Raw genomic sequence first — 72,089 nt, forward strand, 5'->3', positions numbered from 1 at the left:
TTAGGGGCATTTTTCCCTTCTGACTACCCTATATGATATAATTTGTAGAGTTATCTCCTTCCACCTAGTGGTATTATATCTTAACCTATCGTACGTCCCGAAATCCTATATATTTCAAGAAAAAATATAATTTAAAAAGGTCTCGTTGCATGTAGGGTAATGGTACAAGGTCCCATGACTTTCATTTAAAAAGGTCAAAATAAAGGATCCCTAAAACGAGTCTTACGTATGATTCGTCATGCGTACGTACCTTTCGTCAATTTGTAACAAAGCTCTAATGAAGTGGTAGTAATTCAAAAATATTATCGTGACGTGTGCTAAAAAATAAAAAGCTCTTATCTTAACTTGGCGGCAATACTCGACGTTAAAAATCTTTATTTTAAAGGCGCTTTAATTTTTTACTAAAATGATCAACACAATACCTTCATTTGAAGGATAATACGAGTTTGTGTAAGATTTTTTTCAGATTGCAAATTTTAAATACACATTTTTGCGTTAACCAACAAATTTATTCATGCGCCAGGTCAACTCAGTGACACAAATATACTTTTACATGTGAAAGATGTTACGAGTGTTGAAAAGTAATTTCTTATCTCCATATTAAAGAATTATAACGATTATTCGCCTATTGAAAGGAATTTATGTGTGTATAAACTGGACCAAGTCTCACACAAAGGTTCGTCTTGATTGTACATATTCCTTCGGACTTTCATTTGTTTGTGAGTGAATTGGTCGAGTTTATACACCAACAAATTACTTTAAAAAAGCCTTTAATCCTATATTAAATTGAAATAGGTATTAATGAAGGAAACAAAGGAACCCAAATTCAATCTTCTGATGGCATATCCAGTTTTATGACAAAGAGAACAGTGCTCAATGTTTTCGTATATGCAACGAAGATAAACTTGAATTACCTGGTGTAAGAGATTTCTAGTAAAAAATGGATGACTTGTACAAATAACGTGTACAAATTATAATGTTTACAAAATAACAATTGGTACACAACAAATACATATAAAGTGTGATTTTTATCGCTACTATTTTTCTTTATATAGGTTGTTTATGTGTGAGCATTGTTGGTGTTTGTATAATTAATGATAGTCCAATGTTTAAATTTTAATTTCAAATAAAAGTATTATTGATTTAAAAAAATATATATACATGTACTATTTTTGTCACTGTTTTTGAATTAAACCAGGAAGTTACGCCTGTCAAATTCAATAAATATATATTGTAATATTCGATAAACAAAACCACTTCCTGGTCGATCAATAGATGTATTTATTCATTCCGTGTACTTTCCACGGATGTTCGTTTTAAGTTAGAAGAAGATGGTTTTTTTCCTTTGAATACGCTTACAAATTATAAAGATAGTACACAATTAGATAATTTTTAGGACAAAAATCATTATACACAAAACACAAACAGTTTGAGTATAAATATACTCCACATCTATCGTCAAAAGATGTAAATACGGCTGTTTGTTCGTCTCTTTCGGTCTATCCTAAAACTGGGAGGGGGGCACCTACTATGTAATGAGTGGTAGGGATGAGCCGCTGAAATAGGTCGTAACTTCATGCTCCATGATATATGACCATTAAAGATATAAATATACAATGTTTATGAATTTGGTATGATATATATGTTTGTATGTTTGTGTATAACCAATGTGCAATGTCTTAATGATATCAATCCTGTAATTTTGGATTTCAAACCAATAAAAATTACTTACTTACTTACTGATGCTAGTTTAAGGTGCATTCTTTTAACATTTGCAACGTATTAACATTGAAAGGTTTATATACATGAAACATGATCATATCTTTTTAAAGTGTCAGCATTCTTTAAGAGAGAACGTCAATGTAAAGTTTTACCAGTTTTTCATTAATATTAAACTCAGTGAAATTTTTACTCTCTGGGGTGTTACACCGTTTATATGAACAAACATCTTTTATTCTATTAAAATTGAAATTTCTCCATTATGAAAGATATAAAATGGTCAAATAGAGGAAAGTGTATAAGATGTGACAAATGTATTGGAATAGCAAGGTGTGATTATTGCGACTGCGTTGCTTCTTAACAAGAACGTGATGATGAGCGGGAATCCAAAGATAATCGTTATACATAATGTATTGGAGGATGAAAATTGAATTGAAATCGTTAATTGAAATACACTAGGTATATACTTTTGATAACAAAATATATGCAAAGGGTGGGGTACTTGATGCCTTAGCTGCTCACCCCTACCATAAAGAAGTGCCCCCCCCCCCCACCCCCTTCCACCGAGACCTAAAAGTCAGATTGATACATGTATTTTTAAGGGGTTATAACTTTAACATTGTTTGACCAAAATATTGGCCCTATACATATGTGAAAACATATCGTTTGGTTATCCTTCCATATAGAACAAGAAGATAAAGGAGACTGCATATGTACAATCGAGATGACCCATATAATCAGGTAACTGGGTAATTTTATCTAACATTAGATAACAACTTTTACAGATAAAAATAAATTATATGTGAAACATTATCAGAGGAAGTCAATATTTATAACGCAGCGTTCCCACTGAGGCTTTATCATGATTGGTTATATATTTCAGTGAACTGAATATTAAATGGAGACATCCGTTCAGAATACTCAATATATGTCAGAATCCTCTTCCTGTTTGAAGAAAATGGAAATTGAGCACCTTGTATTGTAATTCATTCAATATGTATTAGTTTATAAACACGTCCAATAAAAGTTTTAAATGTAATTGTTCATATTTCGACGAGAGGTTGGCAATTTTCCAGATTTATAACAAATAAGGTGAAGTTAAGATAATCATTATCTTATTTTTATCGTAGTTGTCATTTAATGTATCATAAAGGTAATATTTTGCAAAAGACAGAGGCTTGTATTAAAAACTCAGTTTGTTAATATTTAATGTTGTCACATGTACAGTTACATTGCATCTGTACTTTTTTACACATCGTTGTGACTGTAATTGTAAATATAAGCCGCGCAATATCAATTCATCAGAGTCTTGTAGTATATCGAGAAAAATAATCAGGAATTATATGAATATCGGTGAACAACTACTGCCATTGAATTGTGAACTTTCTGATCAGATCGTGATTGCAATGAACTTCAAATTATATGAGAGAGAAGTACGTTGTATAACCAAAAGACGATGGGAAAAAATAAATATGGCAGTCATATGATTCAGAATTGATATAATAAGCATTTGAGAAAATTTAAATTCAGTTTAACATTTTTACAAAACTGTAAATGACCAGTTGCTCATCAACATAAAACATGTTAACACACACACACATATTTTCATAATATAAATGAGTAAATAAATCTCTGAACATTGACTGCTATATAACTGTTTCAAAAACATTTAATTATTTTGCAGTTGCTCAATCTCAATTGTTTTTAAATTATAGAATATTACAAACATTTGATATTTCTGATCATGAAAGATCGGTTACCCCCTTCAGTTTCGCAAATCAAACTTACAACTAATATTTATCGTAAGTATGCTAAATTGTTCATGGCTTACGGTCATCTTAAGTTGTATGGTTATTGTGAAACTGACTCCATGTGCCTTTAATCTGTTTTTGCTTTCTAAATTTTATGTATTTGTATGATTATTTTTTTTTACCCAAATTACTGGACGTACATCACTTAGTCTGGTTCACTTATGTTGGGGATCTGACTATGATGGTTCATTACTAGCAGTTTGATAGAGGACTTTTCTATTATTTGATATATATTTAAATACAAACTACTGTATTTTGACAATTTATAATGTATAGATACATAGGGACGTTTTTAAAGTATTGAGTTTTGTTTTATTTGGTTCAAGATTTGGGATTTAATCAAAAGTTATAAACTTACCTGTGTAACTAAACTATTTGACACAAACAACTAGTTTAGTTAAAATCTATGACACTGACGAAGGCTATTGGTACAGTCGAAATATTAGTCAACACCATCTTCGTATATTATATAAATAATTATATACCATTGTGCAAATCTTAATACTTTTTCATGAGTTTTGTATGGGTTTTTTTTCCCAAGTGATCTTCGCAGTATTGTCTATTCTAGACAATCCGTGAAATATTAAAGGAGTGGGTCCGGTAAGGGACGATATTGGCCTAAAATGTCAGGTTCATCTAACGAAGGATTTTAGACACTTTTTAAACACTGCAGTGTCTATTTCAACAGATTTTTACTGATTAATTCATTAAAAACGCTCCGATTCAAGCTTAAATATGAAAAATCTATCAAATATGCCAAAATACGTCACTTATCGGATGTTTTTGTCAAAAATGAAAGTGGCCGCATCTGAGTTCATCCTCAACCTTTATATATGTTATGTATTCATCATCAAATACAAATTACATTTCAATATAATAAACAAAGTGTTGTTAACAGTTAATTCATAATTATGAACAAACCAATAATAACCCAAGTCAACAGTTGACTTCTAGTTTTGACTTCTGGGCAGGTGATACCCTCGGGAAATTAAAACTCCTCCAGCAGTGGCATCGGCCCAGTGGTTGTGAATAAACTCATCATAGATACCTGGACTCAAATTTATATAACTTTCTAGCTTAATATTATGATAATGCCGATTATAGGTGGCTGCTAAACGTCATAATGTCAAATTAATATGCATGATCAGGACAAGACAATGTTATGTCATATGAATATGTATCTGCTTTGTACAAGAGCGACACGCTGAGTCGGATTTTTAACGTGCTAGCTCACAAGGTAACAGTTCACAAGAAGCAAGGCATCTTACCCGGGCATATGATTCTTACTTCGAGCCGACCAGTCTTTGATCTTACTTCTTAATGCAGAGTGTTTTGGTGAAGCAGCAAATACCAATTTTAAAGTCCTTGGTTTCACCCGGCCGTGGTTCGAACCAACAACTTCCCGCACTCGAGGCAAACACGCTGCAGACAGTTTCAAGCTAACGATAGCTATGCGAAGGTATTTTTAAGAAAACATTGGCAAATCTTTGCCAGGATGAACATGACAATAAGGAAGTAATTCTAGTTCATTAAGTAGATTATTAGATTAAACCTGGAATTAAATTGAGATGAACGTAAATGTTCAATATATGTGTGTGTATTTTGTTACCGTCACACGTCTATATAGATTTAACAACTTCCTTGTTTTTCTATTATGATTTAGAGAAAATACATATACGTGTTGCCATGTTTATATCGATCGTAATTGTTTTGTATTGTTACCAAACCTTATGTGAGTATTTTTCATACAATTTATTATCATTATCATCACCATCAGTCAGTCTGTATCTGCATATTGTTTGTTCGCTTCCCTTTTTCCTTCAATGCATCTAGTTGTAAAGATACCGCACATCTAATTAGTTATCAAAGGTACTTGATTTATAATTTAATACGCCAGACACGCGTTTCGTCTACATCAAATTGAAAAGGTATTTTGCGGGAAGTTGTTGGTTCGAACCACAGCCGGGTGAAACCAAGGACTTTAAAATTGGTATTTGCTGCTTCTCCGCCAAAACACTCTGCATCAAAGACTGGTCGGCTCGAAGTAAGAATCATGTACCCGGGTAAGATGCCTTGCTTCTTGTGAACTGCTACCTTGTGAGCTAGCACGTTAAAAATCCGATTCAGCGTGTCGGTCTAGTACAAAGCAGAGACATATTCATATTACATAACATTTTCTAGTCCTGATTCTAAACACTAAGACATGTTTTAATATTTGGTAGTTCTCCGCAGGGACACTACCAAAAAATTGTTCTAGTGAATAATGGCAATAGAAATAAATGTGTAGTTGATAATTCCTTTAAGGGTATGTTTTTCTTCTTAAAAAAGCAGCAAAGCTAACCGAGGTATATTGGAATTTTCCAATGCAAAGATTAACATTCACTTATTTTAAATACAAGTAGTCGTATATCAAGCTCTACCGATAGCTACTAAAACCTTGCCAATATGCATATGTATGTTCATTTAAAAAATGTTTCAAAGATGTTTTTGAATGTTCGATTGCGGCTTTATTCAGTTTGGCAACTGACGTAAACAATTTACAGATCTGTCAATAAAACGGTTATTATGCTGGATAAGGGGTATAATATTGGTGCCTTTATTTATTTTTTCGGTGTGTGCGTCCATTTGTTCGTTCACTCGTCCGTTCGTCTGATCGTCCGTTAGACTGTCTGTCAGGTTGAAGTGGTTAGAGTTCAATCAACTTGAAACTTAGTACACATGTTCCCTATCACATGATCTTTCTAATTTCAATGCCAAATTAGAGTTTTTATCCCAATTTCACGGTCTACTGAACATAGAAAAGGATAGTGCGTGTGAGGCATCTGTGTACTGTGAACATATTCTTGTTTTACGTGTCACCAGTTCTCACTAATAATGTCCTTAATCTTACAGAGGAAAAACAGTACTGATAATATACGAAAGGTTCGACTAGCAATGTCTAATGCAGCTGTCATAGAAGAGGAAACCAAAACGCATTGTGAGGTTAACAGTCATGCTACATTGCCGTTCGCAAAAGATAAAAACAACTCAAGTAGATTTCGTATACCATGTAAACCTTAAAATAGTTGAATAGCTTTAGAATAAATTTATTTATATTTTTTGTAGGTGTTGATACATTATCTATTGAAATCAAAGGTAACACATCGGGGGTACTTGGTGAGAATGGTACAGAAATAGAATGTTCATACACAAAGGAAAATGTTCGTAGGATTTTCAGAGTTGATATTATGGCTTTCAACAAAAGTAGTGTAGCGTATGCACTCATTGCAGCATATTTGCCAGATGATGTTTCACTACTTCTTCCACTTGGACAATATTTAAAAGGAAGAGTAACACTGACGAGTATAACACAAGCTTCAACGAAGACAGTCATGATATTCAATAAGCTTATGTGTATAGATGACACATTCTATAAATGCAGTATAACTTATTCCGATTATTCTTTTCTCGATCTCAGGGTTACGTCAAGCAATACGAGCATCCAAATACAAGGTAAAACAATGGTGTAATAATAGAATCAATACAATTCTTTAGAATGTCATAAAATACGTTTGATTACTAACATGGACAATGGAATTGGAAAGATTTTCGAGTACAAGTTCCTTTGAATGTATGGTAAATATAAATTTGTCAATACGTAAACATATAACCACTTTCCCCAGTCCCTCTCCTTTTCCATGATGAATTTCCATATATATATATGCATAATGATACGGTGATATATTGCATGTCTTTTTCGTATTTTCTTAAAAAATGATTGATTACTGGAATCCTAAAATATTCCGTTTTTCGGCGTGGGGGATGGAATAAATTGTGTTCATTTTGTATTTATGCACTAGAAATGTCTAGGTTCGGGATGTGGATTGGGCAAATATTTTTTCTTACAGAGATTCCGATTGCTTTCGAAAAATATCCTGATTTGTATATTGACTACAAAATTTTGATTTATTTGTGTCTGATTTGAAAATGTTTTCCCATTCATAATTACTATTGATGACACAATGCTACTGTAAAATTATAACTTCACCGCAGAAATGCATTTTCTTAATATTCATAATAATGTTTGTTACAATTTCCACCCATTGATGTATGATAAGTAATTATATTTTAAAGTCGGGAAAATTGGCATCGGTATAGAACTTATTTCTGCATGACCACTCGTCTGTTTAAATATAAATTAGTCTGACACCACGCACTAAAACCTGGAAGTCTGCTAAAAGAGAGGGACGAAAGATACCAAAGGGACAGTCAAACTCATAAATCTAAAACAATAACTTGTCATGTAGTTTGTGGACATGTCAATAAATCTGTTTACATGTCTGTTTATACTCAAAAGTCTTTCGACATGCCTAAAAGTATCTCTACATATCCACCAGTATGTGTAACTGTGTCTCCTAAAGTCTCACTAATTATTCAAAAGCCTGTCTCTATGTGTCAACCGAACATTCAACATGTTTACATGCATTATGTATCATTAAATTATCATTAAATAGAAGTTCCTTAAAATATAAGTTTTAAATTGGAAAACTATTCTGGAATATAATTTCAACTGGAAGATGTTTTTTTTATTCAACAATATATTGCACACTCTTAACAATTAACTTCCATAGAGAAGGGTCTCTTTATGTTTTACAAGAAATCTAGTTTTCAATATCACATTACACTTAACTCAAACTAAATCATTTTTAATTGTGAATAATTATTATAGATTATCGTTGGTCATCTCAACGTCAAAATTATTACAACAATTTGACAACTAAATTAAGTAGACATTTATTTTAAGTATATTTAACAGTTGCCTGCATTTTTCAGCTGTACATGTATTATAAGGACAGGCCGCGGTAGCCGAGTGGTCTTATTATTTTTTACTGTAAACTCTAGCCAGTGAACATTTAGGTTGCGAGTTCAAACACGCTCGTGAGGGTGCACTCGACTCCATTCTTAATTGACTAGGGTTTTCAGTTTTCCTATTAAATGACGATGGTTTTCTTCAGGCATTTCTCCACCAATAAAAAGTGGCCGCCACGCAAAAACGGTGCTTAAAACGGTATTAAAACAAAGAAAATGAAATCGAACGTATTATACTGTGCAGTAGCATCAAATTGATTGATACAAGCTTTGTTCATTATTGTATGACTTTAACATGTTTAAATCAACTCATAAATAAAGTAACACTCTACAAATGTGCTTATTAAGCAAATTATCTACTTGTACAGTGACACCTTCCAAACCTGATTTTTTGTCATGGAATATGCTACTAACACCAACACAAGATATAACTGGTGAACATATAGCATTTGTTTGCTCTGGGAATGTTGGAAGACCACCCGGGAAATTTATTATTCAAAAGTATCGACGTGGTAATAGTTTACCAATGAACTATACAGCCACTGAAACATCAATACAAGAAATTTCTGATGATTGTTCCTACTATCGTACAAGTAACGTCACGTTACAAGTATCTGCTGAGGACAACCAGGCAGTGATACGATGTGCTGTAGTATCACCTCTAGCAGATGGAAACGTGTATGTAGAATCAAATCCATTAAATGTGAACTGTAAGTAAAATGTTTGATAGTCATATTTATTGTCATTAATTCAAAAAGAATTTACTTCTATAATAACATTGATAATCTTAAAGTGAGGTAAACAAATCAATCTAACAACATAAAATACTAAGACATCAACAGGTCAACATTCGGTCTTTTATTGAGATAATCTGTTGTTTATCTTGCTAACGGCAGCTCTTTGTTACTTTTCCGCTTCTTAAACGATTTAGGTTTGAGGATGTCTTTATTTTGTCTTTGCTTCGGGTTGCTGTCTCAATGACGCACAGCTCACGCCTGCTTTTATGCATGTGTAACAATGAGAGAAATTATTAGATAGAAAATCATACTGAACACACCAGTTCCAAAAGAAAGTGTTGAGCAAACAAACAACAGTCTTCAAAAATCTACATGGAAAACTTAACATTGACAAATACGAATACCATAACAAAAGAGTGAATTTACAATACATATAATATATACAAAAGAGGGACAAATGATACCAAAGGGACAGTCAAACTCATAAATTTGAAATAAACTGACAAAGCCATGGCTAAAAATGAAAACTACAAACAGACAAACAATAGTACACATGACACAACATAGAAAACTAAAGAATAAACAACACGAACCCCACCAAAAACTATGGGTGATCTCAGGTGCTCCAGAAGGTTAAGCAGGTCCTGCTCCACATGTGGCACCCGTCGTGTTGCTTATGTGATAACAAATCTGGTAAATAGGTAGGTCACATTCATGAAAGGGAAGGGGATCGTAGTTACGACGTAAGGAACATATCCGATATCATTTGTGAAACGGTTATTCCATAACGGTCAACCAACTCGTGATGGCGTCCGTAAAATTTACGAAGGGATGATTTCAACTTCACCATTTGAAACTCTTGGTTTAATAGCTTCCTTGTGAGCAGCAACCCATCATGATAGGAAAGGCAAGCACGGACATATCGTCTCAATTGGGAGATATATACCCCGTATGTAGGTGCTACTGGAATGTTGCTACTTAGAAATAGAAAGTTCACTATTGGTGAAGCAAAGACAAAATAAAGACATCCTCAAACCTAAATCGTTTAAGAAGCGGAAAAGTAACAAAGAGCTGCCGTTAGCAAGATAATCCCACATACAAAAACATATCATTTGACAAGGATGAGATTTTGGCGAATCATAAGTCCTTCATGGCTTCTATGAACATTGCATTGAACGACAAATCGGAGGACTTACCTTGTTTGTATTGGATACCTAAACTTCACAAAATTCCGTACAAACAACGGTACATTGCCGGCTCATCTGCTTGTTCTACTAAAGAATTGTCCATTAGACTGACTAAAATTCTGTCCGCAGTTAAAGAGGGTCTTCAGATATACTGTGAAACTGTTTACTCTCGTAGTGGTATTAACCATATGTGGATTCTGAAAAACTCTAAAGAACTTCTTGATAATTTTAAATCTCGGTCTTTTTCTGAAATTAGTTCTATTAAAACTTTTGATTTTTCAACCTTGTATACAACCATTCCCCATGTGAAATTGAAAAACCGTCTAAAAGAAATAATCCACAATGCTTTTCATCATAAAAATGGTAGCATACGCTATAAATTTATCACTTTGGGATACCATAAGGCATATTTTGTTAATAAGGAACAAAAGGGTAAAACATACTACACAGAGGAACAAGTGATCAGTATGCTGGAGTTTCTTATTGACAACATATTTGTTGAATTTGGAGGTAGACTTTTTCAACAAATTGTCGGCATTCCTATGGGAACGAACTGTGCGCCTCTCCTTGCTGACCTCTTCTTATTTTCATATGAATCGGAGTTCCTTCAGACACTTGTCAAAAACAAGAAGATCAAAGAAGCCAGGTTATTTAATTTCACTTTCAGATATATTGATGATGTTCTTTCCATTAACAATCCGAACTTTTCTGATTGGATTCCATTAATATACCCACCAGAACTAGAAATTAAAGAGACCACAGACACGGCTTCCTCCGCCTCATTTTTAGACTTATACCTCGAATTTGACATACACAGTCATCTCAGTACCAGAATCTATGACAAACGAGACGATTTTAATTTTGAAATTATCAATTTCCCCCACCTTAGTAGTAATATACCAACTTCACCTGCATATGGAATATACATTTCCCAACTTATTAGGTATTCAAGAGCTTGCAGCTCCTATTCAGACTTTGTAAAACGTCACCAGTGTCTGAGCAGAAAGTTGATGAACCAGGGGTATGTCAAAGAACGTCTCGTCCTTTTTCTAAAAAAGTTCATCGGAAGATACCCAGAACTTGTTGATAAATATTCCGTATCAACTTCACAAATAATACAAGATGGTCTTGAAGGATAGATTTTGCGTACTGACGTTTGTTATCATCTTAATTACGTATTATAGAATTCTTTTATAAGTCTTTTTTAGATAATCATTTGAAGTGACTCAGTGGTTATGTAAAACCACATACTTTGAACGGCAAAATTATTTCATTGATTGATATTACTTTTACTTAAGGATCTTGAATACTATGAATGACAAAACTATTTTATTCAATAATACTACTTTTTCTGTTTAGTCTGTTTTTCATGATATACATTTGACGTGAAACTGTACTTATGTATCCCGTCATACTTTGAACCACACCATTATTTTATTTATTATTATTACTTTTACTGTTAAGTCTGGTTTTTGGTATATCTACTTTACGTGAGTCTGTATTTATGTATGCCGACATACGACAAAATTATTTGTTATGTCTACCTGTGCGAATTTCAAACGCGCTATTTTACACCAGTAATGATAACCTTCTATCATTTATGGGTAGACTTTACATAGATAAATTCAGCCGTATTTGACGTGAAACTGTTCTTATGTATCCCGTCATACTTTGAACCACACCATTATTTTATTTATTATTATTACTTTTACTGTTAAGTCTGTTTTTGTTATATCAACTTTACGTAAGTCTTCATTTATGTATGCCGTCATACGACAAAATTATTTTTATGTCTACCTGTGCGAATTTCAAACGCGCATTTTTAAACCAGTAATGAAACCTTCTATCATTATGGGTAGACTTTACATAGATAAATTCAGCCGTATAAGAAAAGCAAAATGAGAATGTTAAATTAATGTATGCCTTTTTGTGCTTCTTTGTTACATTTGTTGTTTATGTAGAGATATTAAGATGATAACACAATATTGACTGTTGTACCCCTATTTTTGACATTTTTACTCTTTGAGTATGTTTGTTTTGTTAATGCATCGTTGACAATTTAATGGAATATGATGCGACTGTCATATAAGTGAGAGGTTTAGCTAGCTATAAAACCAGGTTCAATCCACCATTTTCTACATTAGAAAATGCCTGTACCAAGTCAGGAATATGACAGTTGTTACCCATTCGTTTGATGTGTTTGGACTTTTGATTTTGCCTTTTGATTTTTGATTTTCCTTTTTGAATTTTCCTCGGAGTTCGGTATTTTTGTGTTTTTACTTTTTGGAAAGCTGAAATCATCTCTTTTGTCGTAAAGTTTTGTTTTCAATCGACCCTCATTGTCAATTGCTAGATGTAAGTCATGATATGAGGCCGACCTAACTGTATCTGTAGTATCCTTTATCTCTAGTTCGATGGGATAGATGCGTTCCACATAGTCACCTAATTTTGAATTATTTAGTGAAAGAACATCATCTATATAGCGGAAAGTAGAGTTAAAGGATATTGCAAACTTTTGTCTTTCTTCCTAAGAAGTTCCTGCATGAAATCAGCCTCATAATAATAAAGAAACAAGTCAGCAAGTAGAGGGGCACAGTTTGTTCCAATTGGAATGCCGACAGTCTGTTGAAAAACACGTCCTCCGAGCGTAACAAATATGTTGTTAATCAAGATATCAAGCATCTTGATAATATCAGTTTCAGAGAATTTTTTGTTTGAATCAGAGTGATCCTTTACAAAGTAGGATCTATCTCTTCCTAAGACAAGATACTTGTATCTACGAGTGGTCATTCTTTTTTATGAAGCAAAGCAATACCAACTCTTTCAATTTGTCTTTTAGTTTGGAATGTAGAATACTTGTGTAAAGAGTAGAAAAGTCAAATGTTTTAATACTGTTACAAGATGAAAGAGAGTTAGATTGTATGTACTCTCAAAGATCTTTGGAATTTTTAAGTATCCATATCTGATTCACGCCACCTCTGGAATAGGCAGTTTCACAATAACTTTGAAGCCCATCTGTGTTTGCTGATAAAATAGATATTAGTAATTTAGAAAGAGGTTTCGTGTAGCATTTGGAAGACCCAGCAATATACCGTTATGTGTATGGACCATCATGTAGTTGAGGTATCCAATACAGTGCTGGATGATCCAGTTCTTCATCTTTGATTGAAATTCCAAAGGAACATAGAACAGACCTATGATTATCCAGGATTTCTTATTTGGTAAGTGTCGTGAGGGTATATGTTGAGTTTCCAAGTGAATTGTCAATACCTAATTCGTTTATCAAGGAGTTAATGTAATGAGTTTTACACACAAAAACGATGTTGTGTGGGGCTTTATCTGCGGGGACAACAACATATTTGTCATGGAAGTAGAATAGGTGTTTTGCAACATTTGGGTCTTTAAAGATTGACGTAGCATGAGCATTTATAGACCCATTCAGTTTCTTAATTCTGATTTGTATCAACGACCTCACTGCCTTAATCCATTTGGAAAGAGTGTCTACGTCTTCCTTCTAGCGCTTAGCTCATTGCCTGGCATAATCCTCTACTGAATCCATCAAAATTTTAAAGCTGTATTTCCAATTGATGGATTTAGGCTCACGATATTTCGGATCTTTAGATTACACATTTCGTAGAGAAGTGTTATTAACAATGTTGAGGTCACCGGTAATAACGTGGCCAGCAGGATTATATGTGAATTGGGAATTAGCACAAGTGCAATCAGGAGGTTTCGACTTAAAGTCGTCAATATCGAGATCCTGCAAAATTTTAGTTGCAATAGGTTTGTTATAGGTATAAGAAATGATTGGTACAGACTGGTCTTTAAAATAAGGAGGTATTTTCGATTGATCAAATTTATGATGAAGGATATTGCCTAAGTTGACGCCATCGAGACCTTTGTTGGCAAAGGAAAGATTAAGGAAATATCTTTTCTCTTTTTCATCATTTCCCATGCGGACTGGCTTGAAAAGTCTGTGACTTGCAATATCCGAAATTATAGCTTCAAGTTTGTATTTGTTTGAAAGAAGGTTTGTAATTGTGGATTCCAAAGATAAATTAAACAGAGAATTAAGTTTTGAAAGGGGTAATGAATAAAGTTTCGTGCGAATGTGATGAATGCAACATGTATAAATCCAAAATCATCCCGAGTATTATTTTCCTTTGCATTGCTGTTTATTACACTTTTTAATGCGATACTACTAGGTTGTGTGTGATACATAATTAGTTTTCATTTCATTAGGTTCTTAAGCATAATCCAATTTGACCCTTTACCCTTATATACAGATGAGCATTTTAATCCAATTGTTTTTCATATTCCCTCAGTGACGTCGTGCGCATAATTTCTATATTAAAAGAAAAAAACAAATGTCGGTAAAACTGAAATCAACGAAAAAACATAGGGCATGTATATAAAATTTCTTTTTCATATTACTATAGGATAAATATTGTTGTCTCCTATCTTCCTCCACCTCATACAAAGAATGTATTCTAAATATAATGACTTCAATTTTCTATCTTTCAATCGAAAACCTCGTAATTACTCAGATGCTTTATCATAAATATAAAATATATGTATACATTATCCCCACAAACGCAGACAAAAAAAAATATATAGCCAAAATAAGTATATAGTGTTAATCTATCACCAAAATTAAAATTGAACACATGAGCATAATAACGCTGTTTCCGAATTTCTCAAACTCACAGTTGCAGTGAAAATGCCAACTATAGTAAAACATCCAAATAAAACAGACTATGTAGTGGGAGTGGACACCAGTATCAGCTTGAATTGTACAACCGATGGTAATCCAAAACCAACTTATCTTTGGTATAAAGACAACCAAATTGAGACAATAAGCACCAGCAAAACTTTAACTATCACGAATGTCACTACAACAAATAGCGGTATATATATCTGTATCGTCAGCAATACTTTCAACGATGTTATTCACACAAAACGTGTTCAGATGCATGTGTGTATAACAAAGGAAGGTATTAAAACTCCGGTTATGAAACAGCCAAACAGTGAAAACACAGGTAAGTAACAAAAATGTATTAATACATGTAGCAAGTATGTCTGACTATTTTGTGTTGCATATCATGGCGCATACATTTAATCTTAACCATTATTCTTTTGTCAAATTTACGGTTTCATTGCTTTCATTTGGTAAATGTAAGATAGTTAAATCAGAGTCAGCATCATATCTATATAGATATAGGAAGATGTGGTGTGAGTGCCAATGAGACAACTCTCCATCCAAATAACAATTTAAAAAGTAAACCATTATAGGTTCAAGTACGGCCTTCAACACGGAGCCTTGGCTCACACCGAACAACAAGCTATAAAGGGCCCCAAAATTACTAGTGTAAAACCATTCAAACGGGAAAACCAACGGTCTAATCTTTAAACAAAACGAGAAACGAGAAACACGTATATATTACATAAACAAACGACAACTACTGTACATCAGATTCCTGACTTAGGACAGGTGCAAACATTTGCAGCGGGATTAAACGTTTTAATGGATCTAAACCTTCTGCCTTTTTCTGAAACAATAGCATAACATCACAACAAAGAAAAACATGCGATAAAATATCAATTGGCAGACTTAACTCAATCAAAAAACGTATGATTACACTATGAATTCATTTTTGAATTTACTCATTCCTGCAATAAGTGTTACTATGGATATCAAATTCTGAAATTCCGCTGAGTATTTCTTTAATAGGTTACTGTTGCCTGTAAAATAAATAAAAAAACAATAATTATGGAAGTGCACTTTGGTAGTCTAAAGGATTAAAGTTCAATTGTCCAAATATGTTCATTTTTTTCAAACAACGTGTGGATTTTCATAGAGGCAATTTTGTATCCATCATTTATGAATTGAATAAAGACTTTTACAAGCGCAAATGTCTCAGTTAGCGAATACATATTCCGTAATCAGTATAATTAAAGTGTGTTTGTTTGTATTTCCTGTCTATTTGTATCACAGTATCAACATTGTCACCAAGACTGTTTACTATCAATGTTCCATACATATTTTCTACAGAAAAAACAAATCTCAATTGAATGCACAAACAGGTTCAAACCGACATTTTTCCTGCAGCCCAGTCTCGTTCTTCAGTGTATACGTTTTTATGCCCCACCTACGATAGTAAAGGGGCATTATGTTTTCTGGTCTGTTCGTCCGTCCGTCTGTTCGTTCGTCTGTCCGTTCGCCTCGCATTAGGTAAAAGTTGTTGGTGAAGGTAGTTTTTGATGAAACTGAAGTCCAATCAACTTGAATCTTAATACACATGTTTCTTATGATATATTCTTTCTAATTTTAAAGCCAAATTAGACTTTTACTCCAATTTCACGGTCCACTGAACATAGAAAATGATAGTGCAAGTTTCAGGTTAAAGTTTTTGGTCAAGGTAGTTTTTAATGAAGCTGAACTCCAATCAACTTGAAACTTGGTACACATGTTTTCTTATGATATGATCTTTCTAATTTTAAAGCCATACTAGACTTTTGACTCCAATTTCACGGACCACTAAACAAAGAAAATGAAAGTGCGAGTTTCAGGTTAAAGTTTTTGGTCAAGGGAGTTTTTGATGAAGCTGAAGTCCAATTATCTTGAAACTTAGTACATATGTTCCTTATGTTATGATCTTTCTAATTTTAGAGCCAAATAATATTTTTTACCCAATTTCACGGTCCATTGAACATGGAAAATGATTATGCGAGAGGGGCATCTGTGTACTTTGGACACATTCTTGTTATTGTTTGGTATAAGTAACACAAGTGTTAATATTGTAATTGAACTAGTTCACTTCTCAAGTTGACCTTAAGTGAATTTGGATAATAAGGTCCTTTTTCGTCATGAGGCGCATAGTGTTGCTACCAGTTACGCATTCCTGGCTCACCAATGGCGTTCCTGCATAAAAGAAAGATCCAGAAAAGTGCTTTTGATGAACTAAATATATAAAAAAAAATCTCTGTTTCTTAGCACTGGGTCGATTCTGCTCTTGGTTAACTGTTATTCTTACATCTGTCTATATATCAGTAGTCGGTGCCTCGGTACTGGTGTAATTGATAGTATATATCCATCTCAAATACCCAGTTCATAAATTAAAACACATTGTATTGTTAAGAAACTCATCTTATCTAGCCAAGAGTTGCTACCCGGTCCCCTTCTCTCTACGTGGAAACGAAGGAACTGGATCGAAAACTTTGGCTACGGTTACGTCTCTAACGGAGGTAAAGGAATGTGTCTATACTGCGTATGTCCATTTTTTATCATACAGCTACTACAGTTGTAGTTTTTTACGCATTCATAGCTTTCAAATGGTTTTGTGTTGTTGATTAAGGTAGATACAGAAAAGCGTTTCAGATGCATTTACAATCATTTTTATGCGTTTATTTTAATTAAAAATTGTATCATTGACATTGAAACATTAGATAGATAATTAGTAGTAGTACTTTTACCTATGTTTTTATATTGTTTGTATTCAAGCTGTCATTGTGGTCGGTGCAGTATGTGGATTAATAATATTGGTTCTTGGTGTGATATTATTTGGAGTTATTCAGAACAGGAACAAGTAAGTATTGTTTATGATTAAAACGAAATGTTGAACACAATGTGTAAAAACAAAATGGTAATAATCACTTGCTATACTGGGTAGAGTATGCATGCTACTAATGTCGCAGTTAATCATTTCCTTATTATTTGCTTGGCACATGAAATTGAGCTCGTTTAAACAACTTTAGATAAATTACGGACTATCAGGCTTACCAAAATGTTACGCAAGACGCATGTTAGACAGTTCAATGCATCAAGTTCTAATCAACAGCAAGACCTGAAGTCTTCATTATCAATGTGATGTATTAAGATAGTGCCAATTTCTAATCACAAGGACGAAGGTACGATTTATAGCAATTTGTAGGCTCCTTACATTTGATCATCATAAAATGATATAACTCTACTAAATACATTCTTTATATAAAAAATGTCTATTATAGTGACATCACAGGCTACATTTATGTACAATTGTCTTCAAATTATCTTGTCCTGTCAATTTTCCGATACACTTGCTATGTAATGTCCTTTCGCGCTTCATGATATATGAAATACTAGTAGTTGTAATTGAGTAGCAATAAATGACAAGATTGTTCATTGAATCATGTGTATTTGAAAATAATCAGATGTTGAGTTTTTTCTTATATGTGATTAAAACTACATTCGTAGAGAAATCATTTCTTTCAAATATTTCTACCGCTCAATGAAATAGAGTAAACATGATACCCATAGTTTATATGATTGGTGCGATTTGTGATTTTGTTATTCCAAGTATATGAAAAGGACGGCGTTCTAGATGACGCAGCTGATCACCAAAACAAAAGTCGAAGTGTCATGCCTCCTTTCGGTATATGAAATTTCTCAGACAGCTTATATTTCTATAAATCATAATACAAAGCTACATATATATAAGTAAAACTTGATTTCCTCAAGATGCTTCAAACATATTTTTTTAGAGTTGTTTGCCTGTTATCTGTTCGTGTCGTATACTTAAAAGAATAGCTTCTTCAATTCTATTATCAATTGATAACATCTTATTTTTGTTTTAGAATGCTCAGTTGTCTTCTAATAAGAAACCGCAATGACATATCATTAGATTATGTTAACACGACACAGCAGCAAATTCCGTCGTTGTATGAAAGAGTCGACAATCGTTTAGATGTGCATAACTATGAACAACTCGCTAGGAGGGAAGATATGTACAATAATGCAAACTAGACCAGACTTATTGATTAATAAAAGACACCGTGATAGTCGTTCGGTATACTGAATATAATATAAGCATTAATTATAATGCTTTGGAGAAATACATGACACCTCTCATCTAGGGCACGACTCGTGTGTGACTTCTATAAGAGCACATATGTCATATGTTTGCGTTTATATGTGTATGGAGTTCTTGTGAGTATGTGAATGTTTCAATATGTTCTGGATTCTTTATAATTAATTGGCTGAAGTTTACGTGTATAGAATAATTATCATACAGTTGCACAAAAATATCTATTTCGATTAACTGTTATCATTGATATACCTGGTATTGAAATGCGATATTGTACCTATACATGCTATACTTCTGTACAGATTATCACTGTATAATTTCATTTTACACAAAGTTAGAAATATTATTGTGTTCAATTTTCAATAAGAAAATGAAAATATAGTTCTGCTTGAATGATCAAGAGAAGCTTTAGATAACATCTCAACATCAGACACATAATGCACTTCCTTATAAAAATAATATCTTTTTGACCAGGAAGTCATGTAGATAAAAGGGAGTGATAAACATTTACAAAATATGAATAGTTTTAAAATATATTTTATTTATAAATTGTGGGTTCACTTGTATATTATATCTGTTCATGTAACATGACATTATCAGTAATGCAAGGTGTTTTTTCGCCAAATAGATTGGCAATATTTTGCTAATTTGTATAAGGAAGCATTCGTCAGCCCAGTAGTCAACACTCTTGTGTTGAAATGAAGTATCATTGATGTGGCAAAAAAAATGATTAACTGTTTGCAAATCTTTGAAGTTACTGGAATAGATTAACTTAGCTGTATTTTGCAAAACCCTACAGAAATTCTAGGTTCTCATAGTTATCAAAAGTACCAAGATTATAATTTATTACGCCAGACGCGCGTTGTTTCGTCTACATAAGACTCATCAGTGACGCTCAAATCAAAATATCTATAAAGATAACATATACAAAGTCCTAATGATCTCCAACTTCCTACTTTTTGGCTTTTGTCAACGTCACCGGTGAGTCTGTTGTAGGTGAAACATTTGTCGTGTGTACAAAATCTATCATGATTTTGTTACCAAGGGTAAAAACAATGGATAGTGTTTGTTTTTATTGGCGTATATCTAAAGAAATAACATACTTTGTTGTAATAAAATGTGTTCGTTACCCTCATAATTGTATATGATACTGTAGTTGAATTTACTCAAATGTGTTTGTACGAAAAGCATTCTATGCAAATTGTTATTGTATTGTGCCTTATGTTTAGTATGATTAGAATGCATTTCTAAATGATGTAAATTTCGGAGTAAAAAAACAATAGAACACATCAAATTTGATGATCCATTGTCATCGTAGCAACAGAATACACGGTTATCCGTGAACAAGCGTATCTCAATTAGTCCTGTAGTTGGTGTCTTTTTGGGGTTTACAGAACATAAAGAAATCGACAAAACGTAAAGAATTAAAGTAGAAACGAATAAAGAATAGAAAACAATGAGCGAAAAATACACAAGAAAAATAAGCAAAATAAATAAAACAGAGAGAATAATGGGTATAATAGATTTAAATAGTGACAAATGACATAAAATGTACAGAATTGAAGAACTACCACATCTATAACCTCCTTTTTTGTGCGTCAGGTAAGGACATTCTAAACTTCCGTGTTTTATTTATCTTGAAATAATAATTGTATAAATTTATTTTGAGTATTTACTGTATATCCTCATTCAACGATAAATAAAGATCAAAATTGACATGGACCATAAAACGTGGGATTGTAAGGGAGATGCAACTGAAATTTTTATTTTTTATCAATTCGACAGGTCACTATAATGGATCAAAATGGACAGTTTGAACTTGAAAGTGATTATGTGTCTTAGCTACTCAAGCTGGCAACTTGTCATGTTCAATGGTTAGACTATTTACAACCTTGTATCTATTTATTACATATGTGATATTGGTTAAACGATTATATATCATAACGTTTGAATTTGGGGAAATGAACTGATTATTCCTACATTTTATTTACCCTAGAACTAAGATTTCATCTAAAGTATTGGAATGGATTGTCAGGGTTTTTGTATATGATTTGTTATTTGTCGTTATATTTCCTGTTATTTGACATGTTGCAGTATCGAAGTCCACCTTCATCGAATGATTTTGATCTTAAAAGATGTTGAATTGATCAAAACTGCCATCCATCGAATAGCCAATGGGTTGACTGGTGTATTAAAAAGTCAAATCACGAAAATACTGCACTCCGAGGAAAATTCAATCGTAAAGTGCCTTATTAAATGTTAAAATCAAATGAGAAAACACATCAAACGAACGGACACCAACTCATATTCCTGACTTGAAACCGGCATTTTCAAATACAGAAAATGGTGGATTGAACCTGGATGTATGGCGCTGAACCACTCACTTATATGACAGTCGTATAAATTTCCGTTTTTTTGTTTTACAACGATGCGTGAACAAAATACATATAATAAATAAAAGTCAAAATATGGTTGTTGTTGGATTTTTCCATCCTGCATTTAAACTCTTACGAAAGTTTGACGTCCCTTTGACAATAAAGGATGAATGATTATACATCTAATTCCGGTCGCAATGATACAGTTAAATCAAATAACCCGTATAGAAAGTGTCAATGTTTCAGGACTTTATAATACCAGTTCTGATTTTAACTTTCCTATCATGATTTATAACATATCTTTCAAAAAGTATATTGATGAATTAGTAAATTATTAAGAATAAAGTTTCAAGTCACTCAAGCAAAGATGGCACATGAATACGGCTATTCTTTTCCTGTCCCTTTTGGTCATATATTAAGTAGCTCTGAAATAACGTTTCTGTGGTTTAACACATTCCTGTTCTTCAAAGAGGCAGGTTGAAGCATTTCTTTTATATGTAAATTAAGATAGCGCCTCGGACGCACGAAATGTGTTATTTTCATCTTCGTCCATGTCGAACTACCTAGCAGAACCTACCTGTTTGATTTATTGAAAACTTGTTCTTGACTTGAAATTCATGGGTTGTCGGCGGTTTGTTGTAAACAATATCTCTCTATCTACACGGGTGTCATTCGGTTTATCGAGAGAAATGATCGTGAAAGAATATCTAAGGGCGGTCAAGTATTGAGAGACGATCGTGAAAGTTCTGGTAACGGATCGTGAAAGACATTTAATCGACAAGACATATGAAAGGTCAATACATATTCTAATTTAATTAATTAAACACACACATTTACGATAAAATAAAACTGTCTGTCAAAATGGTTCAACATTATGATCAGTATGTCAGAATATCCAGTTTTAAAAGTACATAGTTATCACAAAACGACAAAAGACAGATTGCTTCTCGACATTTCAATGACAAAAAAAATGTAAACAAACACGATTTTTTTCACAATTTCGACTAGATAAACTCCGTTTATCAGATAGGGGCATTGTATTTGAATTAACTAAACGGTTCTCATAGTTATTTTGGTTAAATATAATCTGAAATTTTGTAAATAAAGAACTATTTACACAAAATTGATTTTTTGGATCGTGAAAGATCACGTACCGCATTTTTGAAGATCGTGAAAGGGATCGTGAAAGATCTGATGCTACGAAGACGTTCAAATTATTCTTCCATGTTATGATAATTGATATTTGTTATTGGTATTGAGAAAGACTAGATAGGTCAAAATCCTCAATAGGTTTAAGTATTTCAAGACCAGTAGATGATTGTAGGATGACTTTTTTTTAAGTTCTCACTTTTCATGAGTTATAACATACCCATATTTTGTATATTGGATCCTATCAACTAAATGTCCGTCATAAAGGATTCACCTGACCCTGAATTTGCCTCATTTCATGTATGAAGATTCATTTAGTGGTCAAGTCCGGATCGAGGATTCGTTAAGCATTAGGATAACTGTATGTTGTTATGATTGTAAGGTGTATATTTTCGACTTGTGCAAGGTTTCAACTAACATTGAACTCATTAACATTCATCATTCGGCAATGTTTGTTTTATGTTATTTGGCCTTTTGAATATATACATTGTACATGTATGCTATAGCGACAAGGTGTTTCGTGTATGGTGTACATGGCTGTCTGCATTTTCTTATATGACCATGATGACTTCAATTGTGTTTGATTTATTAAATGATAGTAAGATGTCTATGCCTGGCTGTCGGTCAGGGTTCATATACTTTTGACCTTATGTTCCGAATTAATTGGTCAAGCCTAACTTTTACATTTGTCAGTTTCTAAGGCACTGTAAGGATCTGAACACATCTTTTTGGTGTACGGGATATTTGTAGAGATCTGTGCATGGCAAAGTTTATCTGACCTTGACCTCTTTTATGAAACATTGAAAATTTTAAGCGCATTTGACACTTTTAGTAAAACCCTTGATATTATAGACGTTCAACTAGTATACTATCATAAGTAAAGCAAACAAGACATTAAAGGATTTGCTCTTTGGTATTCTATAGTATGTATCCTTATCTGCGTTGTTTATAAAGAACTTAAAAAGTTCTGTTGCACAAAATGTTGGTTATCGTTCAATCCAAAATTACACATGAAATGTGCTGTTTTTGCTATGATTTTTTTGTTTGATGGATGACATTTTGGTTTAAACGTTGCATATCCATATCATTGGCTAACTAGTGTCGGTTCTGCCTGACGTGCACTAGACCGATTCACAGAGCTGAATCTTCCACACTTATTGAGACACGTTATTTGTTTTGTTTTTTTAACTTTGGAGGTCAAGTGTTGAAAAGAAAAAAAGATAATAGCTTTAATGTTTATCCTTATCAAAATAGTTACAGGCTTCAACCACTTGCAGATTTATCAAATGGTAAAAGAAATACTGATTTCTGATTACTATTATTAAGTCTGGACACGCATTTTTATTCACGATCGAAATAATACGTTGCCTGGTCTTTCACTATCAAGTTTAATGGAAATTCAACAAATTCAAGGTCTTCATAAACAAATTAACGCTGTAAATGGAAGAACATACTTTAATTTTATTGTACTATCAGATACACCAAAGATTAGATTTCAAACATATCATGATATTCTGAAATATGACCACTATAGGTACAAAAAGCGTGTTATTTGTAATTAATTTCATAGACTCGCATTGCGCCTTATGTGTTTTTTCAAAAAGTACTAAATGTTTTCTTTATCTTCTTTCACAGTTATGTTGAGACAGTTAAACCATTTTGACAGACATATTTTTTTGTTCGGATTTGTTCCGCGTTTTGGAAATTAAGCGATTTTTTCATAGATTCTGAACTAGAATGTTCATTAAATATCTTTCACGATCCGTTACTAGAACTTTCACGATCGTCTCTCAATACTTGACCGCCGTTAGATATTCTTTCACGATCATTTCTCTCGATAAACCGAATGACACCCGTGATCTATGGTTGATGTTTGTTAACATATTTGTTTGCTTTAGAGTAATTAAAAATGATAATAACACAATATTGGCAGCTGTACAACTATTTTTTAAACATTTTTATCTATAAAGTTTTTTGTTTTGTTCATACATCATCGTCAATATAATGGAAGTTTTTATGACTGTCATAAAAGTGAGAGGTGAAATTAGCTGTAAAACCAGGTTAAATACACTATTTTCTTCATTAGAAAATGTCTGTACAAAGTTAGAAATATGACAATTGTTGTCCATTCGTTTGATGTGTTTGAGCTTTTGAATTTTATTTTCTTTTTGAATTTTCCTCGGAGTATTTTTTTTTAATTTTCTACAGAAGTTTTCGAAACATTACTGCTTTAAGTTGGTTAATTAAATTGATATATAATTACATTAACCCCTATGAGATATTGACTGACGATTAATTGGCAGATCGTATCCTGTTAATAATTGGTTGTTTACGTTACAATATCACATGTTTATATATCATAGTCGAGTTGTGTAATAGTCATTTTCGGTCGTCCCTAATTGATAAAGGACTTTCCGGATACAGAGGTCAGATCCTTATCCCTTTTGCTAAAACACATCTTGTAGGTCTGTCTTTCAATTATCAATGTTTATTTCAGGATTTAAATAGATGCAAAGGTGTGCTTTTCATAACATTGTGTTAACCTTTTTGTTAAAACCCAGAATTTGGAAGTTTTCTATGTTTCAACCTTTTATGTCACTAATAAAGCATGCGTGTTCCGCACAATACTGTACTGTAGATTAGTGTATGTACCACCAAATTATGCAAATTTGTTAGTTACATTTCTTTTTTGTAAATGTGGTAATTGATTGTTTGATCTGCATGGTAAAAAAAAGCAAGTAACGAGAACACTTCAACAAACGAAAAGTACTAATCATCAGATTCCTCGCTGTGTTTTATTGTGGTTTTTTTTCTATTTTTATTACCAAGAATAGATGAAGATAACTTTTTAATTTGACAGTGTTGCTTTTATTAATTAAACATAACAAGGAAACAATTTGACAAATACCAACGATAATTGTTCATTAATTATTGCTTTGACACGATTAAGGCATATTAAGCCTTGGAGATCATTATATAACAAATCATTCTCTATCAAGCTTGAACACTACTCACTACTAATTCTACATGTTCAAGTTTCTACATCTAAGTATCATTATGTATATTATTGTAGATGGTTGAGGTGGTTTTACCATTTCATGTCTGAACTCACTATTTGAACTAAACGTTGATATGCTAAAAAACTGTAGCTACTAAGCTCATCAGCAGTAACGTATTGGGACTTCTTAATTTTCCATACACATGTATACCCTTTCGAAAAGCTTACATCCATTTCAAGGTGAGTTATTAATGACTTTGGTTTGTCTATTGATTTATGCTTTAGTCCTTCATAATATCTCCCGAGGATACCGATTAGGGCAGTATGTCTCGCCCTTTCATGTCTGTAAACCGTGACAGAACTGGACAAAACATGGCTAGGCACGTCCCTGTTACAGCTAGTACAAAACTCCAGCCTATTGAGCAGTCGTACGCCTGGTACATGACGGATTTAGATCCACAGTATTGTCTTATAAACGATGATCCAAATCCTAGTGGGTAAATAAATAATCCTGCAATCATTACCAAGACTGAAATAAAAAAAATATGTCACACGTTAGCAATATGGAAGAGCAAGATATCAGACTATAAAACATATGAATTTGGTCAGAGACATAATAGTTATCAAAAGTACCAGGATTATAATTTTATACGCCAGACGCGCGTTACATGTTTCCTTTTAAATTTTCTAGCCTTTTTACTTCTATTTCTTAATACAATGTAGGTATAATTTGGTTTCTTTTAGTTGTTGTACATTTTTGTTGTTTTCCTGCTTTTGTTTTTCGTTTGCTTGTTGGGTTTATTGGGTTGTAAAGGGGGTCTCATAATTTTCTTTTTGTTTGTGCTATATAACCAGGTCATGAACCCAGAAACAAAGACACAAACGTAAACATAAAAGTGGTAGATTCCAATGAAATCAGACCCGTTACAATAAGTATATGATAACAATGTAATCTCGAACGACATCTGTGTTTTGGAATAATCTTTGAATATTACGGAGAGAGTTCTTGTCCATTCGTTTTTGATGCGTTTTGTTATTTGATTTTGCCATGTGATTATGGACTTTCCTAATTGACTTTCCTCTGAGTTCAGTATTTTTGTGATTTTACTTTTTACAATTAACAGACTATCAGACAGTTATATTTTCTAAACGTTTACGTTAAATTTAATTGTATTTGTCGCCATTTAAGTTTTTTAGCATTGATTCAGTGATTGTTAGGAAACTTTCACATCATTTTGGGAATTTGAGTTTCTTGCGAGCTATTGGAGATTCTCCAACTTCAGTTATATTCGAAGTAAGAACAGTACGTATGTTCTAATTCATTCATAATCTAATGTCATGTCACTTTTTATGTATGGTTATATTGAATGTTTTTGCTTCATTTGAATTTCCTTCCAAATTTTGAAAATTAATAGGTAGAATTTCTTATTTCCGGTTGGAAGCAATACATCATGTACCATTTCCGTTTTATTGATTAGAATAATTGATATTGCCCGGATGTGTATGATTCTGTTCATTTTTTGAATTGTTATTAAGTTAGCAAAGTTCTCCCCGAAACTGTTTTAACAATGACAATAATTCATACGCAAATATTAAAAAAATATAACCCCAAAAAAGTTAAATCACAGTTTTTGTATGTCGGCTATTTTATCCATTTTATTCAAACCAATTCAATAAACACATTTCTTACACACACATCCATCCCCTCTCCTTATTCAATGGCTTATAAACTTTTTTTATTATCGACTCAATGTGTAATAATCTAAATGATAGAAGCGTTGAAGTTTTATTACCCTTATCCTTGACCATTTTTCGAAAGACGAAATAAAAAACATGAGAGTTTGAAAACTTCTTTTGAACTATGCGAATAAACATCCCTTTTAATATAAATGCCTGCTACAAACCACAGGAGAAACTTAGTTGTCCCTTTAAAAATTCTGATTTCTTAATTTTCTGCTGTACTTTTTATTTGAGTTTAGTTTCATGCCATCAAATAAAGGCAACAGTAGTATTCCCTAAGATAGAGAGCATCACACCAACAATATGTGGAAAACAACAGAACAAGGAAAAACGGAACTGTATCAAAATCGAAAGCCAACATAAATAGAAACGGACTCTCAAATATCGTAGCTGAATATGTACTGTCTTATTGCAATAAATCAAACTTAAAGCGGCATGATATACCAATGGGAAAATCATATATTTTATGTCAATATTCCTTTCCCAAATAAATTTGAGAACGCTCCTCAATATTAAGAAAGACGAAACTGTGGTGTTACTATCAATGTAAACAATGCATGTTATATAATACAAATCTATAATCATTTTCTTATCTCATTCATATGCCTAAAAAGCTCAACGAATGACTTGCTTAAAGCGTTCTGAATAAATAAATAAATAGGCAGTCACGTCTTAAATTATATTCCGTTTGTAATGTCAGAGGTGTTCCATAATATTTTTTTTCTTTATAAGACGATTATTTATCTTACCTCCTATACATTTCTAGGAATATGATTGGTTAAAAGCGACCTCGTGGAGACTGTGTATATTCAATATTAGGTTAGTAGGGAGGCGGGGCTTATTTCAATACACGGTTAGTAGTAAATTTGCGACTTAGGCACTGTTTGATGATTTATTGATGCAGATGTGGTGTGAGTGCCAATGAGACAACTATCCACCTAAAATTACTAAATGTAAAACCTTCAAACGGGGAAACCAACGGTCTTATCTATATAAAAGACGAGAAACGAGAAACACGTATAAATTACATAAACAAACGACAACTACTGCAGGGTTTCCCCTGGGTCAATTATTTTTTCGCCAACTCTTTCGCCAAAACAATATATTTTTCGCCACTTTATTATTGTTTTTGCCAAGTAACACAAATATATTTTCTTTTAAAATTTTCCTTTTTTTCCAGCCCCCTCCCTAAATAAAAAGTGTTTTTTACAAAAAATCGATCCATCTTATCACTTGGAATTTATCCCTCGTGTAATGTGTAGTTATTACACTGAAGGGTAACTCTCATGCCAAACTTTGGAATAGATTTCTTCATAACGACAGTTGTCTTTTCTAGACCATCGTAAATAAGTAAAATTATATGCTTGAAACACGTGTGTCACTGAAAAGACTTTGAAGTACCCACTCAAATCCATGATCTATATGAAAGTTAAATGATAAAGTTTTAAATCAGAGACCTTTCTTGGTTTTGAACATTTTTCGTCATAACAACAAATTTCTTTTCTGGACTATCATTAAAAGAAGGAGACGAAGCGAAAAAAAATTGCTTCAAACACGTGCGTCGCAAAGTGGTTAATAAATTCATTTTGTGACATGGGACAGAAGCCATTTAACCATATCATTTTGTCATATCATACAATCAACAATTTTATTAATTAGTCCTTTGATGTCGATAGCTATGAATGCAATCAGCTGATAATTGATTTTCTGTCAAAGTCTTAACGAGTTCAAGGTGAATTCCGACTATTGTCTGATCGGTAAAGTCAGAGAAACCCGAAAAATGGAAATAAACAAGATGGCTGAAAATAAATCGTTAGAAATATTTCTTTCGACAAATTCTTTCGCCAATGACGAATTTTAATCGCCACAATTATTATTTTTTCGCAAATTACGAAAATGGCGACCGCCAGCGGAAACCCTGCTACTGTACATCAGATTCCTGACTCAGGACAGGTACAAACATTTGGAGCGGGATTCAACGTTTTAATGGTATCAAACCTTCTCCCTTTTTCTGAAACAATAGCATAACATCACAACATAGAAAACCACACGATAAAATATCAATTGGATGGCTTGACTCAATAAAAAACGTAAATTAACACACTATGAACGAAAACAATTGATCTGCGATACCTGAATGCAAATGCACAGTTAATAAAATATTAGGGACAAACATATAATCACTTATATAAGTCATTGTTCGGCCTTCAACAATGAAGATTATGCAGACAATATAGTTGGTTATAAAAGGTCCTAACGCGAATAATGTGCAACCTTTTAAACAAGAAAAAGCATGGCCTGATTCATAACAATCTCATAAAAGTAAGGCATTGTTACTTGCTTGTAAATGTTAAACGAAAACTTAGCAGAAATCGATATATTGATTAAATATTACATTTCATTATTTTAGTATTCTGGTTGATTTATTTAGTTGGCTATAATTTAAACTTTTGTCCTTTTACTAACTATAACCTAACTTTATGAACTGTGTAATAATTATTTTATATCTTTACGTGCTTGATATTCAACTGCTAATTACTATTGATAGAAGTTTTATATTTCAAAGGAAACCAATTATTCAAGTGCCTTTATCAAAAATTTAGGTCGTTATAAAAGAAAATGGAGTATGATATAAATTATTCATAAATAAAGACGACAGTAGTATACCATAAATACTTCTTTTCAAAAGTCTTTAATCGGATGAGAGAAAACAAATCCAGGTTACAAACTAAAATCGAGGGAATATAAGCATGAACAAAACAAAAATATGTTTCATTCACTTATGAAGACTAATTTGTGATAAATGTATACAACAAATCCATTGAAACTCAGCAAACTGATACACACAAAGGCTGGAAATTCAAACGTAGAAAACAAATACCACTCAAAGTGAAACCCTTCACATGTACCTGTCCCAAGTCAGGAACCTCGTCTTTTGCTAATTAAGAATATGGTGTTTACATGGTAGATTTGTGAGGGTTTCTGTTAAGTTTCTTCGCAACTTGTACAGACTCCGTGTGATTAAAAGCTTGGCATATTATGCAGATACCTGTCGTTGTTGAGGACTGTATGCTGCCCTGTGTTTTGTTAAACTTGTGTTGTAGTTAACGTAAACGTAATCGAGATTAAAATAGTGAATTATTCTCTTTTTTTTATTATTCTTTTTGGCTGTACTGCGCTTCAATTGTTCATATAGAATATCCCCATTCGTTGTAAAACAGTTGGGCTTTTGCTTGTCGAAGCTGTTATGGTTACTCACGTGTTAACCTCAAATCTCAATCAGCTCCTGCTTTTAATAAAAACACTATTTAGTGTTAAACAAACAGATGATAAGGAAATAAAACAAATTCATTTAAATAAAGTGCAATCTTCTCGTGAAAAAGATACAATGATGGTTTATCTTTGTTTCTTATCTTCAGAGTCATGTTGAGAAAATGCTTATCATATTTTTGAAAAATCCCAAATTTATTTATAATCTATAAAATATAAATCTATCGCACGTGCAAATTGTGTCTGTAAGTACATGTATATTATTAAGTTTGATTATTTTATATGTAACTCGTTATTCTTCAATATTGTCCAATTTTACTAAGATACTGGTACATGTATGCATGTATGTTTTTGCATTTCCAATTAATCAAATGGTACAATTTAACAACACTTCGCCATAAAAACCTCCTCTTGGTACTGATAACACAGACATAACATAATGTTTATGTTAACACATAGTTAAGTTATTGGTGTTACAATTAAGTTAAAACTACAAAAACGCAGGGAATTTACTGTAGCAAATTGTTGTGAATACGATATCTTGAAAAAAATGAAGTCTATTACATTAATGAAATTGTTATCTCATGTGTTGTGTAATACATCTTCTAGAAATTATTAGTTTTTCTTGCAATCCAATAAACCATCTTCGACCATTGATCCAATGTACATACCATACACGTCACCGTCCAAGCAACCTTGCTGCTACAAAGTGGACATTGCGGTTGTGTACACACATAAGGCCGTTAGTTATACCATATTTACTTTTTTATACATAGCCTGTCATATATGTTACCGTTCTGAAAACCTTCCAGTCAGAACTATACAATCAACTAACAACTTACCTGCTACAAACTGTACATATTTTGCCATAACTGTAACAGTCCTAACAGCTTACCTGCTACAAACTGTACATATCCTGCCATAACGGTAACAGTCCTAACAGCTTACCTGCTACAAACTGTACATATCCTGCCATAACTGTTACAGTCCTAACAGCTTACCTGCTACAAACTGTACATATCCTGCCATAACTGTAACAGTCCTAACAGCTTACCTGCTACAAACTGTACATATCCTGCCATAACTGTAACAGTCCTAACAACTTACCTGCTACAAACTGTACATATCCTGCCATAACTGTAACAGTCCTAACAACTTACCTGCTATAAACTGTACATAACCTGCTATAACTGTAACAGTCCTAACAACTTACCTGCTACAAACTGTACATATCCTGCCATAACTGTAACAGTCCTAACAACTTACCTGCTATAAACTGTACATAACCTGCTATAACTGTAACAGTCCTAACAGCTTACCTGCTACAAACTGTACATATCCTGCCATAACTGTAACAGTCCTAACAACTTACCTGCTATAAACTCTACATATCCTGCCATAACTGTAACAGTCCTAACAACTTACCTGCTACAAACTGTACATATCCTGCCATAACTGTAATACTCCTAACAACTTACCTGCTACAAACTTTACATATCCTGACATAACTGTAACAGTCCTAACAGCTTACCTGCTACAAACTGTACATATCCTGCCATAACTGTAACAGTCCTAACAGCTTACCTGCTACAAACTGTACATATCCTGCCATAACTGTAATACTCCTAACAACTTACTTGCTACAAACTGTACATATCCTGCCATAACTGTAACAGTCCTAACAACTTACCTGCTACAAACTGTACATATCCTGCCATAACGGTAACAGTCCTAACAACATCACATGGAATGCACGATGTACAAACAGCTAGGAATGCTCCGCATGAAAGAAGTACACATCCTGCCCCATATAAAACACACGCCGCCTGCCATGCTCCAGACGGCAAGTTTCCCAAATTGAAATATCCACCATAAAACTCACATTCCTGTTTTAAACTTCCTCCGAGAAATACTGTTCTTGATAAACACAAACTTATCATTCCAAACGTATCCAACAGATTGGAACCAACAAGCCACACAGGCTGAACGAATGCATACGTAGTTAAACCGGAAACCAGAACCGACAGAAAAGCCCATATTATTAGAACGGGTGATATCATATCCTTAGTAAGATCATCGTTGGCTTGTTATGTCATCGAACAATTATTCCATAGTCTAGAAAGTAAATTGAACAATTAATACATCACTTATAAAGTATATAAGTAATTATCAAATTGCATATAAAGTCTATTTGAAATGCAGTTTTCTGAATAACGTATCAAATGTTGTATACAATCTAAGAATGTTTATATGTCATATGTGTACAATAAAAACGCACTTGTCCAATTATTTTACATTATAACAGTAGTTTTCAAATTTTCATTCGTTTTAACAGGAAGTTATTGCAGTTTTACTTCTTGTGAATTCCAAAGCTTAGAGTTGTTTTATTGTCCTACGCCATTGTTGAATTGATCAAACAAGGTATAAAAACAAAGCAAAGTGTCGATTCCCCAATCATACCACGTGACGATTCCCCAATCATACCACGTGGTGATTCCCCAATCATTCCACGTGACATTTCCCCAATAATCATACAGATCGATATAATTGTTGCATTTTTCTCAGTAATCCCGAGCCTAGCTGTTGATTTACATTAAATTTAGTCTGTATTCGATTATCAACGAGGAATATATGATAGCATTAATGGAATCTAAAGTGAAGATTACTATTTCAGGCTCATGTTTTCTATTTTAAATACAGAGACATTGTATAAAGTACGGATTATTAAAGAATGATAAATGTTTTACTTTTGCATAAGAATGTGATTATTTTGTTTGGTAATTCAGCAATCTGATTGACAGATTGAGTAATAATGGAGATAGATGGCTTGCTATGCTTTAAAAGACTATTATTATATATAAATGATCAACGCAAGACAATTTACATATATTAAAACTTTTAAGTAGGAAAGGGCGTTTTCATAATGTACTATATACTGAAGGTATGTAATCAAAATCGAACGAATGGCTGCAACTTTTATTTCCGTTGCACATTTCACTGCAAATATAAAACATACTTAATTTTTAAACCATCCTCAGAGGCAGAATTTTTCTCGCTGTGTCGAAGACCTTTTGATAGCCCTCGGCTCGTTTTATTTTATTCTTTAATCGGGTTGCTGTCTCTATGACACATTCCTAGTTTCCATTCTCTATTTTATTTTATATACAAATATTTTTTTCAATTTTAAACAGATTTAAAAAATTAGAGATAAGAGGCTGTTCAGTGCTGCTTCATGAATTTCAGAAAATGATTTAAAAAAAAACCTTATAGGAATTAAATGCATTTATAAGTAACCCTACCACTTTCAAAAACATTTTAGTATGATGACATTAATTTCATATATAGCTGTGTATCTTATTTTTGAGTCTAGTATCTTTATTATCAACATTTATTTATCTGTACAATAATTACATTAAATAAGAAACAAGTTTGTAAAAAATCTTCTGGTGAGTTCTGTATCTAGTGAACGCACGATCTGGGGTTGATGTCATACAATTTTGCTCTGTGCTCGGAGCACAAAAATCATACTCGAAACATGAAACCCAGTATTTGGATTGGTCGATATTGAAGTATGCGTACAAAAAACTCGAGAGTTATAAAACTTTACTCAGTTCGTGGAGTATAAAGAACTCGAAACTCTTATCCATAATGTGATTGGTTGAATTCCGTAAGTCTAAGTAAAATAATGTGTATAAATGCAAGGCCTCGGTTGTCTTCAAATCTTGTTGAAGTTTTGATCTAATTCGTTAAAGTAGGATGTGGATTCAAACCGCGGCTGGATAAAACCCAAACTTTATAACTTGTATTTGCTGGTTTTCCACTAAGTACGCGGTATCGAGAAATAAGTGGAAAGGCTCGGAGTCAAAATATTGTTTCCAGGTATATTATAAGTTATCTACGGATATGAAGGTAGATAACGAATTTATTCTCGGTCTTAATCTAAATCCGGAAATGTTTAGAGAAATTCGACCACAAAATTTAACGTGAAAGTAACAATTTTTCATTTTTTCAATATCTTTTATTGAAATTTGGGATTTTGACATATTTTTAGCGGGGTGTAGGGTACTTAGGTAGAACCCTATGGGTAGACAAATATAAGACGTTTATAATCTAAAGACAGAGAAAGTGAAATTGGTCAAGTTGTGAGAGTAACATCATAGACGGTGTGACATCAACGGGTGTCATATGCACAGCTAGGTCAGTAGTCCCATTCATTGACAATATGGAAGAATAGTGATGCATTTACTAAAATGAGTGCCAATAATCGATATAATAAGATAAAATCGTTAGTGTATTAATTATCTAGTTATACAGACAACATGGATAATCTACAGAATTCGATATTTCATAAGGAACAACCATGGAACTAAGGAAAACACGCATGAATTTCCCGCGATGCAATGGGTAGCAACGTCCGGGGTTATGGGTTAGCAACACTCATGGGCTATTGGTTTTGTAACGACGTGCGTTAACCAATCAAAATCATAGAAATATACTAAGCCGGGGATAATGATATTTCTGCTGTCACCTTATGAGCTAAAGCACACTAAAAAGATTACTCAGAGTGTTGGTCTGTTAATGAGCAAAGCAGCTTTAATTATATATAAGAAGATGTGGTATTGGTGCCATTAAGACAACTTTCCATCCCAGTCACAAGTTGTAAAAATAATGTTCATATAGCATAAACACATTTCTCGACCTGGATATGCATTTGATATGCCGCTGGACACAAACTTCACAGCCATCCATAATTATCATTTAAGTGAAAGCCTTTAATTGGCAATGACATACTAGTCATCGTTGGCGTTTTCTACAATTCTAAGATTTTATTTGATATTACAGGCTTTTTTTACTACAATTTGATTTGACTCTAGGACTTTTTACATTAAAGTCTTTTTATTATGTGTAATTTGGTTTAAATTGCTAGTCCTTCACATACGGTATAGCAAATTAGAGTTGGTTTGCACATAACTGTGCTAAGTAAATTGACTTTGATAATTTCCAGCTATATTAAGCAGGATAATTATACGTCCCTCGGAGGATACAATAACTACCTATAAACAGTAATTGCATTTACATGAATAACAGTAAAACAGTCAACAAGTTTCCCAGAGGTCGTCTATCTTCAAGTGATTCTTTATCAGTATTGATTGGCGCATTGATAACGTTTGTTGTTGGCATCTTTAGAGGTAATTTGATTTGTCTAGAGATCTGTAAATCTACAATCATAGTAAGTCAACTATATACATATATACGTGTCTGTAAGAAACTCTGTCATTATTCGATCTCCTCATAAGAAATTTTTGTCCATAGAAACTACGTTATTATTTGGTTTTCGCATAAAGATTTTTTGTCGGTGGAAACTTCATTGTTATTTTGGTTTTTTAATTAGACTCGACTATATTCTTATGTAGTTAAAAATGTTCCATCCAATAAATTGTTTTAAGTGAAACTGAATAAAATGCATTTTGAACAATGTATATCTTAGACGTAAAAGAAATGGTCTTCTCTGTAAAAGACGAATTAGTATTTACAGGATAATATCACAAATGGTAAACTTTCAGTCCCATCTCTAGCCGCTAATTCGTTTTTGTTTCATCGATTCATTATATTTCACCAAAACGTTCATTGTACGAATTGTGTTATAAAATAAAATTACATTTGTTTCACAGTAAAGTGGAACAAAAGACTTTTGACTTTTGACTTTAGTTGTATTTTATTTTGATGCTCTTAACCACTGGTAGGGGAAACATTATGAATCAGCTTTTTAGTTGTCGACTACTTAAGTAATTTATTGATAGAGATTGAAAGGTTGGTTGCCTCAATAATTTATTTAACACCTCCATATGATACTGTGTTCATAATTAAGCAAGAGCCCTGTTGTGTGTTGTCTATGGCAACCTATATCCTGGTAGGCTCTTTTAAATTAACGAATAAAGCCGAAAATAAAGGTCATTATAAAAATGCTTTGAAAGTAAGATAAAATATGATTTTTTTTTCTACAAGAGTTGACAATGGCATAGAAACTTCCTTCGACTTCTATATTCCTGTAATGAAACCATATCTAGAATGCGCGTTCTTGATGTTGTCCTTGGTGTATAGATAGACAGCCACGTCAAGTCAGAATGGGAACGTTACATGTTACGCTCACTGGACGTTCAATAGTTACGCTTGCAACGACTCTTTCGGGGTGCGTACAACACAACACTGCGCCAAATCATAAAACAGTTTTAACATCATTTAATGTAAATACGTCTCAATGATTGCCTGTGATTTCGATTGTGGAATAGTCAATCTAAACAGTGACGGTCAATGTATTATACTTCCTGTTGATATAAGCATTTAATGACAGAACCGATCATTACAATATTCCTCTACTTATTAAAACGTCAATTATATGACCGCAAATTGCATGGGTAAAAAATAAGAATAATCAGCCCGGAAATAGGAGTACTTACCGTTATAGTTTTCCAATTATTTTATTATCCAGAAAAGACGAGTGCTGAATACGTAAACGGAAAATTATGCAGTAACCGTTGTATGATATTGGAATATATTATTTATACTGTATACTACACATCAGGTTTAAAAAAAACTGTAACCATTGCTCTTTATCTGAAAATTGTCTTATATTCTATGGAGTAAACTTTTAATATTTCTGGAGGGAGTGGGGATACAGCCAAAAGACAAATTATGGTAGCAAATCATACTGTATATGTTTAACTCCCTCAAGAGGAGTATTTCGTGATTTGTCAATTGAATGTGAAGATCTTGGAAAAGTTCAAATTCTATTTCCTAACACTTTAGAATTTTTTTTATTTTCCTGTGAAATAAAGCAAAAGAAATGTCCTTAGCACTCAACTGTAGAATACTATAATTGCTTTCTATAATTAGCAACATTTACTTTTTATAGTATTCGTGTAAATATTTCAGACTTTTGAAAAGTCTTCCTTACTCTAAATGATTAAAGTAAAAGCAAATATCAATTTAAATCGTTTTCAGTAAATAAGTTTGTTGATGGAAATCCAATATATATGATATCTTAACATTGACACATGTATTTGAAATGTAAATATGAAGTAATATAAATAGTATAAACATTACTTTTGATATTGACTATATGTTTTTATATATCGTTTGTTTTCTATGTTTGAAGCCTGAAGTTCTTCAAGAAGATTGATTCAGGAATTCGCGTTAACTCTTCGAATTCCTTTATACGAATTACCTAGATGACAGAAAAACTACATCCTATGATAGTGGTTCACTACTAAACTTATCAACGATACAAGCTAATCATGTACCTTAGAAACGCTTTTAGTCCACACAAGACTCATCAGAGGCTCTCGGATCAAAACAATTGAAAGTAATATTCAAATACGATGGTAAAGATCATTGATTTTCATAACTGAAAATTAAATTTTAACAAGATATACAAAGTCTTAGACCTTCGAATAATTCACATAATAAACTTAAAATGTTCTTAAAATGGTCGTACTAATTATTTTCATGTCATCAAATAAGAGTTACCTATTGAGTTGGGAATACCATAAATGGTTTCCTTTCTTTGTACTGAGAAGAAGAGACGAAATTTTCTTATTTTCATAAACTATTTTTTTTATGTTAAACACAATCAACAGACATTTTTGGTATTGTATTTGCTTTTATTGTTTTCTTTTTAAGTATAAATCAACAACCGAAAAGCATAATGGAGAGGAATTGATAAATGTACAACAAAATCAGATTTAATGTACTTTTGTTTGATATAGGAAACATGATTTACAACAATTATTTAAGAACAAAATTAACTTATTTATTCGAAAAAAAACATAAAGTCTATGTGTAATGTAAAAGTGTAAAAGTCGACGTGACTGCAGCCAAACAATTTACAATTACATGGGAAACAACCTTCTGCACTTATGCTTGTAAAGTTATATTAGTAAACAGCTAACGTTGTACCTAACACCAAAAGAAGACTTACGTGTTTTATTTGTTATAAATAACCTACCTTGTATAGACACTATAACGTATCCATTGATGCTGTGAACAAAACGGCCAATATGTTTTACCAAAATCATTATAGCCTAAGAACGACTTTGAATGTAACTAACATGGTTTAAGAGCCTTTTATATCCAATAATAAGTTTTACATGGGAATTTAGTTGTAGCGGAAGACAAATCAATAAATCCGCGAGAAAACCATTTGTAGCAACATTTGGAAGAAACGGGTTCAATCATAGCATTTTAAGTGCTAACAGATTTTCAATTAAATTTGATAAATTGATAATAGTCGTGTAAAATTTGCATTTGAAACTTCTCGATCGACTTATTTATTGAGATGCAGGAAATATTTGAATAAAAAGGCGAAGAAATACAACGTTCATTGACATATAATCAATCATACAAGATGTAAAAACAGCTAACATTCAGATCGTTCAATATACATAGTTACCCTTTACTTACACGATGTAAAAACAAATAACATTCAAATCGTTCAATAGTTTCCCTTTACTTACAAGATCACAAATAACATTCAACTAGTTCAATAGACAATTATCCGTTACTTACGTTTTCTTTATTTTTTGTTAATTCCGCTATCCAATATAACGTACCATGCTACATTGCCTGAACTTAGTTGTTTGCATATCTTTATATAATATTTACTAAAAACAAATGACATATGTCCAAATTTCCCTGAATTTATTTCATTCCAGTGCCAAAGGTTTTAAGCTTTTCCACAATTTACAGTATCACAAAGAATGTACTTTGAGGTTCTAATATACTTAAGATAGTTTCTAAACGGATGACAAAATTTTGGTCGGGAATATGACAGTTGTTTTCCATTATTGTGATGTGTTTAAGCTTTTGATTTGTTCAAGTTTTCCACAACTCACTTATTATTTGTCAATGTATTTTTGATGATGAAGTCACGAATAGATATACATGTTGGGGAACGATCATTCAACTTCAAAAGGGGTCACCGTTATGTTTTTTTCATGGAATTATTCTGATATAATGTACACAATTTGATGAACAACGAAAAATGTGGTCAAGCTTAAGATCAAAAACAATTTTGAATCAAGATTTTCCAAATACCTAAAAGTGATCAATTTGGAAAAAATATCAAATGCGTCATAGCGTCGAATACCGCTAGAAGATCATCAAGTTGATAGTTTGCCTGTCTGCAAATATTAACAGAAGAGATATATTTTCTTACATTGTTGTAGGCCATCAAATTATCTAGCATGGTTAGTTAACGTCTACTAACATTAACAGAAGAGTTATCTTTTCTTACATTATTGTAGGCCATCAAATTATCTAGCATGGTTAGTTAACGTCTACTAATAATAACAGAAGAGTTATATTTTCTTACATTATTGTAGGCCATCAAATTATCTAGCATGGTTAGTTAAATGCCAAGCTTGTTCATGTTAAATTGGAAAATCGTGTTTTGTATTGATGCGAGGTAAATTATCTTTGAAGTGATTATAAACGATTGCCTATATAGCATAGACATGATAATAGTTTTTACGTTTAGTTTATGGTTTGTATGAAATAAAAGACAGCAATGTCTGAATTAGATAAAATTAATTGCTGATGGTATTATGTAATATGTCCAATAAATAATATATACTAATAAATCAAAAGAGTCCCATTACATTTAATGTCTCTATTAGGGATATTGGAAATAAGAAAGGGAGTCACGTAAAAATACTATGGATCGTTTTTGGATAGTTGATAAGTTTTTATATCAGTCAGTATCTTGCAATCTATAATTCTAAATGAATAGAGTTGAAATGAGGTTCGCGTTTTCTTCTCTCACATAAAATCCACGATTATTATTTAAATACGCCAAAGTGGTAATGACATGCGTAGTTTATTATGTGTTCAATTTAAGTTCTTTTTGAGGGACTACTAGTTATAAGTTTTGTATTGATTAATTGGTTGATTGATTCTTAACATCCGGTGGCAAATATTTCATGCATGTTAAGGACGATTTACATGTAGGGTTGTATATTGTTGCTATCATGTGCACTATGTGACATCAGATGAGATTGGACCTTGCATTTTCATAAAACCGTATGTCTCCCTTTCTATGTATGTTTTACCCATATTTTTATTCATAAAATCGTTCTCTATTTAAGTACCAGTCCACCTAAGAATCATGCAGAGGGTGATTTATCTCAAATCATAAATCAATGAAATTTTTGTTTAAAATGATACAAAACAACAAACATTTGAGTATTTGATCACTGCATACTTTATTTTATACTTTGTTGTCAAGCTAAACAAGTTCCATAGCAACACATATTTTACAGCTGAAAATAGTAGGAATTTGAAAGTAATTGACTCGTGTATACATCACTAAAAAAAAGTATGAAATGGAATTATAATATTCATGTAGTAAAGGATATCTACACTTGAGCAAGTGGATTTTAAGATTTGGCATCAACAGTAACATTCAAATATTTCTAACACCTTGGTTACCAAGCATGTTTTTCCTTAGCAACCACTTCCTAGAAAATTTGAAAAACATACATAAATGTACTACAAAAATTTCAATATTATCCTTAATGATAATACAAGTTTATTATTATGTATAAACAGCTTAGAAACAATATATTTACCTCACAAAAATTCACCAGGTGCACATACATAAATTTCTCCAGAAATTAGCATGGAAAATTTTATATTTTTTCAAAATGCACATTTTAGGTCATTTTTTTAATATTTTTTTTTTTGACTTGAAAAGAGTTTTTTCTATGTTAAATTGACAGAATTCTATTAAATGGCCTCTTTTTACAAATTTAAAGATCATTTTGAGCTATTTATAGGTTTATGGCATATTTGGAATGAATTTTGATGATTTTTACCTATAGGGTATTTGGATATATCGGTACCTAAGGGGGTGCCCACTGACTGACCTAAGAGGGGGCCCGCTCCAGTCATGCTTCAATGATTCCCTATATAATCAACCAAATTTGTCCCACTAAAGGGGGGACATGGGCCCCCCAGGCCCCGCCCCCCCCTAGATCCGCCTATGTATCAGAAATTGTGGGCCTTCTTGAGCACACTTAGTGCCAAAGTTAATGTTATATCCATACATTTTCTAATATAAATGAGAGCCTTTGGAAACAAGCTAACGTTCTTTTGTTTTTAAGTCACCACTGTCTTAATGAAAGGATGGGTTAAAATGCCTGTACAAAATAAGGGGCCTGTAATCCAGTGGTTATCATCTGTTATTAATATCAGTCATAAGGGTATTTTCAATATATATTCAGACCATAAAGCCTTTAACAATACAGGTGATGACATTTGACTTACATACAAGTTGATTAATTTGATTAATTATAACCTTTGGTACAATTATTCACCTCAAATTAAATTAGCCATGTTTCAAAGAAGTCCAACAATATCAATTCTAGAAGGCCCATTTTCAGGCCTCTGTTATCAACATATATAAGTATAAAAATGCGCAAGTATTTTAAATGATGAATTCTTTATCTACATGTAATAAGAAATGCTTCCCTACAGAAAACAGAAAATAGAAATGGCATTTGTCACCTGATTTAAAACTTTGCTTTTTTTTTTAAATCATATCACATACTTTGAGGTAACCGCTTCCATACACACATATAATGCAGTTGTGCCCAATGAACCCAAGCAAAATTCTCAAAAATAGCAGTTTTCCATAATTTTGTTCCAAATAACTTCCACTTAATGATTTCATTTTTAGTTATCAGGTTCATAGTGTCAAGTTATGGATAAAGTTTGAGTCTGATGTTGATACATTTTATTTTTAGGATACCAAATCTTACCGAAATATTATTTTCCTGACTTTTACTCCCAGGTCTTAATTTTGTTTATAAACATTTTGTATGCAAGTTAAAGATCACATATTACTGTTTAAGGTTGAATTTGTCAATATAATGTCTACAAACTGTATTGGAGTTATGTCCCTTAGGAAATGATTAAATTCCTCGAAATATATGTTTCCATTCATGCTTTAACTAAATTCAACTTATTTAATGTTAAAATAGCCAGCATTTTGTTAACTGAATCACAAAATGTTTGGTAAGCACTCAGATTATTAATAAACAATATTCACAGAAAATGTCAGAACAAACCTATGAGCTATATTCAACGCACATTAACATAAACTGTTATTTTCCTGTTGGTATAGTAAAAGATACCAAAATATCAGTTTTCCAGAATTTTTACAGCATGCCAATTTTGCAATTTAAATTTTACAGGTCTGAGTGAAAACTCAAGTTTCATTAATCAAATAAGCCTCAGGAGATAAATGGCCATAACAATAATAATAGGAATATTGTTTTTCTTATGAATATCTTGTAAAAATTTATTTATGAGTTTGAAGAAAATTAAGTAAAAAAGTTAAACTTTTTGTTTGAAAAGGTGATATCTTAAGAGAAAAAAAATCTGTTTAGCAGAACTAGATTGAGAAATATGGAGCTTTCCTTGTGTTGTTTAGTAAATAACTATCATGCATTATCAGTTGTAAATAAATGTACATATTTATGCAAATCATGAATTTAAAACATCCATAGCCTCCATAGCGTCAATCAAATTAAGGGCTGGCTCCAAATCTTCATCGTCAAGTGTTTGTTGTGGTCTTGTATTTCTGGTCATAACAGACAGACGAGAGAAAAAAGAAGCAATTTGGCTTGGTTGAAGGCATTCTTCTGGTTGAAACATTTTGTTTCCATTTTCATCTCTACAAACACGCATGTTTCTAGAGACATCGTCTGCATTTGATTTCCTACCACTTTGTTCACCAGCATTGAAAATAGCTCTTAGGTATGTTTTAACATTTTCTGTGAATCTCTGACTTTTTCTATCCTTCTTTATTGCCCAACCCATATCAGAAGATGGTGAACCTGGAGTCAGTTTTGAATCTCTGGACACTGTAGCATGTTCTGCAATGTTCAAGCAGGACTCTTTCCATTTTATTTTGATGTTGTCATAAGTGGAAATTCTATTTAACTTAATTTGGTGGTTTCCCAGTAGTATGTGGGACTCAAGACCAGAGTAAGTCTGGAACACTCTTGAGCAACAAGGTTCTATACATGTGAATATACTATTCGATAATGGTTGCATGGTCTCATTGTGGTTGCTGTCAACAGGTAATTCCACAGCAATAGTATCAGTAACCAAATCATGGGCTTTGTAAGTAATGCTGCCTGCTTCCTTTTTTGGTACAACAAAGTCAGAAATGACAACGATTTCTGTTGCAGACAGTTGGGAAGGACAGATCTTTTTCAATTGCTCTTCTGACATCACATTCCCACAACCAACTCCAAAAGCTTTAAATGCAATGATCTGCTTTTCTCTGAAAAATTAAAAATAACTTGTGATTACAAATCATACTACATTAATTTCAAAATAAGTAGAATATTTTTCTTATATATAACAATGAACTTCATTTGAAAACAATAGATATATCTGTATTTTTTTAGTTAACATGATATGCCGAGTATTCGATGAGTATGGCAAAGCAAGAATTAATCATATTTCAAAATTGTTAAGCTGATTTTGAACAGCAGATCCTTGTCCATTCATCTGTGGCAAACATGATGTTATATTATTTTGTTCATTCTTTTATGTCCCTGTTCAGGTTGACTTTCCTCCTTAAAATAATTAAATAAAATATCAATAAGTTTTTCAAGTATACTAATGTAATATTCTGATAAAAAAAATTATAATTTTCATAGGATTTGGACAAATATTTTGAAGGGGTAAATTCTAGCTCATATCTAAGAAAGCATAAATTTTGACAAAAACAATTTTTTTTATATCTAAATTTTCTAAAAAATAAACACGAAAGTAACATTTCGTCAATATTCTAATACTAATTTAATTTAATTTTCAATGTAACACTTCTTCTGATTGGCTGACATTGTTTTGTTTATCAAATCATAGACATAATTTTGTAATGTGACAGAAAAAACATAACAGTCATTTCTTAAATAAATATGATTAATATTTCAGTTATATCTTTAAAGGAAGTTTGAAATTTTATCCCCTCCTCAGGGAAATATTTCACTATGAAATTCTGTCCATGAATTATTTTTTTATCTCAAATTATTACAAAATGTACCCAAACATGATGCATTCAATCTTTAGATTTAGAGCTGAAATTATTTTGTGAAGCATATATACATTTTACAATTGAAAGAAATATTTTATTTAATGAAGCTAATTTCAAATTTGAATATATAATTTGTATAAATTTTGGTGTAGTCAGTAAAAAGAGACATGAACAAAATAAAGTGCATTCTATTTACCGTAACTCTATATTTGAGATCTTTGATATTCCTTTCCATGTATTCTTGATCTTATTGGCTTCTCCAGCTACTTGGGAATTTATCTGGACGTGTGAAGATTGACAGCCCATTACACCACCCAAAGAATCTATGGCGTTCTTCATATCGCCTGCTGTTTTAACATTATTCCCAGAAGAAACATATTGACGAATCTTACATCTTAGATGGGCAATCTTGGCATCACAATAGGATTTACCATCCTGCGCCTCACTAAAGTCATATCTTTTTATGGTGATTCCTAAAATAAATATGTCCTTTTTTAAAATAACTGTTCTGTCAGTGATTATAGGATTCCTTGATTTTTTTAAATGAATTTATTGGTGTATATAAACTTGATCAAGTCATACAAATATTTGGTCTTTTGTGGATAGTTATCTCATTGGCAATCATACCACTTTGTCTTTTTTATATTAAGTCTGAAGAACTTGTTTTTAAGTGACTTAGTCCAGTTAATATACACATAAATTATGTTTTTTGTATTTCAATAGAAGCAGTAATTTTCTGAACATTGCTATACAAATTTATACTTGACAACATATGTAATTAGTAAGAACAATTGTTTAAAGAATGATCTACATTTCCTTAAAATTCTACAGAAATACAAAAATGTATTGTCATTCAATAGAATATATATGTATATCATACCAGTTCTTTCTGAAATCCCATCAAGGGATAACAATGTGTTTCCACAATGATAACAACCTGCATTATCACTTCTGAGGTAAGCTGTTGTAATACAGGGGAGTTGTTTCTTCACTGTTCTTAATGTGTGTTCCAACACAGACACAACAGCAAACCAATCTTGCTTCACCTGGTCAAAGATATGGGTATACGTCCTATGCTGTAAAATTAAAAGAAAATTAAACAATTTTACTCCATCTCTCATAAGAGTTACACAAATTTTGGACTCACACAATAGTCTTGCCAAAAACTTTATGTACAAAAGTCTTAAGCCTGTAATATTTACCAAAATATAAAATTTGATGAGGATGTAAACATTAAAATAGAATTTCTATCTATTGATAATGAGAACTTTACCTATTATATCTATATCTCAAATATTTCTGATATAACAATACTTTTGATAATAATGAAAAACTAAACCCTATAAAGAAAAGTTTTCTATGAATCTGCATTAAAAATGAATCATGAATAAAGGTCATGGTCAGCATTAAGGTGCCTGACTGACAGGGTCATACAATAATTAAGCTACATAGAGATCAAATTGTATTTTTCTAGGCGAACTTGTATAGTCTTGAATAGATGAAAAGTTCCTGAAATGTACAGCTTTCCAGTTTCAAAAGTAACCTTGTAACAATAAACGTAGTTCCAATGACTAGAAATAAAAAAAATGATATACCAGCTTCTTATAATTCACATTCACAAAGTATAATGCATATACTTGTAGGAGTAATTTTCAGTTTCTTGTGTATAATTTGCAGTTTAGTATGTCGTTTATTATCACTGAACTAGTATATATATATATATTTGTGTAGCCAGCTGAAGGACGCCTCCAAGTGCGGGAATTTCTTGCTGCATTGAATACCTATTGGTGACTTTCTGCTGTTGACTGTTTTATGGTCAGGTTGTGGTCTCTTTGAAAAATTCCCCATTTCCATTTTCAATTTTATTTATTCAGGTGATTTCAAGACTTTTTTTTTAATTGTACCTTGTAATAAAGTAACTGATAACATCATCTATGAAAAGCATTGTTAGTACCTTCAAATTTGATTCATCATCTTTGAAAATGCACACACACACATGCCAATTTATGCCTTTTTGTGCATACCAGTCAGACTGTTTTTCCCTAAATGACAAGGGCAGGAATTTCATCGCCCAGTCCATTATAATAAAAACTTCTTCTTTCTTCAAACTGCCTAGAAGAGCTTGTCTACATCTATCTTGATTGGCACAACGAACCAAGTGCTGCTTCCAAGACAAGATATTGCTTTCTCCTACTTCAATATCCTGAAGAAGTTCAGACTTAAGTTCCACTGGAATAGCTGCATATGATAAAAGCAATAGATTAGATATTGATTATTATTTGTATTGAATTTGAAAAATTCAATGAACATTAATAAAATACTATGATATGTACATTTAATGAAATAATGTTAGAGACTATTTATTTTCTAATTATTATAAGACATGTATATATAGTGAACAATGACCTTAAAAATATTCACCAAAATAAGTTTAATATTTATAAACTATAAAGAAACCTTTATAAATCAGTTAAGTTTTTGTTCATTAATTGTTTCAAATGTTTTATGTTGAGGCCTTTTATAGCCAATTATATGATGTGGTTTTTTTTCTCATTGTTAAAGACCTTATTATTGCCCATTTATTGCTAACACCCACTTCATTTGAACTGTTATGGATAAATATTTTATTTGCAATCATACCACTTCTCCTTATTATTATACATTGTACAGTACAAAACAAATTAAGCAAACCTGCAATACAGTAAGATAAAACTTGCCTTTCTCTTCAGATGTAATTCTTTTGAGATTGATTATAGACCTGGAGAACAGCTCACATCTATCACAAACCATGTTATGACTGTGGGTACATTTATTTTGAAGTGTTTGATCTTTTGGATCAGACAATGCGAACATAATGCAGTGGTCAGGGCACTGGTCAGCTAATGATGTATGCAGTTTAAAGTCAGTTTTTATATATAGTTTAAATAAATGGAGATCTTGCTCAGTCTTCTCTAAATCATTGTGTACTTCAGTGCTAAAATACAAACAAACAAAAATAGCTGCAATAAGTTTTTAAAGTGTACTAAGGTAAAGCTTCTAGGAATTTTTATTTAATCTACAACATGTGCAAAATTAAACAAGTGAAACTGTGAATTACTGCTCACTGACAATACACCTGCCTCAAGTGGATAATTTTTATAGTGTTAAAATATGTAAGTGTGCGGTGATCTGGAAGTTGTTAAGTGATGAAATTGAAAATGCATCAAGCACTAAAGCTGACTTATAGAAACCAAATTTCAGAAATCCTTGTATTGTAGTTTCAGGCTGCTGCTTCAGAATGTAATACAATTTGATAAAAAGAGGATGTTCAGGTGCAACATGCGAGTTTTATGGCTTATTATTGTAGAACTTACATGTCAATACATTCAACAATTCAAAATGTCGGCTTCCTTAGTTACAGACAAGGAGATAGAGAATTTTACGCTAACTGTCTTCCAATCATAACCATTGATACAAACTAATTGCATTCAAATTGGCAATTTATTACAGGTACAGCTAGCTATATGCAATGTTTAGTTGCTCATCATTTATAGATCAATTGTATACAGATTTTCAATTTTTAGTGCTGTAAATTGCTAACTGGCTGTCTCTTTGGCAAAATACAACAGTAGTGACATTTTTATGAGAATAACGATTAACCTTGACTATTCCTGAGCTTTTATTTTCCATCTATAGAAATAAGAACTTACTCAGTTAAGTAAAGTTTAAGCTGCTTTTTAACTTCATCTAAAGTGTCAAAAGCTGTGGATCCATCAGTGGCAATATTATCTAGGCCTCTCAAACTTGTTCTTTTGGAAGCTGGACAAACCCTCAAAATTTCAAAAAGAGACGATCTAGATAGTGGATCAACATCTGCTTCTTTACAAAAGGCTTGGTACATGTGGACCAAGTTGGCATGGCAAACAGTTCGAACCACTTCTGGTATTAAAATCTTTTCTCCAGTATTCAGTTTCATCTCTTTGGTTCCATATGAGCTGACCTAAAAATCAATACAATTAAAAATATACTAGAATTTCATTATGATATATCATGCCAAATTTAGTCCACCCTCCTTGGTATCTAAATGACACAAAGATAATTACATCTTCACTGGTTATTTCAATAATTTCACAGGGAGTCTTTCAGCTATTTGATCATATTGTTAAGTATGAGAAATGCATGGTATCTAGTTTCATTTAACAACATTGGGTGTTAATATACATAACTTTCACTGATCTATAGTTATGCCCCTCTACAAATAAAAAAACTGCTGAATTGTTAGTTTCTGCTCTCTGGCTTCAGTTTGCCTCAACCGAATGTTATACACAATACTTATTACCACAAAACTCAGATCCAGTACAAATTTTGGTAGGTTCACTTTCACCGATCTTCAGTTATATCCCTTTATAACTGTATGTGACATGAATGCATCCACTGTGTCCCATATTAAAGACCATCAATCTTAGACAGGACAAAAATGTTACACAAGATGGCATTAAATGTTATATATACCTGATGAAATAGAGGATTGAAGAAGAAATCCAAAGCATGAGCAACCTTCCACTGTGGTAGTCTTTGACGGTTTTGCTTCATTTGTTTTGGAACTTGTGAACCTGAAACAGAAATAGTATGTGAATATCTAAACAAAATCACAGCAGCTGTCATAACTACAGTCTCTTTATAACTAATGAAATCAATATAAAAAGAAGTTCTTCTGGTTACTAGTTACTATAAACCATGGATTCATTCTTTTGCCAAGTGCATAATTTTAACTGACAACCTCAGTTTTAAAAGCATTGTGATACAGTATTTTTATTACTTGGACCATTTGGCCATAAACTCCTAATCTCTTTTTATATCTAAGAAATTTGTCTTATATACTTATAGGTGTCATATCACCAATTACCCCCTCAAATTTAGAACGTATGTGAAAGTAGTCCTACTCGGACAAAAAAATAGTGCATTTGGTGTCATTTTTTACTTAAACTAACCGACAGATTGGCAGAAATGAAACTTTTGGTGAAAGAGAAATATATTAAGACCATTTTGAGCTAAAATTTACTTGTTTATGAGTTGGCATTCAAAATTGAGGATTAATGCACTCCATAGTAAATGAATACATTTGTACTAATTTAAGATTTCCAGAAAACCAGGGGTTATTTTTAGTGGTACCTCTATTTGGAACACCTTTTCTTTTTTATATGATTTTAAACACCTGTTGAAAATTGGCATGTAAAAAGCTGATACATGTAGGATTCAGGATATACCTGGTTTCTATGAAGTTAAACTTAAGGTAAAATATTTTAGAAAGCTGTGAAAATTGTAAAATTTGGTTGAACAGATAGGGACTTTTAATTGGTGGTATGACACCTATAAGCTATAGGTTTATATAATACCTTCTCCATGCACTGAAGCATGTAGACGTGCCTGGTCTATACCATAAACAGTCAAGCCTGGAATCATTTCCTGTAGTTGTTTCTTGGTGTAATCTTTTGCCAACATTGACAACATCTGTTTTTTCATGTTGCAATCATTGGTATTCTCATACAATTTTACAATTGTGGTAGTTAAATCAGGGACTGGTGAATGCTGTTTCTCCATCTTTATCAACTCGGTTAGCTCACTTGCTTGACCTGGAGCTAAACAATCCATCAATGCTTCAATGGCAGTTGTAGCTTTACGTTTAAGCATACGTTTTGATGAAGGATGTAATGAAGCTATATCTGTTCTGACTTGATATTTCAATGGACTCATCTTACCATTAGACAATAACGACAGGGCAGTGTTGACATCATCTAGAAGAATGTCCCCTTTCTTTTCATCTGTACTCCAGCTAGAAGTTTGAGATAACTATATGAAGAAAAAAGTTACAAAGAACATTTAGTTAACTTTTATGAGTAAGCTAACATGTACAATCTGCTTATAGTAAATATGTTAAATTAACATGACCACAAAATCAATAAGGAGTTTCCTCTTTCAACCTGTTCACACACATGCCATGTTAGGTTTCAGTCCAATATGGAATGTCTTAATGATATCCTGAAAGCATTTTATTATAAAAACTACTATTGTTTCTTTTTAGAAATTTGACCTTGATTGATCTTTATACGTATTGCTTTTTTATTTTATTCAACAAAACATGCAATTTTATATATGTTATATAATCTTTCTGAAAAGTAACCTTGAAACTTTTTTTTGAACAAGTAACTCTGACCTTGAACTCTGATGTATTCACTTCAAATGAATTTGAATCTTCATCTTCTTATATTAATATATTTTCAAATGACTTGTATTTAATGGTATGAAAATCAAATACAATTCTATTATTTTATCAAATGTATTACTTACATCTTGACTGAAGGTCATGGAGTCAGTTTCGGCTGTACTGGGCTGTGTTTCTGTCTTTGCAATGGAGTCATCATCCTGTAAAAAAATGTTCCGTAAAAAAAAATAACAGTTATACATAACATAGATCAATTGATATTTGCTTGCTAAATATCTAGAGGAAAATAGCTCTTGTATATATATTCAGGATGAGACACATATATATAACCTTGATCTTGACCTCAAATTAGTTGTGTTAAATCAGTATGGATTTTTATTTAGGGATGATAATTGCCATTGTTTGTTAAACATATTTTTGTACTGTGTTTGAAATGTGCCGTTTAGATATGTATTTCATGGCCGGATCTAATAGGAAGTCAATTCTATCAACTTTATCAAATTTTATAAATGCATTTTTTATTTGGGCTTTTAACAAGCTTTCATAATCAGTAATTGCAGGTAGTTTTGTATGGCGATTTGTAACCATTGTTTTAATGTCTTTTACTTTTGGGCATTGCATAGACCATACCATTTATTTTTGACAGGTGTTTTTTATATGTTTGGCTGTCATACCATTGTCCTAGATTAACATATATTAAATATGTCACCTTCTTTAATGTCTGTCTTAAATAATGGTTATTGTTCGTTGATCCCTGTTATATTCATTTCATCTTAAATTGTTATGATATAAATCTCACTTTCTTAATTGAACTTTCTTATTTTTCATATAAGGGTCTTTATAGCCCTTTTTATGGTATGGATTTTTTTCATTGTTGAAGGCTGTACAATTGCTGACATCATTTTCATTGGATTTTGGCTGGATAGTTGTTTCATTTGCAAACAATCGCCTCTCCTTACTTTTGTACTTACATCTTGACTGAATGTCAGGAAATCAGTATCAGCTGTACTGGGTTGTGTATCTGTCTTTGCAGAAGATTCACCATCCTGTGAAATAATGCTATAATTAACAAATAATCCTTAAAATGTTGATGTTGTTTGGGACGAGAAAAAATTTAAGAATTACAAATGTAGTCAATACCATTATTTACAGAAATGGTTTTGAGGATCAACTGGGGAATTATCAGTAATTATTCCACTATTTAACAATTTTTAGATATTTCGTGATATATTTTTAGAATCAGATAAATGAAGATATGATATATTCCCTGTGGTTATCAGATTTAATGGTTGAACAAATGTCTCGTGACATTGATATGTGTGATCAGCATATTATACTGTTAACAAGTATAAGATTCCAAAAACTGATTACATTTGGAATCAAAAGGGAATGGTTCTGAATGCAATAAACATGTTACGCCCGCCTTTTATTCCCAGTAACAAGTTTAACATGAGAATTAAATGGTATCGGAAGGAGGATCAATAAATCCGCGGGAAAACCATTTGTTAAAATATCTGGACAAGAAAAGATTCAATCAAAGTCAGCTGTGAAAGGATTTCCACTTCATTTGACAAGCAAGAACTTATCAAGTGAAACTTTGTAAAACATTATTACTTTTTGTTGCATTAAAAACATGGATAAATGATGTTATCACAGATAAATAAATGTTCAGCCTTCAGACACCATATAAATGATAAAGATACATCATTATGAAACGAACATGCACAAATAATTCTGATGAAGTTTTTATATTTACGGTCGTCTTTGGTTTCAACATGAACAAAACGAAATCTATCTAACTTTGATTAACAACATCGTTGTAGTGTTTTAACAGTTCCTTCAACCAGTCCTTCGTTTCGTTAACATCGTACGACTGGAATTGATTTTAAGTTTTAAACAACTTAATACACAGAATTTGTAAGATTTTATGTTTTAAATAATTTAATACACAGAATTTGTAAGATTTTATGTTTTAAACAACTTAATACACAGAATTTGTAAGATTTAATGTTTTAAACAACTTAATAAACAGAATTTGTAAGATTTTAAGTTTTAAACAACTTAATACACAGAATTTGTAAGATTTTATGTTTTAAACAACTTAATACACAGAATTTGTAAGATTTTATGAAAAGATGGAGAAGTTATCAAAGTAAGAACCAATAGCAATATGTAGATTGATTGATTAATGGAATGTTGGTTGCTTAACGTTTAGTTGCAAATATTTTTGTCCATCTTCAGGACGAACAAATCTTAGGTATGTTCTGTAATAGAGATATTATGGGGGATGACGGTCTTGTAAGTTTCGACTTCCACTGGTTAAACGGGGGTTTATTGGATAACGATAAAACTGTTTGCAATATTAAAGGAACCTACCCCTCAGAGAGTTGTTACAAGGGTTTGTAACGCACAGAAATCGTGAAACTTTCTTTGAGGATGTTCGGTTGTCATGTATTGGGAGTTTTGTCAGATTTTCGAATTCCTCTGGTTTGAATGCCTTAAAAAACAATTATATTGACCCCGATTTTTCTTTTTATAAATCTTTTACATGTATAATGATAAGCCATCTGTAAAAGTCTCAATTCTACCCAGATGTGGCTGCGTACACCCATCGCAACCACCTTGACAAAAGATTTATTACTGATTGAAAGAAGAACAAAATGAAATTTTTTTCGGAGATACAGTCATTATGCAAAAGTGAGTTCCCTCTCAAAAAGTGTCCTATCATTTCAACTAAAATCAATAATTTCAAAACAATATTACCAAGTAACTACATGACTGATTTATATCAAGTAAATACCATAAGTTGCAGAAATGTTCAAAGTTTTATTGTTCATTTGTCCATTATATTATTCATGCTCAATATAATTTTCTGACGTGGTAAATATTTCTGGAAAAGTTTTCTATATATTCTAAGCAAATATGCAGGCCCTGCTAGAAAGCAGCTTTAGAGAAATTGAAAGTTCAACTCGAGGATATCGAAATAATTTATTTTGTCGTAAGGTTAAAATCGCAACCAATCCGGAGTGTCAATATTTTTCAAATTTAATTCAGGATGTAACTTAAGTATTTATATATTAAGTCAATGAACCAGTAGTATCCCTAATATTTAGTTTAAGGGGTTACTTAATTACTTGAAAACAATCCACAGTCCGCAGTACAGCTGCAAATGAAGTAGCTTCTTGTTTTGTATGCTAGACTCGCGTTTCGTATACGAAAACTAAAAGCATCGAAATGCCAAAAATAAGTGATGGCCATGGTCCAAAACTTGCCATACAAATCTGGCCGGTACTATATTTTTTACTTAAAACTTCTCCATTAAAAACTTTAAAAAAAGAACGAATGATTTTGTATTTGTTTACTTTACTCTTTTGATAGTTAATGTAAAACAAATAATCATTAACGTACATTTGTTTTAATTGGAACTTAATATTTTATTCCATAGAGAATATTGAGACTTGAAAGTTCTATTATAAGGCCGCCATTTCTCAGAACTGTAATCAGTTTCATCAAATAACACCTCATCCATAATATGAACTGAAAATAGCTAATTTTCTATGTTTAAACACTATATTATTGGTTAAATAGTCAAGATGTGGCTTCTATTAGAATAACAAATCTTTACTCATCGTCCCTTAACAAGGTCAGTGCTCAGTGGAAACACACTTATGCTCGATTAGTAAACAAACATTTTCGTACGACATGAAATTGAAATACACTAAATGAATAGTGAAACAACTCTTTTTGGATACGAATAAAATTTCCGTGTTTGGAGAAATACTAAAAAAAAATTGTTGTCTGCTCTTTGGTTGGGATGTTGTAAATTCTCATTATTAATTATCTACAAAAAAAGGGCAAGTTAATACCATTACTAAATAAACATAATTGTCATCTAAAGCGCTAACTTAATAAAAATATAAAAACAATTGTGATTTTAATGGATCGATTTTCATTAATTAATACTCCAACACCCCATGTATGTAAATCACTTCTAAAAACTACTAAATTGTGCTATAAATATAAACTTATTTGTATATGTTTTTTTTTCTAAATTATTGGTATTTAGAGGACAATTTTCTAAACAACATATCTATGTAGTGAATGTAACAAAGGTTTGTTAGATGGAAGCATGGTATGATTGACAATGAGACTACTATCCTAAGACCTGATGACAACTAAACAACTACAGGTCAACGCTCGGCCGTCAACATTGAGCCATACCAGTAGCCTAATATAATCTGTAAAAAGCCCCGGGATACAAATGTGAATCTTTCAAAAGAAAAAGTAACGACCTGATTTAAGGTACAAGTGTTCTAGTAATAGCAATATACAGCTAACATCTATAGCTATAAGATATAAAGCGATAACACACACTTTGTTTGGAATAGATAGATAAATAAAGAATGTAACAGGGTTAAACGTGATTATGAACGATCATTCCTCCTGTTATTTTGTGCAGATGTTTTGGTCTAGCGTAGACTTCATTCCACTTTCGGCAAGTTTGTCCTTTCGTTATAATTTTGTCTTAAAATTTCAATGTTGATTTGACCCCGTCTTCGACCAATGAATGTGTTTGACCTAATTTCAATGTTGATTTTACCTCGTCTTCGATCAATGAATGTGTTTGACCTAATTCCTATGTTGATTTTAACACGTCTTCGATCAATGAATGTGTTTGACCTAATTTCAATGTTGATTTTACCCCGTCTTCGATTAATGAATGTGTTTGACCTAATTTCAATGTTGATTTTACCCCGTCTTCGATCAATGAATGTGTTTGACCTAATTCTAATGTTGATTTTACCCCGTCTTCGATCAATGAATGTGTTTGACCTAATTTCAATGTTGATTTTACCCCATCTTCGATCAATGAATGTGTTTGACCTAATTTCAATGTTGATTTTACCCCGTCTTCGATCAATGAATGTGTTTGACCTAATTACTGTGCACCCCTTGACAAACACTGATTAGGAAAAGTTGTTAGATCACTGTTTGCTGTCTAAAATGTTATTGTTTTGTGATTTTTGTTTCAAACATCGTTTACCTTTTAAATCTGGATGGTTCTTATGTTGACTTGTTGATATTATAATTCGTATATGAAACAGTGGTTTTAATACATGGACAATTGACAGCTTATATTCGTTGATTGATGAGGAATACAATGGATATCGTCTTTGGATTTGATAAGGAAACTTTAATTGATTGATATCAATACCACTGCTGAAGTTCAAACAATTGATTTCACAATTAAAAACAGTTAGACCGGATGTAGTTTATTGAATTGAAATCTTAAACACAATCACGACGGCGTCATGATTCTTTTCTTATTTGAAACAAATCAGATAAAAAACAAAGTAGTTAGGGGATATTGTATGAATTTCAAACCATAACTTTGTTTAGTATTTTAACATAGTTTGCACTTTTTTCAATGGTTCACTGTTTTAACCGAACAAATACAAATTTCTTAGACTAAATAAACTTGATGATATAAAAGACAGAATTGTATAAATAATGAAAAAATCGTGCCATGAGTAAAGGTCGGTAAATGTAAATTATTCCCGTAAATGTCTGTCATCGACTTAAATACAAACAGAAACTGTCTCAAGTAACCTTTGTGTGTCATTATCTAAGGACGCGAACGACATGGCATGCTGTCATTGTTTTAGAAGAAACGAAGTGTGTTCAAACAACTGTATCTTATATATATGCAAAGTTGTGACTAAAAAGCCATAAATTGTTTGCCTTATTCTAAAACTGAAAAAATGATTTCTAAGTTTATTGATCTCTTTCGGAAATGAAATAATAGCAAACTTTTTTCTTTACTCAAACAAATTACTTTGGTATTGTTAATACAATATTAATTCAACTAAAGTCAGTCTATTGTACTGATAATTAGACAATTGAAACCCCCACTTGATATGATAAGTATCCCTTTCTGAATAAGGAACATGGTAATTTTAGTATTTTGTCAATTTGATGACAGATGATTTATTGTCTTTGTTCATTGTGTTCATACCAGACTTTTTCAATGTGACATTTATGTAACTCTTGATTCTCCTTTTTTTATTTGCGTTTAGGTTTCTTCCCTGTATAGTTTTGCAAGAAACAATAGTGATATAATAATTATTTTGTTTTTAAATTACGTGTTTACAAGCATACGTACATTGAAATATAATTGAATATATAAAAAAAGAAAAAAAGGTATGATTGCCAATGAGACAGCTATCCACAAAAGACCAAAATGACACAAACATTAACAACTAAAGGTCACCGTACGGTCTTCAACAATGAGCAAAGCCCATACCGCATAGTCAGCTATAAAAGGCCCCACTAAGACAATGTAAAACAATTTAAACGAAAAAACTAACGGCCTTATTTATGTAAAAAAATGAACGAAAAACAAATATGTAACACATAAACAAACGACAACCACTGAATTACAGGCTCCTGACTTGGGACAGGCACATACATAAATAATGTGGCGGGGTTAAACATGTTAGCGGGATCCCAACCCTCCCCCTAACCTGGGACAGTTGTATAACAGTACAACATAAGAACGAACTATAAAAATCAGTTGAAAAAGACTTAACTCATCAGATAGACAAAAAATACAAGTGGACGTGGCCGGATACTTATACAGCCCGACACAAAAAGACACAATGAACAGATCGGAGAGAACTCGCAGTTATCTGACAGCTAGTTCAAAGCCACTAACAACATATAAAAAAATCATGCCTCTAAGACTAAATGTTTATTAGAGAATGTAAAGACAAATTAATATTTGTCATTTTATTTAGAACTCTGCATGTGCCTTTCCGGGATATTAGATTTTTATACAAATAATTTCACAATTATCGATTTGGGAACATATTCTCTCTGTGATTCATTCCAAAATCTAGATTGTGTAAATTAAATTATCTACGAGCTCTATCAGGAAGGATTAGCATCTATTAGAACCTCATATGCATTCTGTTGACAGTTAAGGGGAATTTATATTGGAACTGTTCGTTTCATTTGATTTAATAAGCTAGTTCTAGTCTAATCATGCGTTAGAAGGAATTTCAGGTCCTTTTAGCTAAAAAGCCATCAGCGATTTGCATTAACTAATTGTGACACAGAAAGTGACTTTTGAATATTGTAACTGGTTAGCTCAGATTAAGATAGTTGTGTGGATATTATGTGATATAAATAGGTACAGATACCACAAACAACATTTTTTTGTTTTAAATGGAAGAAAATATATAATTCAAGGCAGAGAACATAAAGCACAGTATACCTAAAGCAATGTTTACAGTGACTTATTTGACGCAACTATTTGGAATTTTTTATCGTCGGTGCTCCTCAGCTTTTAACTCGTTTGGCATTTTTATTTACTAGTTATGTACTTGTTTGGCTTTCTTACTACTTTGATTTGAGTGTCACTGGTTTGTCTTGTCTAGACGGGGCGCGTTTTTTGTATTACATTATAAGCTTTGTACCTTTGATAACTATAAGCATGTCGAAACGTACTAGTGTATTGTTTATTTGTGTATTTAAATAAAGGCGACAGTAGTATACCGCTTTTCAAAGCTCATTAATCGATAGAAACAAACAAATCCGGGTTACAAACTAAAACTAAGGGAAAAGCATTAAATAATAGAGGAGAACAACGACACAACATTAAAATGTAACACATACAGAAACGAACTAAGCATTAGACAAAATCCGATGAGAATAACAAATATAACATTAAAACTAAATACATGAATTTGGGACAGAAAAGTACCGTGAGACTTTTTTCTCTGTCCTAAATGTTCTTGCAATTATTTGTTCTATAGCCCTGTGATTTAATGTTGCGATTTTAGTGTTAAATTTAACATTGCCATAAAAGTGCGAGGTTTTGGTTAGCCACAAAACCCGGTTCAATCCACCATACTTTCTTAAAATGTCCCGTACCAACTCAGGAAAATGGCTGTTGCTATCTTTTAGTTCGTTTCTTTGTGTGTTACATTGCCATGTTTATCTGTTTCACACGGATTTAGTTTGTAATCCGGATTTGTTTTATCTCAATCGATTTATGACTTTCGAACAGCGGTATCCTACTATTGCTTTATTTACATAGGTATCATTTTTCGAAACTTATTTCTTTATTGGTTTGTCACTACGTTATACAAAAATTTCTCATACCAAGCGGTATCAGCTAACCTGTTTGATGTGCCAATTAGTATCCGTTTATCCCTTCTACAGCACATACATTTTGTACATATGATGCCAAGCAGTATTAGGCATAGCCGGAGCACTTAAATATGATATCAAGCGATATCAGAGCATTTGCAGTATATGATAGCATTGTCGACTTACTGTTCCAAAACACCTGTAGCTGATGCAAAGCTGTTGCAGCTTACTATTCGGAGCACCAGTATCTGCCCTCTTTTTTTTTTTTTTTTTTTTTTTAATCACAAACAGTTTCAGCTTAACCTTCTGGAGAATCAGTATCTGAAGCAAAAACTGCATTAGCTTACCACCCTAGAGCAGCGACATCTAATTGCCAGCTGAATAACCTTACCCTTTCTGAGCTTCTAAATTTCATGACAAGCGATATCGGCTTACCCTTTCAAAGCAGACAGCTTATACCTGCAGAGCACCAGGATCTGATTTCAAGCTGAATCAGCTTACCTTTCCGGGCCACCTATATTAAAATACAAGCATTATCAAATAAACCTTCCGAAGCACCAGTATCTGAAACAAAAGCTGTATCATCCTACCCTTCCTGACCATACATATATCTGATATCACTTCCCGTTATTTTAAACAATCAATATTGTTTCGTTTTTTTAAGGGGTATATAATGTCTTCATTGACTTTCTATAGTTTTCCTTTATTTATGTCTTGTTTCCGATCACCCTTGAATATGATCACCGTTAAACACTGTACTGTGTCTACTCTTTCAGAAAAAAACAAATTATCCATGTATTTTTTTTAGACGGTCTTCTTTCGATTAATTATTTTAAACCACCCTCGGAAAAAGTACAATAGATATAGGAAGATGTGGTGTGATTGCCAATGAGACAACTCTCCATCCAAATAACAATTTATGAAAGTAAACCATTGTAGGTCAATGTACGGCCTTCAACACGGAGCCTTTGCTCACACCGAACAAAAAGCTAGAAAAGGCCCCAAAATGACTAGTGTAAAACCATTCAAACGGGATACATATATGAGAATATAATTTGTTTTAAATTTCCATCAATCAACCTGATTTAACAGAATAGAAAGCAGTGACTTGAAACGGGACATTTTTGTATAGAATTTTGGCGTCTACATTTTATACATGAATTAAATAACGAAAACAAGAAATGCATATATCAACGTATACGATTATTACAATTATCTGTATGTCTAGAATAGAACAGTATTCATGAATTGCAAGACTATGAAAACTAAAATGATAGTACAATTAGGGCAATGACGAGACGATCCCTGTTCAGTGTTTATAAGACACCCACATTTAGGAATTGCACGCATCTATCGTATAGTTGTTTCAGTGGCAATCATACCACATCTTCTTATAATGTCCCCGCCCTGGGTATTTAAGGTATTAAGTGCTACCATGCCCGTTCGTCTTTTTGTATGTTCGCCCTTCCGTAAATCTTTCCGTCTGTCTGTTTTTCCCCTATTCCTTTCCGGAAATAGATAAAGTTTGTCGCAATCAATTATACGCAATACTATAAACATAAACACACAGTAAGTTCAAATTTTGGCAGAGATTCAATTTTACCATTCTAGATTTAGAGTTATGACCCTTTACAAATTGAAAAGCTTGAACGGGGACATTCGTTTCCTTAAACACATTATTCTTTTCTTTAATACATATTAAATCATTTCGATCATGATGGTTTTTTATTTCAACATGTTTAGCCTTTTCAAAAAAAAAAATGGTTCGTAAAAATACATAATTTGTTTTTCAAGTCAAACTGTTTTCAAACTCTTTTGATTAATGGTCATTAATTGCTTAACGTTTATTAAACATAACAGATACAAATGTGTTTTTATGGTTTATTATTGAAACTATCCATCTAGCGATGATGAATGTACATGATTGAACCCGGTTAATTGAGATAACTGTCTATGTTGTGCTAGTGCATAAGATTTGAAACAATGAAGTTAAAGTAAGCTGCATTCTTTTTCAAAATTTGGTTGATCATAAAAGCTGTTCAGCTGTATTAATTCTGGTTCTTTAATGACATTTGAAGGAAAACTTCATGAGTTTTCTTGAATGCATATTTCATAATATTACATGTTGTACGATGTGATGTAATTTCGGGTAAATGTACCTGTTAAATGCAATATTCTTCAGCCTAAAAAATATACGCTTGCTATTACTTAAACGCTGATAGCTTTCATATCACTTTACAACTGAAAAGTATTAAAAAACGTAACTGTTGTTTTCAGTTGAAGAACTAAAGATTGTGAATTTTTAGGATTTGGAATACTATGGTGGCCGGTTAAGTCCATTTCACGTTTTCGTATTTCAGAGGGCGAAAACGCAAAAACGTGAAAACCGATTTCGCGTTTTCGACTTCGCCTTTTAAAGTTTTCAACTTTGCGTTTTTGCGTTTTCGCCCTATAGAATATGAAAGGCGAAAACGCGAAATGTCCTTAACCGGAAACCATAGATTACCGAGTTTTCCTTTGGACTCAAACATCAAATTAATGTACTGAGTTTACCAAGAGGAAAATGTTTGTTCTGCAAATTGTATATTTATTGACTTAAAAGACGCTTGTTTGACAGAATTTGTAATGTATAAAAAAAGAAGATGTGGTATGATTGACAATGAGACAAGTGATCAAAATGACACAGAAATTAACAACTAAAGGTCACCGTACGATTTTCAACAATGAGCAAACCTTATACCGCAAAGTCAGCTGTAAAAGTCCCTGAAATAATAATGTAAAACAATTCAAACGAGAAAACTAACTGCCTTATTTACATAAAAGATACTACCGACACAGGTAAATCTGCTTCATATTTAGACCTTTTTCTCGAAATGACTACTGATGGTAGATTGAATATCAAAATTTATGACAAACGCGATAATTTTAATTTTTCTATAGTCAACTTTCCATTTCGGTGTAGCAACATCCCAGCGGCAACAGCATATGGAGTATTTGTGTCTCAATTGATACGTTACTCTAGAGCTAGCTCAAAGTACGTTGATTTTGTTTAACGAGGAATACTGCTTTCTCAAAAGTTGCTAAGACAGGGCTATGAATCAATCAAATTAAGGTTATCACTCAAGACATTTTACGGTCGCCATCATGAGCTGATTGGCCATTATGACAAAAGTGTGTCAGAAATCATATCTGATATTCTTCCTCAGTCATAATTACCTTCCATCTTTACCGAACTGAACAAAGAAATAACACAACGGATGCCGTATACGGTGCAGGAAGTGCTTACTCTTCCAGAGCACATGATTTCACTCCCGGTTTTTAGTGGAGTTCGTGTTGTTTCTTATTATTATTTATAACTGTTGATGTAAATGTCCTTTCGTTTTGTGAGTCTTTGTTTACTCATTGGTTTTGATTGTTATTGTCTTATATAAAAAAAATGAAATTTATAAGGAATCAAAATTAAACACAAAGAAACCACTACAACTACAGAACTTGAAAACATTAGTGACAGCAGAGTTTATTTGAGATAATTCCGATATGATGATTTAGAATTTTCATTACATCAAATGCTCGCTCAAGACATCATTGTTCATCTTAGTAAAATTTGATGACAAACCAATAAGACCTTGATTAATATCGTGGTCCCATTGTAATAATTTTATGTGAATTTCCCGGAAGCGCACACATTATTTGGACGTTTTATACAACACATTCATTATTTTCTTTAGTTTTATCCTACTCAATAAGAACGTTAATTATTATAAGAGTAAATCATATAAAAAAGAAGATGTGATATGATTGCCAATCAGACAACTCTCCACAAGAGACAGCAATGAAAAAGAAATTAACAACTATAGGTTACCGTACGGCCTTCAACAAAAAGCAAAGCCTATTCCGCATAGTCAGTAATAAAAGGCCCGACATAACAATGTAAAACAATTCAAACGGGAAAACTAATAGCCTAATTTATGTACAAAAAATGAACGACAAACAAATATGTACACATAAACAAACGACAACCACTAAATTACAAGCTCCTGACTAAGTACAGGCACATTCATAGAGAATGTGGCGGGGTTAAACATGTTAGCGGGATACCAACCCTCCCTTAGCATGGGGCAGTTGTGTAACAGTACAACATCAGTTTGTTTTAAGTCAAACTGGTTTCACACTCCCTTAATTAAAGTGCCATCAATTGTTGGCATTCATTTGATAGGAAGACTTACACCATCTCCGATACAAATATATTTTTGATGGTTTTATAACTGAAACCTATAGCGATGATAATGGATCTGAGTGAACTCGTTTGATCGGTATAACTGTCTATGTCGTGCTTGTGCATAAAGTGTAAACCAATGAAGTTATAGAGAGCTGTCTTCTAGTTTTCTTGAATGAATACTTCACACTTTTAAATGTTGTAAGATTTGGAGTAAAGGTGAAAATCAAAATGACTGTGTTGATTTGATAAAAGCAATTTGACCATGTTCATCCTAAAAACGATACGCTTTATGTTACTAGTATGTACATTATTACAGATTAAATATCACTTTATTCTAAAAGTGTTTTTTTTTTTTCAGAGCAAAAACTATAAAGATCGTGAATTTGTAGGATTCGAAATAATGAGTTTTTTCTTGGACTTAATAAACAGTTCACTGATATTCTAATTAATTTACTGTGTTTACCACGTTTGTTCTGAAAATTGTATTCTTATTGACTTCACAGAAGCTTGTTTAACAGAATCTAGAATTTGTAAGGACTCAAAATTACACGAACCAACCACTAGAACTACAGAATTTAAAAACATTATTGACAGCAGTGTTTATTGGAGATAATTTCAATTTGATGGTTTTTAATTTCATTATATCAAATGGTCGATGAGGACATTATGGTTCCTTTCAGTAAGATTTAATTACAAAACAATTTAAGATGATATCGGAATGTAACATAAGAACAACATCCAGGTAAAGGATGTCAAATAAAGAAAAACCATCAAAATAAAACTCAAATCTCAATGAGCGAATGCTGTTGATAATGTAACAGAAACAACATATTCTTTTCATTTTTTTTATGGGATTCATCTGTAAAAACTTACGTTATCGTAATTGATGTCTACCTTATTGCTATTATAAGATTTTTGTTTTCCTATTAGTTTAAACATATTTATTAATAGAAGATTTTGGAATAAGTTATTGCAACTTATATAAATCCCTTTCCACTTTGCGGTAGCAAGTGCTGCCTTGTAGCTGCATTAGCCTGCTCTTTTACGAAATCGTCAAGGCTGTCTTTTATGTGCAAGAGATATGGCTCTCCCTTAACACGGGTCAGCAATTTATCGTCCCCTTCCGACCGACTATGATCGTTTCCAAAGACCATACTCGCAAATGGTATCCAGGGAGAACAGAAAATTCAGGCCCTGAGATTTCACTTCCCGGAATGGGGATCGAACCATGAACCTCAGACGAAAAAGATTTAGTTGTTATTTTAAAAACAATTATTAAAAGCACTTAAATGTAAGATAAAATGTTTTGCAACAAGATAGAAGTACATTTGTATATTTGTATTATGAATCCGACAAAAACTTTTCGAAAATCTGATACTTTGATTACTTATAATCATTAATGAAGTATATAGATTAGACCGTTGGTTTTCCCGTTTGAATGGTTTTACACTAGTAATTTTGGGGCCCTTTATAGCTTGTTGTTCGGTGTGATCCAAGGCTCCGTATTGAAGGCTATACTTTAACCTATAATGGTTTAATTTTTAAATTGTTATTTGGATGGAGAGTTGTCTCATTGGCACTCACACCACATCTTCCTATATCTAGTTAAAAAACATAGAATTGCTTTTTTCCCCCTTTTTACCATATTTAGCAAAGTGAAAGTCTGCGGAACGGCAGTGAAAAAAAAATTATCTCTTATAAGGTCGTTGATTTATTTATATTGATTGCTAATATGTATAGTGTCTCAACATTTTAAATTATCTTTCATAATTAAAAGGGAAGTCGACAAAACATAACTCTATCTATCATTTTGATGTGTAAAGCAGTTGGCACAAAGCATCTATTATTTTACCACCTTTTATCCATAAGACCAAAAATGGCAACAAGTAAAAACTGAACCTATACTGTCATGAATGTTCTGATTAACTATAGTTGTTTATCTCATTTCACATTGTATGCGTCTTTTTCGCGTCGTGTGTTTTAGTAAAAAACTCAACAACAATTATACAACATCTAATTGAACAACATGAAATATTACATCACATCATCGCTGTACTTTAACAATGGTAGCAAAATGTCACCAGTCAAACACATGGTAGATATAACTCCAACCCTCAGCATTTACATCGCATTATCTGCGTTTAGTTCGTTTTGCTGATGTAAGGTCGAATATCAAAATCCTAACAATTACATTGTATTATCTTGTTCATCGCCTCAATATAGAAACATGTGATTGTGGTGCTTATAACATCAACACTTAGCAATTACATTGTGACATTCAGTGTTCTTCTACACAGTTTAGTTTTAATGTGCTGCTCAAGCGTATAACATCAACCCAAACAGTTACATTGTATTTATTTCAAAACAGTAACAACTCATGCATGTTATCTAACAAGTTATAATGATTGTAAAGAACGATATGTTGACACACAATGAGACTTAATTACCCATAGGCTTTGTATAAATCTTAATTACGCTTCACAGTGCTGTTAGTATTAAACATTAATGTTTGTTGTTAGAGTTGATTCCGTATTTCCGGATCAGAAGTATATATTCTTATCTTTGACATTTCAGAGACGAACTTTCAATAATGCATTCGTTAAGCTAATAAACAACAAATTAAATAGTTATTTGGTATCTGACAATTGTAATTTTAGAATGTTAACAAGTTTGGTAAAGACATTTCTCCAGAGAAATAGAAATTGTCAGACTTGACATGTAGTGCTCAAATAAATCCAAGGGTTAATTATAAACACATCAAACTGGTTATTCCAGGACTGTGTGTTGGTAAATCGACAGTACAGAGCAACAGTTTGTTTTGTATCTCTATACATGGAGCAGCATTTTATTTTTTATATCGATACATGTAAATTGTTGAAGTTTTGATGTTATTTGTCCTTTTGTATCATTTACTGATTAGTCTTGGTTTTTTTTTCAATTATTATTTTGTATTCTTGTCTTTCATTTTGGCTATGTGCTTTGTGTTTACCCATTTTTGTGTTTCTTTTATTCATATGACGTGGTTCTGTACTTAACATTCCGTCATTGTGTCATTATGCAATTGTAAATTTTCGTATTCTTGTTTTTCATTTTTGCTGATATGCTTTGTAGATATGCCTTTTTGTGCTTTTTTGTTACATATATGTTTATTTTCATAGTAATTAGGATTATAACACAATGTTGAAAAAAATCGAAACGGAAAGTCCCTAATCAAATGGCTGAATCAAAAGCTTAACACTTAAAACGAACGGGTAACAACTAATATATTCCTGACTTGGTACAAGCATTTTCTTGTGTAGAAACTTGTGGGTTTAACCTGCTATTATAGCAAGTCAAACCTCTCACTTGTATCACAGTCGCATTAAGTTCCATTATAATGACAACGATGCGTAAACAAACTAATAGATATAATATAGGTAAAAATGACAAAAAGGGAATTAATAACCATGGTTGTTGACATCATTGAATACCCGCGGATTAGTAACCAAGGTCGATGAAAAAGTCCATGACCCGGAGGGCATTAGTAACCAAGGTTTTTGAATGCATGGAAGACCCGAAGATAAATAATCAAGGGTTGTTGACCCGAAGGGAAGTAATAACTAAGGCTTTAAAATATAGCACGATCCGAACAGGATTCGAAGACATGCATATTGACACCGTGATCGATCCAAATGGCATAAGTAGCCATGCTTGTTGACATTTTACACGACCTGAGGAATTTAATAGTCGTGCGTGAGATATATTTTCATAAATGCGTTATCAAAGTACTGCTGAAGGAGAAAACTCCTATAGTATCCTAAGAAATCTATCATAATATGCCTGCCATTCAAAGGCAGTTAATGGAAAACAATACTAGTTTCTCATTTTGTAAACGCTTTTTTTATTGATAAGTCACATCATGATGTTGGACTTTCCGTTTTGAGTTTTCCGCGGAGTTCTGTATTTTTGGGATTTTAATTTTTATCTAACGCCATCATGAGTTGGTTGACCGTAATGGAATATGTATGTATCAGATGACCAAATTCCTCTTTTCCTCAATTATGACAATCACATCGTAGCAGACTATGCTTATCTTTCTAAAGCATATACAGTCACCCTTTGTTTGTTGGTTTTGTACATGTTGCTCAGTATTGAGTTTCTTTTATTTTGAAGTGTTTTGTAGAATGTTGAGGTTTTTTTGTCGTTTATTTAACTTTTGTAACGGTGTTGTGGGTTTACCTTTTTGTCCTACCTTTTTTAGTGTACCTCCTTTTTTTAATACAGTGCATAACGCAATATTGATTTGCAAGTCAGAGTCATAAACATGTAATATAGACTAATACTATTAGTGGTGTAATTTTATTTCATATTATTCAATAGGATTGTCATTTGGCAATAGAGTAACTTTGCCTTCCTTATTAACTTCGTGGTTTTTTTCACTTCCGCCACAAATACTAATTCAGCTATCTGCTTGGATGCCATCCTCGTGTTCACTAACACTTAAACCAACATACATTCCAGGGACAGGATAATAAAAAAACTTCCAGGTTCAAATAAAAGAATAAATTGAGGTAAAGCTTGTTCATTTCCTTTGATCAAATCTTTAACTTTACTAATGATGACTTCGTGTAAACCTTTTACAATTTTCTCAATTGCAGCAGCATTATGTTTTATTTTCTCTTGAATCAATAATTGGTCCAATATAACCTTATCAAGACCTTTACTTTTTGCGATGTCATAAATTTGGCTAACAACGAACAACAAGCTATAATGGGCCCCCAAAAAAGACTAGTATAAAACCATTCAAACGGGACAACCAACTGTCTAATCTATTAAAAAGGTGAAACCAAAAACAATTATAAACCATACCAATAAAATAAAACTAATGAACATCAGATTCCTCGCTGTGTTTTATTGGTTCTTCCTTTTTTTATTACCAAGAATAAATTACTTTTCAGTTTGACGGTGTTGCTCCAGTGCAGTATCTTTGAAGTATACACAAACAGATATTTCAGTGAGATAAAACAGCATTTATAAGTAATTTTATTAATATAACGTAACAATGAAACAACATGACAAATACCAACGATACTTGTGCATTTAATTATTGCTTTGACACGATAACGGCCTATTAAGCCTTGGAGATCATTATACCATTAATCCTTCTATCAAGCTACTCACTACTAATTCTACGTGTTCCTGTTTTATGCAGCTAAGTATCATTATGTATACTATTGTAAAGGTTGCGATGGTTTTACCATTCCAGATCTGGTTAACCATTTGTACTATACATAAATATGCCAAATAACTGTAGTTACTAAGCTCATCAGCAGTAATTTATACGGAATTATATATAATGACTTCTCTTTCATACACATTTATACACATTTATACCTTCTCGAAGAGCTTGCATCCATTTCAAGGTTAGTTATTACTTAGTTCGGTTTGTATTTTGTTGTATGCCTAATCCTTCCTAATAACTCCCGAGAATACCGATTAGGGAATTATGTCCCGCCCTTTCATGTCTGTAAACCGTGACAGAACTGGACAAAACATGGCTAGGCACGTCCCTGTTACAGCGAGTACAAAACTCCAGCCTATAGAGCAATCGTAGGCCTGATAGATGACGGACTTAGATCCACAGTATTGTCTTATAAACGATGATCCAAATCCTAGTGGATATATAAATAATCCGGCTATCATTACCAGAACTGAAATATAAAAAATATGTCACACATTAGCAAAATAATAAGATATTGGGTGATTTAAAATATCAATTTGACTATATTATCACAGACATAATCCTGACGTTAACATCCCATTTGGCCTTATTGCACCGTGGGTAAATTATCACGTTGTGATTGGTTAAACGCCGTTACGAGGTGACCCCCTATGAGACCGTAGGGGGGTTAGTAAATTTCATAGCGGATTCATGACGCGTAAATGGTGACGTCCTCCATAAATGCTTTTGTTTTTTTTTTCAACAAAACGCAGCAGCAAAAGTCCAGCGCGCGACAAATTCGTCATACAGTTAACTATTGACCCCCTACGGATCCATAGAGGGTGAATAAAATCCATAGGGTATTCGGCCTCCGTTTCGTTTCCCTTAGTTTTGTTTCTTTTCTTTCAATTTGTTAGACGAGTATGTTTAGGTTTATATTTGGTTTTTAAAGGGCGTCTCATTTTTTATCTGTTTTGTTCAAAATGAAGACAGACAGGTCCTAAATCACACAGGTATATCTTCTAAACTAATACGTTAAAGTTGTATTTGTCGACATTTTTTAGCATTGGTTTTGTGTTTGTTAGGAATCTTTCAAATCATTTTGGGAATTTGGTTTTCTTGCGAGCCATGTAAGTTGATCCAACTTCAGTTTTTTTTTTAAATTAAAAGCAGTACGTTTATTTTTATTCATTAATAATCTGAGATCCTGTCATGTTTTATTAATGGTTATGTTGATTGTTTGAATTTCCTTCCAAATTTTGAAAATGATTTACACTAGATAGAATTTCTTATTTCCGATTGGAAGCAACGCATCATTTACCGTTTCCGTTTTATTGATTAGAATAATTGATGTTGCCCGGATGTATATGATTCTGTATATGTCTTGTATTGTTATTAAAGTAGCTAAATTCTCATTTATAAGAACTATATTTCTCACTGACACTGTTTAAGGTGGCAGGGTAGTTTTTCCTGGCCCATAAGGGATAATGAAAAATTCTTGCAATCTATAATTCTAAATGAATAGGGTTGAAGTCAGGTAGGCGGTTTTGTCTTTCACAAACAATCCACGAATAGTATTTGATACAACAAAGGGGTAATGACCTGCTTAGTAGCCTTTTTAGAATTTTCACCACTTTATAACACTGCAAAAAATTCTACCTTCACAGTTAACTGACGTACTTTCATTTTACTATTCAAAAATGAATTTGAATGTGTATCATGACTGTTACTGTTGGGTTTTCTATTTTGTAAAACCTAAGGCCACTCGTGATTTTAGACATCACATCACGCAATGAATACACAATTAAAAAAAATATCATAACTCATTTTCATCTATTTGTAAAATTATTTCATATTTTTCTACACCTGATTCACCCCTTCGTTTGGAAAAGTTCAGTTGATACTGTATTTGTTTTTCAATCACACTGTTATTCAGATACATTGACTTAGGTAGGGTACACAAAAGAGCAACCTGAATTCTGGAATGCAAACACTACCGTGCAACCTAAAAAATATCATTGACTAATCATAATGGAAATCGTCGGAGGAAAAAAGAAACATGACCAAAAACAAAGGTTAAATCTCAGTTTTTACGCGTCTGGTGTAATAAATTTGTAACCTGGTACCTTTTGTTGGCTGTCATTCGTTTGTTTCTCTGTCCTATATTTCCTCCCATTTATTTGTATTGTAGTCCTGTCATGTGATGTTGTCATTGTAATGTTAAATTGAACATTTCCATTAAAGCGGAAGGTTTGGCATGAGTCTACATCTATATAGCAGATAATAAAGTTGAACTATTTGATGTTCATGCAATTTGTAGAAGAAAATAAATCACGAACACATTGTTCTGATAACGTATAACAAGCATCACCAGTAAAACGTTATTTGTGGGATACAAGATATATAAAGTATAAGATATGTCTTACATAAAACTATATATCTTGTAAATACTGACACGGGTTACACCATTCAAAAGCATGTATGTTTTCAAACATTATCAATCACCGATCGTTAGCGGGTTACTGATGAGAGCGAAAAACTGAAATTGATTGTGATGCAGTTAGTATGTTTAGTGGTTTTTGTCCACATTACTGCCATTCTCTGTTTCAAAGTTGTTCGTGTGAAATTGTATTTTTTATGTGTTTTTTTAACAAATAATCTGTAGTAGTCCAGACAATATGTGAAATGTATTGTTGAAGCCATTTTGGTATTTCTGACCAACAAAAAATTGTAACTGTCTATAAAACACTTTGTCAAGTGAATAGTCGAAAACGTATGTGTTACTGGTGGTTCAGGTTTTGTACGTCTTTCATTGACGTCTATCAAACTGCTCTCAAATAAAAGTTTTTGACTGTGTATTGTCTTATTTGCAGTAAATCTAATTGAAAGAGGCATAATATACCAACGGTTCAGTTAAACCTCACATGTCTTTATTTCTTTTCCAAACAAATTTGCACGCTCCTCGATATTAAGTAACTTTGATGTTACTATCAATGTAAATATTGCATGTTAGATATTACCAATCTATTATAATTTTCTGATGATTAACCATCCAAATAGACAAGTAAACATCAATCATAGAAGACATGCAATATTCCAATATGACAAAAATACCTGATTATATAAATCTAGATTACATAATACTTAGAGTACTGAACTAACTTTCTAAACGTTGTTTACCGACTAAAAAAACAGACCATATTGTTGGCTATAAAAGGTTTCGAGATCAAAAATGTGAAATATTTTAAACGAGAAAATGAATGGCCTAATTCATAACTATCTCATAAACGTAATAAACAAATTTGTAACTACATGTACCTTAAGCTTGTAGATGTAAAACGAAAACTGAGTAGAAATCGATAAGTTTAGTATGTCTATTTTAGAATTATTACAGTTCATTATTTTATTAGTCCGGTTGATTTATTTAATTGGCGATATTTATAACTTTTATCCTTTTGCCGACTATAACCTGACTTTGTTGGCTGTGTAATAACGTTATTTTATATCTGTACGTGCTTGAAATTCAATTG

At 32.3% G+C, this 72,089-nt stretch overlaps 4 protein-coding genes across 4 annotated transcripts in view; all 4 read right to left on the reverse strand.

The window, feature by feature from the left end:
* Positions 1 to 25,635: 25,635 nt before the first annotated feature.
* Positions 25,636 to 38,747, reverse strand: LOC134681568 (LHFPL tetraspan subfamily member 2a protein-like). Its single transcript, XM_063541216.1, has 3 exons — positions 38,683 to 38,747; positions 32,368 to 32,792; positions 25,636 to 26,196 (listed from the first exon to the last, which is right to left on the reverse strand). Exons 2-3 carry the CDS (start codon positions 32,735 to 32,737, stop codon positions 25,982 to 25,984), a joined length of 585 nt encoding a protein of 194 aa, XP_063397286.1. The 5' UTR covers positions 32,738 to 32,792; positions 38,683 to 38,747; the 3' UTR covers positions 25,636 to 25,981.
* A 4,380-nt stretch (positions 38,748 to 43,127) lies between these two features.
* LOC134681569 (uncharacterized) lies at positions 43,128 to 47,002 on the reverse strand. Its single transcript, XM_063541217.1, has 4 exons — positions 46,739 to 47,002; positions 45,665 to 45,860; positions 44,981 to 45,257; positions 43,128 to 44,025 (listed from the first exon to the last, which is right to left on the reverse strand). Exons 1-4 carry the CDS (start codon positions 46,862 to 46,864, stop codon positions 43,221 to 43,223), a joined length of 1,404 nt encoding a protein of 467 aa, XP_063397287.1. The 5' UTR covers positions 46,865 to 47,002; the 3' UTR covers positions 43,128 to 43,220.
* LOC134681504 (uncharacterized) lies at positions 46,975 to 55,846 on the reverse strand. Its single transcript, XM_063541142.1, has 8 exons — positions 55,842 to 55,846; positions 51,958 to 52,045; positions 51,112 to 51,186; positions 50,160 to 50,613; positions 49,276 to 49,376; positions 48,474 to 48,763; positions 47,476 to 47,758; positions 46,975 to 47,022 (listed from the first exon to the last, which is right to left on the reverse strand). Exons 1-8 carry the CDS (start codon positions 55,844 to 55,846, stop codon positions 46,975 to 46,977), a joined length of 1,344 nt encoding a protein of 447 aa, XP_063397212.1.
* Positions 55,847 to 68,447: 12,601 nt separating this feature from the next.
* The window catches only part of LOC134681570 (LHFPL tetraspan subfamily member 2a protein-like), a 7,111-nt gene continuing 3,469 nt past the window's right edge, over positions 68,448 to 72,089 (reverse strand). Inside the window, exon 2 of the mRNA XM_063541218.1 lies at positions 68,448 to 69,049. Coding sequence (XP_063397288.1) covers positions 68,835 to 69,049 — 215 coding nt within the window. The 3' untranslated portion in view covers positions 68,448 to 68,834. The remainder of the gene's footprint in view (positions 69,050 to 72,089) is intronic.

Source organism: Mytilus trossulus, chromosome 8, assembly GCF_036588685.1.
Source record: "Mytilus trossulus isolate FHL-02 chromosome 8, PNRI_Mtr1.1.1.hap1, whole genome shotgun sequence".
Classification (NCBI taxonomy): Eukaryota; Metazoa; Mollusca; class Bivalvia; order Mytilida; family Mytilidae; genus Mytilus; species Mytilus trossulus.

What these genes read in the sequence shown, in the direction of transcription:
- LOC134681568 (XM_063541216.1), bottom strand. Translation starts at nt 32,737, where the DNA reads ATGATATCACCCGTTCTAATAATATGGGCTTTTCTGTCGGTTCTGGTT. An exon ending in ATATGTACAGTTTGTAGCAG is followed by an intron (nt 26,197 to 32,367) that starts GTAAGTTGTTAG and finishes TTTTTATTTCAG; the next exon opens with TCTTGGTAATGATTGCAGGA.
- LOC134681569 (XM_063541217.1), bottom strand. Translation starts at nt 46,864, where the DNA reads ATGGACTGGGCGATGAAATTCCTGCCCTTGTCATTTAGGGAAAAACAG. An exon ending in ATGATGAATCAAATTTGAAG is followed by an intron (nt 45,861 to 46,738) that starts GTACTAACAATG and finishes TTAATTTTACAG; the next exon opens with CATAGGACGTATACCCATAT. An exon ending in TGGGATTTCAGAAAGAACTG is followed by an intron (nt 45,258 to 45,664) that starts GTATGATATACA and finishes TATTTATTTTAG; the next exon opens with GAATCACCATAAAAAGATAT.
- LOC134681504 (XM_063541142.1), bottom strand. An exon ending in TGCTTCAGTGCATGGAGAAG is followed by an intron (nt 49,377 to 50,159) that starts GTATTATATAAA and finishes TTTCTGTTTCAG; the next exon opens with GTTCACAAGTTCCAAAACAA. An exon ending in TTTATCTTACTGTATTGCAG is followed by an intron (nt 47,023 to 47,475) that starts GTTTGCTTAATT and finishes TATCATATGCAG; the next exon opens with CTATTCCAGTGGAACTTAAG.